Raw genomic sequence first — 72089 nt, forward strand, 5'->3', positions numbered from 1 at the left:
GGCGACAAATACAACAAAATTAGTGCCTAAAGATTTTGCTTTGCAGACTTTTCCTGAATTATGGGCCCATGGTCAAGCTGCAATGCTCACTCAAGTTTATGTAACAAGAGAAAATCTGAGTAACCTGCTTGTTTACACTGTAACTTAGGTTCTCATCACCAATTATTTCAGGGGTTACAGGAAAAATATCTTAATATTGATATGAAAGCTGACTGAATTTTAGTTGCTTTGTTGATACGTGTGCATAAGAGTGTGTTTTGAGTGTGTGTGTGTGTGTTAATCAATGAAATGGTGGGAGCTTATCTATCCTTAAAAATCTAAAAGATAATTCATGTTAGTGGCTTGGGAGGCTGAGGTGGGAGGATCAGAAGTTCAAAGACAGTCTCAGCAACGTAGTGAGGCATCTAGCAACTCAGGAGATGCTGTCCCTAATAAAGTATTTTTTAAAAAAAGGGCTGGGGATGTGGCTCAGTGGATAAGCACCTCTGGGTTCAATCCCTAGTACCAAAACAACACAAAACAACACAAATACCATATTTTCCCTGAATTGGGTTTTCATTCCATTATTATAAATGCCATTTGATGCTTTAAAATAAACCAAGGGGAACTTTCAAATGACGGGTATGACTCCTTCCTTTGCAGGGTACAATACTGGAAAACAAATGAACATTTAAAGCCTATTAGAGTCCAGCTAATTTCTCCCTCAAAGATTCAATGATTCAAAGAAGGTGACAAAATTGATTGATAGACTGTTTTTTTTTTTTTGATGGACTGTATTTTTGGTACTAGGGATTGATCCCAGGGGTTATTTGCCATTGAGGTACACCCTAATCTTCTTATTTTTATGTTAATACAAGCTTTTACTAAGTTGCTAAGGGTGTCTCTAAGACATTGAACTCCTGCCTCAGCCTCCTGAGTTGTTGGAATTATAGGTATTTGCCATTGTGCTTGGCTAAAAAATTGATATAAAGAAAGTAAGTGGTTTAATATGTGAAATGTTGCTATCAAAAAGGAGAATGCATCAGAAAAATTTCCAAGCCAGTCATGGTGGTGCACACTCATAATCCCAGCTGTTCAGGAGGCTGAGGTAGGAGGATCACAAGTTCAAGGCCAGCCTCAGCAACTTAGCAAGACTCTCTCAAAATTGAAAAAAAAAATTAAAAGGACTAAGGATGTAGTTCAGTGGAAGAGTCCTTGCCTAGCATGCACAAAGACCTGGGTTCAATCCCTAGCACTACCGAACACAAAGAGTTCTAAGAAATACCCTCTGAGAAATGTTGCTAATCTCTAGGTAAAATATAATAAATAATATACATATATAATATATATTCTTTTCATTATATATATATATATATATATATATATATATATATATATATATATATATATATATATTCTTTTAATAGCTGGAAGGTCAGAGCCCAGGTTCTTTGTTTCCTTGGTACTCAGATTTTCTGTGGTCTAGAAATTTTCCTGTCTACTACTGAAGTGGGTTTATTATAGATAGAAAGGATGAGGCTCAGGGACCCTCACCTGTATGAGCCTCTTCAAAAGTCAATAGAAATGGTGGGATGACATGCTTATAGGTTTTGGGAAATCTGCAAGAGTGAAATACTTTAGTTGCAGAAGTTTAAGACCTCTATCTATTTCCATTCCACTTCCCCTTTGGTCCAAGTGGTTTTAGAGTGATCACTCCAGGTCTTCTGCGGATCCAGTTAACTAGAAGTTGAGTTAAAGATGCATTTAGTTTGGGGTTTGCTGGAATTGCATATTTGTGTTTCTCAGTCTCTTTTAGGTATCTTTAGATTATTGTTAGGAGTTTTATTGTTAGGAGTTCTTTCATAGGAAAAACTCCCACAGATCCTACTAATGGCCACTGTGCTAGCATTGGGATGATGCAGGCCAAAGGTTATGCTTATACTCCTATGTCTAGTGTTCCAACCACAGGAGTCTATGTGGCATGGAGAAGAAACACTTAAAACATAAGGTAAAACACTGGTATTTGAAGTTCTTCCAAATCTTACAGTTCAAATATGAAAGACTTTTGGTAAAGAGTTTTATGCATTTGACCAAGATTCTAAGAAAGTTTATGAAATAAGCAATAACAAATTGAGAAACTTTATTTAATTTTTCTAAACCACGAGTAATAAAACTTTGGATTATAATTAATCATACTACAGGAAAAACAGCAGTATCTTTTTATTCTCAACATAGAAAACATAACCATGGTCAAATGAAGAAGCAATCAGAGAATAAAAGCCCAAAACCATACAGCTAATAAAATAATATCACAATCATTAAAGAGGTGCATTAAGAAAATTGGTTTCTAAAAGTTAATTTTATAAGTTTTGTGATGCTTGTAGAATCTGTCAGTACATTATATTTGCTATTTTATTTTTTCTGAACCTAGGATGTCATGAATGTTAAGAACAAGCTCTAGCAATGAGATTATGTCCCTAGCTGACTTGTGATGTATGTGTATGTGTATTTGGCATTTAAATAAATATTCATTTATTACCTAATATTGCCTCTGTTGCTCCTAAAGTGGGTTCTACTAGTTGTATAAAGCTTCAGGCATCATAAACCCTGGATTCACCCTCTGCCAATCATCATAGTCACCCTGAAATATGAAGAGGAAAATTCTTTCGTATTATAACTAAGTAATAAAAGACATATGAATCTATTATTAACTCCAAACTTTTCTATTCAGAATTGTTAAGGGACTGATTCTTAAAATTTCCCAAGAATATAAACTGGTCAAAATCTATTTCCAAACAATAAATCAACCAACCCTGTATCCTTTGTACTAGATTGCACTTAACTAAAAAATACTAAAATCTGCCTTACAATGCATCTGCTTGATATCATTTACAGGTATAGGAAATAATTGAAGGTAAGACTAAAAAAGTTTGGGTGTTAAGAGTTTACACAGAAAAAGCATTGTTTTAATATTTTCAATTATGAAAAAATTAGCATTCGAAAGAAATCAAGTGTAGCAAAATATTATGTAAATGCATGTACACTAAGAAAATTATTTGTTGTTATAAGCTTTGGGGGGACTTTTAACATCCAAATCATATGTTGAAGATTTTGTCCCCAGGGCACAGTGTTCAGAAGCCTATGGGAGATTAGATCATGAGGACTCTGATGTCATGAATGGATCAATCCCTTTATAGATTCCTAGCTTAATGGGTTTAGGGGGAGGAGCTTTGTTATAAAAGTGAGCTCTCTCTGCTTTCCTGCTGCATGAGATGAACAGCTTTTCCCTATCATGTGATCCGTGCCATGATATTGTGCCTGATCAGAGGTCTAAAAGCAAAGGAGTTAGAAAATCATGGACTTAAACCTCTGAAGTTATGAGCCAAAAAAACATTTCCTCCTTATAAATGAATTATTTCAGATATTTTGTCACAGCAATGGAAATCTATCACTGTTGTAAGTGCATAGTTATCCAGAAATATTTTTAAAAATCTTTATATATAACACCAGATTTTCTGTTCCCAGTGCAAAGCAATGTGTTTTGAACACTTGTTTGGCTGAATATTCAAACATATATAAGCTAGGAATGACACTGTAATAGGCTTTATATATTTCTTACAAAAATTGAATAAACTTGTAAATGATATATTCTGCAATTTGATCATTCTTATTTGATTTCATAACTCTCATTACAAAACACACACAATCTGACATAATCACAAACTTCAAATCAAAATGGGAGCTTTCATTAAATTTAGCAAGTTACATGAATCATATATGAGAGAAGATAGCTATTATAGAGCTGGTGTTATAGATAACTTCAAATAATAATTTATTTTAATATTGGTGAATTAAGGACAAAATCAAAATCCAACAACACTTTATGATTTATAATTATAATCAAACCTGTATCCACTAAGGATAGGATTATTATTTTTAAAACTGTGAGCTTACATTCACTGAATATCTGCAGGATTCATGCATTATTTCCTATTTTATATATCTTATTTGTAGCTATATATTTTAAATTTAAATTTGAAATTGGGGACTCACAGATTTTTTTTAATAAGAAGAATGGTGATTTCAAATATACCTTCAGCTGTTTAAATATCCCTACAAAATGCACAGATTGTGAAACACTTGAAAGAATTAAAATCTGCCTTACAATGCATCTGCTTGAACATCATTTACAGGTATAGGAAATAATTGAAGGTAAGACTAAAGAAGTTTGGGTATTGAGGGTTTACAGAGAAAAAGCATTGTTTTAATATTTTCAATTATGAAAAAATTAGTATTCAAAAGAAATCAAGTGTATCAAAATGTGTGTACACTAAGAAAATTATATGTTATACATAAAGATTTAAATTCAAATTAATTTAGAAAATAACATTGCATTAAAAGATTACTTAATGGAACTATTAAATCTAACTTTTTAGCATGATTTCATTTTTGCACATATTTATTTAAAAAATATCATTATAAAATGAAGTACAACTAAACCAGCGATTCCCAACTTCAATCTCATATCTCATAATGCTAATGTAGATATTATTCAGTAGCACATGTGTACCTCTAAAATTAAATGCAAATTCTCCATGTGATTATATGCATATATATGGTTCTTATGAAAGTGTTGTTAGATGGTTTAGACCCTAAAAGACTTCCAGAATTTCTAAAAGAATAAAATACATAAACTGGACTATTTTATTTTCCAGATGGAATAGAGTACTTTCACCAAGAAAGAAAAAGAAAATGAGGTTCTAATTGTGTTGGTGATGACCCAACCCCACCCACGAATCACAAGATGGGAGGAAAAAAAATTCCAAAAAGAATTTGATAATTTCAAGAAACAAAGTGCCCAGGAGACATCTTTACTGAACAATTCTCAAAGAGCTCATGTGTGAGCAATGTGAAAATTCTAAAAATATAGCTCAGTGACATCTGAGCTATATTTTTAGAATTTTGTTCTTTGTTCTTTAGTCTGGTAGTTCTTCAAAATACCAGACTAAAGAACAAAGTCTTATTCCAAGTCAGACTTTTAAATATGGGTACATGTTTTCATTATGTAATAATTTCTAGTAGTCTTTGAGCCTATGTACACTTTAATAACCAGAATACTATAAATATGAGCTTTTTCAGTCCTTAGAAGATAAACAGGATAATTAATTATTAATTTATTTTAAGTTTGTGAAAACTATTTTCAATGTTAATTACTAAACATGAAAACTGATACACAATATTTGGACCAACACTGACAGCAAGCCATCTGTGAATTCTGCTCAAGATACCATATTGCAGGTGCAGCAAGAGAATAGTGTGAAAATCCACAAAAACTCTGACACAGGAGGAATTATTGAAGCAGTTCTCAAACAGAAAAGGTTTAATGGAAGAAATTATGGTTGTGTTCAGTTGTATTATTAAAGCACAGAGAGATTATTAGAATTATTTTATATCTTTCTCATATCAAGGAAAGGAAGTAGCATGGAAACAAAAGTTAGCAAGAAGAATACTTTTCTCAATATTAACCATATGAAACAGAGAAAGAGCTTGTTCTATGGGTTGATGCTCTTTCCTGAAAAGACAGCTGAAGCAGCAAGAACTTTCTGAGCTTGGTTTCTACACCAAAGTAGGATGTTGAATTCCTACATTCCCTTAGGAAATCCCGGTGAGTCCATAAATTCTATGATCCTTATTTATGCAGAACAACTGCATGTTACCACAGAAGACACCACCTAAAAGCAGGAGAACTGCATGAGCACCTCCCTTAATAGTTCTAAGGAAGCACTGAAGGCGAGTGAGGTTAAGAAACAGGTCTTTCTAGACAGTTGTGCACAAACTCCCGGATTTTCCTGCCAGTTGATTTGATGAATTTTGAGCCACAGCCTTATGACTTCCTTCTCTGAGAAAATCTGAGGAGAGATTAAAGCTCTTCAAGGCAACAGCATTATATAAATCCAAAGCATGTTCATACTTTGAAAATGTGCTCACAAGGAGAAGTGTGAGCAGAAGGAGGAATCTGAGGTGGTAAGGAAAAAGATATAAGCAGAGGCAGAGTGGTGAACGGCCTTCAAACAAGGATAAGAATTGAAATTGGTTAGGAAAGCAAGAGGGAGCCAGTCAAAGGAACTGAAAGGATGAGTAATGGGAAGTTAGGTGAGAAAACCTAGATAGATTACCTTGGAAGGCAGGATTTTGAAGTGATTAGAGATAATGGCCCTAGAAAAGATTGTAGAATTGAGATAGACAACCAAAAGACAAGAATGGATACAACAATTCCTGAACCAGGAATAAGACCTCATGGGCCCCAGTGGGGCAGTTATAAGTTACAAAAATGAGGCCTTTGCTGAAGCTTGGGCACTATGTAACATTGGGCCATTGGAAAATATTTATTGCATGAATGAATAAAAATAGTGTCTATTCTTGTATAAAACACTAATTAAGATCAGCACTTTAGAAAATAAAAAATAATAACTACTAGATCAAAAACTGTTGATAATTTCCACTCCAGAATTTCATTTTTAAGAACTGCTTAGACTTCTGTCTACAAATTAAACAAGAACATTAGTTCTTAAGATCTAAGATTAAAAAATGAAAATTCTTAATTATGAATTTATTCTCAATGTAGAGGAGTGTTTAAATAAAAAGCATAGTCATGTAAACCACATATAATTTCTAAGAGGAAAATATAGAATACTTCATATGTACCTTTTAACTTATATGCTCATATGTACCTTTTAACTTATATTTGATAACACAATTAGTCTTCACAGACATTCGTCTTCAGAATCCAGATGAATGAATTAGAAGAATGGCTCAATTTAAAACACTTTTTTTCATTTAGTAAATCTAACATTTCAGTTGCCAATAAAATAATTGTTCTTTTAGCATAGAAAATCCTCAAAAGTTCTTCTAATTTCTTTCTTCTCTAAATTGGTCCAAATTATCTCTAGCAGGAATTAATTTCCATAGGAATAAGGAGACTGGAGTTAGAAATCAGTTCTTTGAGCTACATTTGTGTGTATGAAAGGGCTGAATTGGTATTCAGTCTATAGCCAGCAATGACAGCTCTCTCAAACTGACTAAAGAACAATCTGGAAAAATTTATGGAGATCTTAAAGGACTCAGCAGCATTCAGCTAATTTCCATTCTTAAGTACCATTTCAGCAACCCTAATGTGTCCTGTTTAAATATATATATATATATATATATATGTACATGTGTATATATATTTATATAAAAATAAATGCATGTGTATACATACACATACACAGATAAAACAACTTTAAATACAAAGGAAGGTTTCTACTTTCTTTTTTTTCAAGAGAGAGTGGAGAGAGAGAGAGAAAGAGAGAGAAAATTTTTTTTGATATTTATTTTTTAGTTTTCGGTTGACGCAACATCTTTGTTTGTATGTGGTGCTGAGGATGGAACCCGGGCCGAATGCATGCCAGGTGAGCTCGCTACCACTTGAGCCACATCCCCAGCCCGGTTTCTACTTTCTATACTGTATTTAATTATATAATTCATTTCACTGTAATGAAAAAAATTACTACATAATAAACAAGATCATTCTGTTGTCAATTTGAAATATTGAGTTCATATATCTATGCACTAGTTTCTCCACAATTGATATTGTGTGGATGTTTCAAATACGATGCCACAATTAAATAAATAAAAAACAGAACAAACAAAAAAGTGCATATATAGCCAACCAAAGGCCTAGCCCAAATGAACATGCTGCAGTTTTCATAAAGTATTATTTTTATGTATTGATTAATATATTTTCTATTTTATATATAGTGGTTAAATGAGATCAAAACTTTTCAAATAAATACAATCTTTCATAGTTACTAGCTTCTCATATAGATAATAAAGACCTTTGACATCACCTTTAATAGAAACTCAATAAATATTTTTATTTTTGTTTTCTTTAATATAAAAAAAAAATTACTTGGATGCTAACATCACATCGACTTGGATGGTCACAGAGAGTATCCCTGCTAATTGTGATAATAAATTTGTATCTTGACATTAAAAAAATAGATTTTATGAAAATTATCATTCCATTTTCTTTCCCACAAATAACATCCTACTTCTCCAAAACATGGAGGGAATGTAAGAAGGAAAGCATACACTCTCAAAGTCTTCCTCAATGTTCGCAGGTTCTAAAATACCTCCCTAACTGTAGTGGATGTTGTGATCATCTACCTTTAATAACATAACCCATTTCCCTTGGTTTGAAAAGTGCTCTTTGTTCTTGAAGTAGGACAGAGACCTCCATCCAAAAGACCCTTCTCATAATTAAGCTTTTTCTCTTCTCAGATCATCAGGATGTCTGCAGAGGTTATTGAGGTTGGAAGCTTTCTCTTTGTAAATGTCAGTTTTGTACACAATAAGGTATGGTAGAGTTGAGTCTGTAAGATTGTTGTATTAAAAGATACTGTTTTTGTTTTTTTGCTTAAAAAACAAATGAAAAAAAAAAAAACTCCATGCCCTCTGCATGCACTGGGTATAAAGCTCAAAGAATTTCCAAAATCTTTGTTCAGAAGAAGAATTGTTAGGCAAGAGACACTGCTGAATCCAATAGTCAATAAACCTGCTTTCTGAAAATTCCTAGAGTATCTGGCCTCTTCTGTCCTACTTCATTTGGCAGCCCAGATGGGACAGTGAAGCTTTTCTGCCTCTCTTCTCTCTGGGTCTAATTTTCCCAGGATGTGGAGGACAATACTTCTCCTTGGTGCACCATAGGCTATAGGCTTAGTTGACTTACCTGCCCCAAAGAACTGTCACCCCAGAGCACAATGGAACCCATGAAGAACAAGAACCAAGACAAGGTAACTTAGAGCACCATCCAATTGAACAAGAAAGACACAGATCCATTAAAGGCATCCCACCTGACTTCCCCCACAGAGGCCTAAGCTGGTGGAAGAGAAGCTCTATCAACCTCTAAGGGTCCCTGAGTAATCTCTGAAGAATGTGGAGCCACAAAGGACCCAGGGAGTCACCCAAATAGTCTCTGTTCAAAATTGGTGAACAGAAGAGAAACATGATTCCCTTTTTGGTTGTGGAATTTTGAGATTTAGACAATATAAAAATTTTTCTTTGACCATGTCTATGTAAAGTATGTAAATAAGACAAACAAGGGAAGAGTTTTGACCCGACCCATGGGCCAAATAAATGCTGGACCCTTACTCAGTTCCATGGGATCTCATACAGTCAATGGTGGATTTTCACCATACAATATTTAGGTGAAAGCTCCAGGTCAGGAGTTGATATGGGGCCACCAAGGAGGACACTAAGTTCCCACAAGGGAAAAGCACTGAGATGGATGAAGCAAATCTTGTCATAAGTGTGTGACACTGATAAAGCATGGAACATGGGAGGCACATACAAAACACAGAGTCTTCTAAAATGTTTGTCTAAAAAAATCTTTTAGAAAGGTTTTAATAGTAACTGTGGGATGAAGCTCACTCCATAAAAGTTATATACTTTACAAATTAAAATGACCAACCTTTGAGGTGGAAAAGCCACCAGAAGGATCTATGGACAAAAGTTTCATTGGTGAGGGCCTCTCAATAGTTATCAAAACCTCTGGACACCAAGCCAATTCCTTTATTGGTCGCTGGCAAGAGATAGTCTAGAAACAGCCCCTTTGTTCGAGAGCCTATTTGGAAAGACAATCCAATTTAATGTTAATTTAGGCTATAATGGCCTCTAAGACCCAAAGAAAGAAAACTAAACAGAACAAAACCTGACAAAGAAAAAAACAAATAAACAAACAAACAAAAAGTCATTTTTCCTGTGAGTGCCACACTCGCCATCTTATGTGCCACTCAACCTGACTTTGTCAAGACCACTAAAACAAGAGGCTGACTGCTCAGCCCCCTCATTCCCAGAGACAACAGACAGAAGCCCCTTAACACTGGCCACTCCTTCTTCCTTGATGCTCTCAGTGCCAGAGCCTTCCCCAGAGTCAAAAACTTCTCTATCTCTGGAAAACTTGTCTCAAAAGCCACCTCTGAGCCCTGCAGTCAATAAACCTGCTTGCTAAAAATTCCTCGGGTATCCAACCTCTTCTGTTCAAATTCATTCTCATTTGCTTTAGCTTAAGAAGTCTGCCTTGTCCAAGCATCTAATATTGGGTCCACAGGAGGGTATAAAAGTCCAGACCCCTCACCCACATGTAGGACAACTCTGAGGAGCAAGCCCACTCCCAAACTCCCTGAGGGCTTTACAAGACCTTCCCACACTACATTGCAGACAAACTTCCCTCTAGCTCCTGCTTCTGCTTTCTTTCCTCTTCCTCCCTTCCATAGATGGTGGTCCCATGAAAAATCTCTAAATAAGACTCTTTCTACCTGGTTGGTCACTCAGTCTGTTGTTCTGGAAACATAATCCATGAACTAATTGGATAAAAATGTTAAGGATGCCTCTGGCCATTCACGCTTTACAAGAGTAGGCTATTTAAAGTAAGCCACTGACAAAAAATGAACCTTAGAACAAATTTCAGTTTTCCATATTTTCCCTAGTGAACATTAATGTGCACTGATGTGTCACATGAGCATTCACACACACTAGCTCCAATTCTTTGCATGCACAATGTTTATGCTGTGTGCTCAGGATATATCCTGGTAAACATGGAGAAAGATCCAAGAGAACTTTCCCTACAAAGTATACAGAACTCTCATGACTGTTTAAAATAGATATCACTGTTAATATAATTAAGAAGAATGCATTTAACTGTACCCCTTTTTTCTGTTTCCTTATGATTGTATATTGTTCAATAGTAGAAATCTCAACTGTATTGTTTTATCTATTCTTTTCCCCTGAAGAACATTTATAAACTTTAACTCTTCATTGTCCAGATCTCAACTTTTGCATAAATTGGAGCTCAGAGAACATTCATTTTGATAGACATTTAAATTTGATTGCCTGTGTGTTTTATTACATCATGGAAACTGTCAAAAAATTTAAATGCAGTTAATATAGGCTGAAAAATAAGAGATGCTGAATTATTTTATCTGGTGAGTCAGTGATTCTTTCCCAACAAATAAGCCGGTTAGGTAGTATTGTATAGTACATAAATACTGCTTATCTGAATGTTAAGTTATTTCAAACAAATTCACTGATATATAATAATAGTAATTAGTGTTGAAATGTCACATTGCAAAAACATTTCAATAAACAATATGACACTTTATAGAAAGATTAATTTCTTAAACTGAAAGATATTATCCAACATTTCAAAACTAAAACTTGTAAAATACATCTATTGATTAGGTTCACACAACTGCATATTAAACAGATTATTCTTCAATTATATGTTAAGGAAAAAAAGTTTTAAAGGCAGTGATTATAGATAAGATGTAACAGAAATAAACATCACATTCCTATGGGATCATCTGAAAACACAGTGAATGTGACACTTGCATGTGGAGGTGGAGTAGGTGGAAATCATAAGAAGATGAGCAGAGCATACTACTCCTCAGTAGAGCTGGAGGTGCTGCAGTTTCAAGCCGCAAAAATGGGGAAAGGGAGGGAATATATACAAACGACAACAACAAAACCTTTGTATCTTTGTATCAGCTATTAAGCCACAGAGGATTTTCTCAGGTTCTGCACTTCTTGAATCCTGTCGTAGGAAATACTTCAAAATCATGAAAATAAAGAAAACAGTTTCTTCCAATGAATACAAAACTCTAAATCCAAATAAACTGATCACATTGTCTACTTACAGAGGTAAAATAGGTAAAGAGGAGTGGAGGAGGGGAAGGACAGAAGGAAGAAAAAAGGAGGAAGGAGAGGAGAAGAATGGAGAAGGGAGAGGGCAGGGCAGGGAGGAGGGAATAAAAGAGAATGACTCTTCACTAGCTTTGCTGGTTCCAGACTAAACTGGAACCAGCAAAGCCATAGATTAGAGATTTATGGGATGCTCATGTATTGCCTGGCGCTGGAGCCCTCATGAAAGCATCCGCTCACAAGTGGACTTGGTGGTTTGAGGTGCTTTTTTGTAGGAGTGCCTCCTCTCTTGTCTGTGGGTATTGATTTGTATCAGGAGGGTCATCACTGGCTCCTCCCAGAACCCTTTGTTCAATAAATGGGAAGGGTTCACTACTTAGTGAAATTGCCCTGTAACTTGTTTTATTAGCTTTATGGAGATATAATTAAAACACCACACAATCCACCCATTTAAAGGGCAACTAGTTGTGCATCCATTACTACTTTGTAGAACATTTTCATTATCCTATGAAGAAATTTGTATACCATTTAACTTTCAATTTTCAATCTTCAATCCCCTATTCCCCCCATCCCTACCGAAGTACTAAACTACTTTTTTTCTCTACAGACCAATCTATTCTGGACACTTCATATAAGTTGAATCACACAATATGTCATTCTGGCTTTTTTATTTACTATAATGTTTTCAAGGTTCATATATGTAACAGAATGTATTAGTACCAGATTCTCTTTTTGTTGAATATATTCCTTGTGTGAAAATATCACATTTGTTTATTCATCAGTTGATGGAAATTTTTATTGTTTCTACTTTGGGGCTACTGTAAATAATTCTGCTATGAACATCTATGTACAGGATTTTGTGAGGATAAATGTTCTTAATTCTTCCTCACATAATACCTAAGAGTGAAGATGTGGTAACTGTTTAAGGAACTGCAGTATCTTGTATCTTGTCTATTAATTTCTCTTTGTCTTAAAATAATTATCTCAAAAAATCATTGCCAAATTCTTCTAATGTGGTTCAGTTTTCTGCCATGTGTTCAAGCCAAAGCTTGGCTTTGGTTATTTAATGGATTAAGACTACAATTACTTGATAATCAAAAAGCATTTACTAAGTTAAGTGTGGAAGATCAGGTCTATAATCCTAGCTACTTGGGAGGCTGAAGGAGGAATATCATAAGTTTGAAGCTAGCCTGGGAAACTTAGTTGATACTCTATCTCAGTATAAAATAAGGACTCAGATGTAGTTCAGTGGCATAGTGCTTGTCTAGCATGCATGGATTTAATCCACAGCATACCAAACAATAAATAAACACACAAATAAATAGCATTTACTAAGAAGCATGTGCTTTTTTTTCCTTTTTGATATAATATACTATACATTGCCAATGGAAATTAACTTTAGAAACCCCTTGAAGGTAGAAGCACAAAGTAATAGTATCTCATTAAAATACCCTGTATGGCCACACACTGTGGTGTATGCCTGTAATCCCAGCAGCTCAGGAGGCTGAGGCAGTAAGATCAGGAGTTCAAAGCCAGCCTCAGCAATGGCGAGGTGGTAAGCAACTCAGTGAGACCTTGTCTCTAAATAAAATACAAAATAAGGTTGGAGATGTGGCTCAGTGGTTGAGAGCCCCTGAGTTCAATCCTCAGTACCTCCCCCCCAAAAAAAACAACCCAAACCCTGTATGTTATTTTGTTGTTCTGGAACTTTAATATTGAACATGATATTGAAAAAATATGCCACTCTTAATAAAAATACGCAATATTATACATCTATGCAAATACTTTATATTTTGTCAGTAATTCCAATCTGAGCAGTACTTATTTAACCATTCAAGCATTTAAGTTAAAAATTCTCTTCTTCCAGGGATGAGAAAACTAAGATGTAAACAGTCTAAGTTGCTTCCAAATATTTACTTATAGTCACAGATCTGGGTGGGACTTCCCAAGATGCCAAAGTTTATAGCCTTTTCATCTGTTACTATTCTAGTGAACAGAGAACGTATAGCCATGCCTGTTTTTCCAATTTCTACTCTCACTTTTCCATTCTACTTCTCCCACCCAAACGCAAGCCTCCTTCCACTTATGCACATACATACATAGTATACAAACTACAGACAAGGGTATACACACTCACATACACACCTCACATATAGAACACACTCACACGTACACACTCCACACCCAAACATCTCACACCCACATTCAACTTGTAGGCACATAGGATATACTCACACATAACACACACATACATATATTTCTCACATATTCTACAGACATAAGTTGAAGTCACATTTATATACCTCACTCACCACCCCATCTCACACAGGTACCTCATGAATACAACAAACAAAGGACATATTCACACAAATATAACACACATATACCTACCCACATCTGCATAAAATCTCACACACATAACATTCATATATACATACACTGCACATAAACCTCATGCATGCATGCCATCAACTCACATACACATGCACATGCACACAAATATTCACACATAAGGAAAGAAAAGCTGTGAGTATGCACCAACAGATTAGGTGTTGGGCTAGATGCTCTAGGGAAATTCCTTCAGTAAAGCGCTAATGGTCCTGTTACATTCCTCTCTTAACCTTTCTTTACATTCTCTCTTAATCTTTCTTTCTCCAGTGCTGGCCGGGTAGGTGAATCCACAGTGTTCAATCTCTCTTGCTAGAAAGTATCTCTCAAGTCTGTGTGTCATGTGACTGACCTGTAAGTTATAGCCAAAGACAGGGATCTGGGCTTTGGGGAAAGTGGGTATCCCGGTGGCATACCTAAACCCTAAGTAGGGCATAGCAGGGGAGGAGCTGGGTGTTCTGGAGCCTTATCAACATTTCTAATTGTGAGAGCTTTAGGAGTTTTCTTAAACTCATAAACCTTTGTGTCTATGAGAATAGTAGAACCTACATCTAACAGCTGTTGCAAGGTCTGAGAGAAAATATACTACACAAAATATGAGGCACATGGTAAAAATTTAAAAAATAGTAGCTATCACTACTACCACAATCATGTTTATCCCCACAAATATTTACTCAGAAATGTAGTTGCAACACAATCTTTGATTTTAGAGAACAAATTAGAAAAAAGAATTAAAAACAGACCACTTGGTAATGACCTCTATAAAGAATATGATAACCATTTGTTATTTTATGAATAATTGTTATGAATAATAATAACTCTTTGCTATTATAATAACTAAAATTGAAGAGTGTTTTAGCATAGTTTAATTCTCAGAAATATTAGCCCCATTGTAATTCTAAGGAATCAAACAATTCATACAAGACTTGTCACTTCTTCCTCCCATCTCACCAATGAGGACTTTTTCACTACCAATAAACTAAGGATGTGATTTTATCTTACTCTCTGAATCTTTAAAGCACAAATGAATTTATACCACTGAATATGTGAGAGTAATAGATAAAATTTTAATGAAATAAAAATTTTATTATTTACTTCCTAAAAAAGACAGCATCTCTGGACTTGTCTCTCTGAGTTTATATTAATTATATAAATCCACACTATATATAAATTTACATACACACAAATATACAATCTATGTATTTTAACTTGATAAGGAAGTGTTGCTCACACATTTAAATTCATACAGAATATTACTCAATAAAATGGGCTCACAAATTCATTTTATTAGCTAACTCAAATCAGATTTTAAAAATAAATACAGAGATAAATTAATCTTCTTCAATCCAAACAGTGCTAATGTATTTTGCATGTTACTATAAGGTTTTATTCTGAGTCATATTTTATTGTATAATTACAGTTTAATATATAAAAATCTGAATTTAACCAATGCTTTAAGGGAACTCCTCTTTGCAAATTAATTCAAACTTATTATCACAGTTATAAAACTATTTGAAGCTATTAAATAAATTTCACATTGATTTTAAATCTCTTGAGTAATGTTATAAGAGGGTTTAGAGGAAAATTGAAATTATTCCTTTATAGATTACTATGAGGGTAAAGCTTAATAAATGCTTGTTGAAATAAAATCCATGCCAGCAGAGGAATGAGCAATTTTTACTTAATCAGTTTATCTAATGATGATATAAAAATCAGAGTGATAGTTTTTTACAGCTTATAACTTCAACAATATTTTAAAAATCAGGAATTTATGAGTATTTTATTTACTCAACTCTTACACCTAAAAACTATTGGTACTGAGCCGATGAATTCAAATCCCAGGCTTTGAATCTGTATTCTGTTCTATCAACCTAAGGACCTAAAATGGGGAGCTAGATTTTATAATGGGCAACTTGGTATTTGGTGATGTTCAAATGATTCCAGTGGTCAGTAATCATAAATTACTAGTGTTAAAGACATTGTTATGTAAGGTTTAAAATTCTGGTTATTATTTTAACATATAGGCATAACACTTATAAGTATCTGTGTATGTGTGTGTATTCATATACACACACAACCTTTTTAAGGTGTGAGACTTCAGTAAGTAACACATACACACACACACCATACACACACACACACACACACACACGTATATGTATGGACATATCTATATGATCATATACTAAACTCTATTACTATTTACTAGGGATGTGCATATATGTGTATCTGTGTGTGCATATTTGTGAGTTTGTGTGTGTGTGTATTTGGTTTGTTTTTGTTTTTGAGATGGAGTCTTGCTATGTTGCCCAGGCTGTCTCTGAACTTTTGGGCTCAAGTAATTCTCGTGCCTCAGTCTCCTGAGTAACTGGGACCACAGGGCATGCATCACTATACCTGGCTTGTATATTTTAAGAAAAATTTCATGTAACTTCGATTTTTTTAAGATTGTTCTCACTATACAATTAAAAGCTAAATAGTCTAGGGAGTTTTCACCCTCATGGCTGATATTTATGCTGGGAAGGGGTGTGTTTAATCAGTAAATAAAAGCAACTTTAGCAGATTTCTAACAAAACCTCAATGGGAGAAATTGCCTAGAGTGAACCACTTAGTAGGAATGCAAATTTACTGGTTCCCTCATTGGCAGACACAGGGTTAATAGTGTCTTAATCCTTTATTCCAAGAATTAGAAGAGGAGGACATTGAACAGAAGGGAAATGAAGCACTAAAAATATTATTGTGTCACACAAAGGAGAGGAAGGAAATAGGCAGAAAATACTTCTAAAGCTAAGCACTTAGGGACAGAGCACTAGTAACAGAAGTGACTAATTGCAGTTTTGTTTCTTTTACAAACCAGCTGGGTGAGGAAAACTATGTCAAAAAAACAAATCACAAGTGAGAAGTGCTTTTCTTTTCAAATGTGGCTTCCAGGCCTCTCCAGTAAGAATGCTATGAGAGAAGAGATTAAGAGTCTTAACAGGTAAGGAGACTTTAAGACAGTCTATTCAAAAAGATTGTTTTTACTTAGTAGTTTGTTCCAGCTAGGTCCTTTCTCTGACAGTGTTCAGCTACACAAACCATCTATACGAACTGCCTAAAGAGTTTTAATCATATATAAATAATTTATTATAATAGCCTCTTTTACACATCCAAGAGCCAGCCTTCTGCTATGGCATATACAAGATGGTCAGAGCTGCGCTGTATGTAGTTGGCTTGGACTGATTCAAAATAGCATGAGTTAAAAGACTCCTAGACTCTGATGAGTCTATCAAAGCAAACTTGAAACATTATAAGGAAACACTGAATTAATAACTTTGCATTTTAACCCATTGTAATATATGCTTCTTATGATAGTATTTTACTCTAATGTTTTATTTTAATATTTTCAAAGTTTAGTAAGAACTCATTTGTATTAGTTTAGGCCTTAGACAAAAATCATTATTTTTTGCAAACTTTTTCATTTCTGTGTGTGTGTGTCGGGGGGGGGGGTACCAGGGATTGAACCCAGGGTCATTTAACCACTGAACCACATCCCCAGCCCTTTTTAATATTTTATTTAGAGGCAGGGTCTCACTGAGTTGCTTAGGTACTTGCTAAGTGGCTGAAACTGACTGAACTCATGATCCTCCTGCCTCAGCCCCCCAAGCTGCTGGGATTATGGGTATGTGCCATTACATCCAGCACAAACTTGGTTTTCATGGAAACTGAATTTAAAGCCATTTACTTTTACTTATCTTCTCTTTCAAAAACAAACGGCCATGAAAACTATGTATTTTTTTCTTCCATTTTCTCTTCTATTTCTCCTTATAAAAAGCAATGTCTATTCTTTTTTTTAAGAGAGAGAGAGAAAGAATTTTAATATTTATTTTTTTTAGTTATCGGCGAACACAACATCTTTGTTTGTATGTGATGCTGAGGATCGAACCCGGGCCACACACATACCAGGCGAGCACGCTACCGCTTGAGCCACATTCCCAGCCCCAAAAACAATGTCTATTCTAAAATTGAGGAGCCATCTGAGAGCAGTTACTATAGAGCAACTAAAGACGATTATATTTTAGCCTTTGTAAGAATGAGTAAAATCCTAGAATTCAAAAGTCAAGTATTGAGAATAATACACTGGAAAAATAATGCCAAATTGAACTAGAGGGCTACTTTACAATTTTGATCTGTGGACTATATTTAATCAAGAATAGACAACCAGCAAGGATAGCACAATAATTATTGAAATATGTCTCATAGATAGATAAATGGGATAAAAGCTTCTGTAAAAATGCTCAAAGCAAGTTATATAAATTCCAAATTCTGCCTAACTTAGCAGTGAAATGGCTATTTTTAAAATATGCCATTCATCATTTCTTCTGACTATAATCCACCACCAAAATCACAATGCCTAGAGTAACCCCTACTGGCCAGTCTACTTTATGGCAAATGCTACAAGGACACAGAAATGTTATGGCTGCAACCCCAGAAACCCTTCCTAGCACTGCATTAACAGAAGCATCATTAAACATCTTTTAATCATTAACATCATTTAACATCATTAAGCCATCTAGCTCCAACAGTGACCCTCCTTAAGTATGGCATGTTTTAATTTTATTTTGTGAAGTTTTCATAAACATTAAAAAATTTTAATTCCTAGAATGTAAATAATATTTTAAAATCAACAGCTAAAATTGAATTTCTCAAATGAAATAGTGCTTTTCCCTTTACTCTTCTGAAAAGAGCAAATTATCAAATGATATTTTTTGTTCTTTTTTTATTTTTTATTATTTTATTTTACTTTTAACACGCAACAGCAGTGGAAAGCATTACAATTACTATTACACAAATAGGGCACAATTTTTCCTATCTCTGTATATAAAGTATGTTCACACCAATTTATGCCTTTATACATGTACTTTGTTGTTTGTTTTGCATTACAATTCTTTTTTTTTATTTTTTTATTGATTGTTCAAAACATTACAGAGCTCCTGATATATCATCTTTCATACATTTGACTCAATTGGGTTTTGAACTCCCTTTTTTACCCCAAATACAGATTGCAGAATCACATCTGTTACCTACTCACATTTTTACATGATGGCATATTGTTGGGGTTTAAGTGTGCAGAGTTTAGCTCACTCAGCCTGACACTTTGCAAGAAGCTGTGGCTGTGATTTAGGTCAGCTGAAGGCATGCCTCGCTAGGAGGAGGAAAAGTCCTCTTCCCCTTATCACAAGACACAAGCTTCTGCATGGTTTGGCCTAGAGGAAGAAGCTTCCTGCATACTGGACCTGGGAACAGTACATTCGGGGATTAGATAATGTCTACAAAGAACTTTGGGAGGGTACTTATCAAATGAACAGGAACAATCTGAATTTAGTTCTGTGTACCCGCTGAGGCATGATATTTGGGCTATGTAGATGAAATGTTATTGAAGAATCGCTTGCTTTGTTAGAAGAAGAATATAAAAGGAACTTGCAAATAAACCTCAGCATGCAGTTGCAATTGCTGCCTTGGCTCTGCATCCCCTGTGTCCCGGTTGTTTCGTGACCCTTACCCAGGGACCCGAATGCACTAGACGTTCACAGCATATTAGTGACTGTTGTATTCTGCTACCTTTCCTATCGCCTACTATCCCCACTCCCCTCCCCTCCCCTCCCATCTTCCCTCTCTACCTCCTCTGCTGTTGTTCAATTCTCTCCCTTCCCCCCCCTTGCCCCTCATAACCTCTTATAATTTTGTGTATCATTGAAGGTCTCCTACCATTTCCATATGCTTTCCATTCTCTCTCCCCTTCTCTCCCCCCATTCGTCTTTGTTTACTGTTAGTCTTTTCCTCATGCTCTTGCTTCCTGTTCTGTTCTTAGTGGCTCTCTTTATATCAAAGAAGACATTTGACATTTGTTTTTTAGGGCTTGGCTAACTTCACTTAGCACAATATTGCTCTTAATACACATATATACACAATTTGTGTATCTCTGTTTGTATATAAAGTATGTTGACACCCAATTCAAGTCTTCATTCATGTAATTTGTATATCAAATGATTTTTGAAAGCACCTTTACAGGTTGCATATACTTCTCCAAAATACTTAGGATCAAGAATGTATCAGATTTCATATTTCTGCCAATTGTGGAATATTTGCATACACGTAATGAAGTATCCTGGGGATAGGAGCCAGGTCTAAACAAAAAATTTATTCATGTTTCATATACACCTATACACATAAATTAGTCTGAAGGTAATTTTATACAGCATTTTTAGTATTCCTGAATTTTGACTGCAATATATCCTATGAGATCAGGTGTGAAATTTTCTCTTCATGGTATCATCTTGGTATTCAAAGTGTTTTAGATTTTGAAGCACTTTATATTTCAAGTTATTTAAATAAAAATGTTCAACCTCTAGGAGCTGGGGTTGTGGCTCAGTGGTAGAGTGCTTGCCTAGCATGTGTGAGGCACTGGGTTTGATCCCCAGCACCACATATATATAAACAAATAAAATAAAGGTCCATCAACAGCTTAAAAAAGAATATTAAAAAAAAATGTTCAACCTTTAACTCTGCCAAGTTAAGGACCTAAACAGGACACAGTATGAATCCAACAGGGGTGGTAACCTTAGGATGCTAATTTACATGACAAGTAAAATAAACAGCATGTTCCCCAGAACCCAAAAATCTCTTTGATATGGAGATACTAACATACAGTGGGGGGAGGAGAGTAGAAAGTCAGTGGATTAGACAAAAGGGAATAAAGAAAAGGGAGGGAATAGAAATAGAAAAGACAGTGGAATGAATCTGACATAATTTTCCTATGTGCATACATGAATACACCACAGTGACTTTCACCTTTGTGTATATCCACAAGGTTGGTATCCTAATTAGAAGGAGATATAGTCCATAGTTGTTATATGTATTATCAAAATAGCCTCTACTGTCATGCATTACTAAAAAAAAAATTACAAATAATTAAATATACTGAAAAAAGAAAAATCCAACATGTTAGCAATTCAACCCACATGCCCTCCATTATTTCTGCTGATAAAGTGTCCCACAGGACTCTAGACTTTCACACAAACACATGCAGACTCCCCTTCTTATTGTTCAGGTAACCATAAATCACTTAATATTCTCTGAGCTAAAAGTAGGTAAATAAACTTGTGCATAAGAAATTTACCATGTGATCCAATTAATTTTCATATATAGATATCTAATCAATACTTACACAGAGTTTAGAACATTTCACACAGAGGGCAATGTTTTCACTGCTTTTTGGCCCACTGCATCCCTCTTGCCTTCTTTATTGATTTATGAAAGTCAGGTTAAGATCACTGGGAGTGGTCCATGTCATCTGAGAAAGAAGATACAAATGAGCACTATAGCTCAGGAAAAAGCTAGGACCAAGGATAGATGCAGAAGGTGTTTTGCCTTTTTTTTTTTTGCCTGCTTGTCATATACTGCCATAGATTGCATTTATTTGTAGTGATTCACTCTTTACCCCCATGAGCATCATATGACTTTTTAAGCATTCTGATATGGGAATATATTGCTCAGCCCCATTATCTGGTTGTTCACGAACACGCTTGGATCAATGGAAGGTGAATGGAAGTGACAATATGCCATTTCAAGGCAAAGACTTTAAGAAGCATCCTGGGCTTCCATTGACCACTTGCTCTTTTTCTTCTGCCTCAAGTACAGTAGTCTCAATCCCAACTGGCTATCCCTTACAGAAGGCTCAGCCATTTACTTCCACTTTCTTCTAGTGGATCTAAAGGTCCAACCTACTAGTTGACAGGGAAGCGAGAAAGTAATTTAGCTGGAAAGAAACTCTTTTACATGAACTTAAGGAAACTGTTGAAGAATTTGGACTGCTCTTTTAATACCTTACTTATCAATGACCAAGGCACAGGAGAAAGACAAGGTATTCTGCAACATCGGGGCCTCATTTTTGCCAACAGAACAGATGGAGTGATTTTCATTAGCTTTATTTGTACAGATTCTGAATATGTTTTTGTCAAAACTATCTGAACGCCTTTAGTTTCAGATTCCCACTCATAATTGCATAACTCATAAAGTTTACTTTTAATAAAGACTTAAAATATGAAAATTAAATACCTTTGGTACACTGAGGTTGTCATTCTTAAGTTAATTACATATTTTCAAAACAAGAAAAAAGCTTTCTTTAAAGGAAACCAATTTTATCTTCTCTTCTTACTTGCTTGTAATAACCAAACAAGCCATTCAATGAAAACAACTTAAATCATTAGGTACTTGTTATTTTACATTTTAATTTTGTAATATTTGATACATAAAAATGATGGAATAAAAATTGAGATCAGGGTGAGAAAGAATCCTAGATTGCAAAAAGACAACTTTAATTTCTGCTGTTAATTTTCTTCCTTTAAAAACATTTTGTAATTGCAGATATTACTAATTCTACCCAAACCTTTTTATGAAGAAAGAGATGTATGTACAGACCGCTAAGATTTTTTTTAACAAATAATTAAATTTTAACTTGGAAAGTATTAGTCCTAATTTAGAATGCCTTAATTTTAAAGAAAGCATTATTATGAGTCAATGTTTCATAAACTTTATGATTTGTCTCCCTGATACTTCTAGAGTAAAATTATTTCTTCATTGCTTATATAGAAAAAAGAAGATTTAGAAATTACCCAACTTTGCTTATTTTCACTGATAATTTTAAAATAGAAAATCAATTTTAAGACTTTCCCATCTGAAAGAAATATTGACTAATCATTTAATTAAATGCCTGATGTTTGCTTGGTTATATTTTAATATTTCTCCCTATTTAGATTTTTTTTCTGAAGAAATGGACTCTTTTACCATATGTTCATCCTCCCACAGAACCTCATATAATTTCCCAAATAATGGCATTAATGTCGTAGGAGGATCTATTTACAACTCACTGCATTTTCTGTGTCATTATTGGCAACAGATTCCTAAGCAACTGCTGTGGAGAGAGGATCAAAATATACAGCAGAAATTTGAACCATATCAAGCCTGAAGGACCCAGTGAAGGTTAAAAGGACACCACAGCCTTCAGCTCTCTTCTTTTTCATACCCTCATCTCACATTCAGGAAATGTCTCCATTTCCCCCTCCTTTACATTCTAAATAAAATGGAGATTTTATTTCAAACTTGAAGTCACAGTAACAAGTTTGTCTATTTTAAAAAGAATTTCCTTATTTCTGATGTACTTTAGGAATGAAGAGTCATAATGCCGACAGGAAATTTTAGTCATTAAAATTCCTGACACTAATATTTTATTATTATTTGACCAAGTTCCTAAAGACTGATGTATACAAAAATATAGGATCTCACATTTGCATTCTTTTCCCTTTATTTCCACCCTCCCCCCAACCAATAATCTTTACTTACTGATGTTTTGCAGTAAGAGTGATGTAGATACTTATTTCAAGTCATTTAGTCTAGCTGTCATGTTGGTCTAGTTGAAATTATAATACAGCATGATCTGGGATTGACCAAGGTGCTTGTTCTGCATGAATATATTTATTTATTTATTTATTTCAAACTTTTTTTAAATTAGACTTTTATGGTTATACATACTACTTGGGTTCATCCCGACAAACTTATTTGGAAATCAATTTCAGATCAAAATATTTCCTTTCCCCATCCCCTCTCCCCCCTTGAATATATTTGACAAGTAAAAATCCTATTTGATGTTTTGACAAGTATAAACCATTTAATAAGAGTGTTCATATATATTATTTCATTTTAAGTTTGATAAGTAGTCAACAGTTGATTCATGAATAGCTTTGTCGTTTGTGCTAAATATTTAGAGTCCATGTAATAGTTAGTGAGAGCTATAGGAAGATTTCCAGGAAACAGTCATTTTCAGAAAAATTCTCTGTTGGACAGAGATTAACAGTATCCAAAGTGGGTGTGCACACTCAATGGTTAACCAAGCTGTCCATAAGAGATGAGGAGGGAATATAAAAATGTGTATTTATAACCCCATATGATTTCTATTTAATTTTTATATTCATTTGTTTTTTACAAATTTTTTAAAAAACATTTGTAGCTACCTAAACAAACATATAAACATCATAGTCACTATTCCCCGCCCCCACCTTTGCTGATGCTATGTGAGATCAAAATGCTTAGAAACTATTAGCAAGTGAATCAGAAGCACAAAATCAGTGAAAGGTCTATAAAAATAGTCCAGATAAGAAAAAAATAGAGCCTGAAGCAAGACATTAGAAACAGAGAAAAGGGGAGAGACCTTGCATATTCTTGAGAAATCGTACAGATTAACCGTGAAGGAAGAGAAGGTCCAGAGAGAATATTTGGATGCAGGCCAGACTGATGGATCTCCCCATGAGGAAAGACCTATCCAATATATGCCATGGACTTGTGAATAAGAAGCTATTTTTTTTTTTTGGTAAAAATTTTGAGAGGCACTGTAGCAGAGAGGAGAAGGATGGAAGGAGAGAGGTGAATAGGTCATTCTCCAGACCTCATTCCTGCCATTACTCAACCCAAATGCTTCTGATCTATCCATTTTTATATCCTGGAGTTTCACACAAATCTTTGTTTGTAAACAGGGGTTTTCTGACTTGCTTTTCCATGCTGGAGACTGAACTCAGGGCTTGGCACATTCTAAGCACATGCTTTATCACTGAGCTACAACCCCATACAGGATTTTTTAAATTTAAATATATATTAAAGTTTAGCTGGGCATGTTGGTGCTTACCTGGAGTCTCAGCTGCTTGGAGGGGAAGGCAGGAGGATCACTCCAGCCCACAAGCTAAAGACCAGCCTAGACAGAGTGAGACCATATCTCAAAAAAAAAAAAAAAAAGATGGAAAATGACTGGCTTAGAACTCAGTAACTAGTTCTCAAATAATACTTATGGTTGGGATAAAACTTGCAAAAGATAAATATCTATAAATACAGCCAAAAAAGCTAAATTTTATACTTAAGAAAAACCTAACTTTTTTTTGGTACCAGGGATTGAACTCAGGGGCACTTGACCACTGAGCCACATCCACAGCCCTATTTTGTGTTTTATTCAGAGACAGGGTCTCACTGAGTTTCTTACTGCCTAGCTTTTTGCTAAGGCTGGCTTTGAACTCATAATCCTCCAGCCTCAGTGTCCCAAGCCACTGGGATTACAGGTATGTGCCATTGCTCCCAGCTCTGACTTCTTAAATAGGGGAAAATCAAAAACAAAAAAACATTTTGTTTGCCAGACTTTGATGAATTATTTCTCCCATTATCACTATCTTTAGGTATCGTGGTCTTTTTTGGAATTTTATTTCCTCTCCAAAATAAATATTACTAATGCCCAAAGAAAAACAGTTTTTCCAGCATGGAAAAGCAATATCAAGTGAGAAAACCCCTGTTTAAAAACAAAGCTGTGTGTGAAAAAAAGTTTGTTGAATCACACATATCATCACCAATATGAGGTAACTATTGTTTTCATTATCATGACCCCCTGTCTGTGTATAGTGACATGTTCCCCAAATTGAACCCACTTTAAAAAAAAAAAGAATTGCAATGTCACCAGAGGAATATCAGCTGTTTGTCTCCCTGGAGCCTTCCAAGGGTGGCAATAGTAAATCTGCCATCATATGAACATGAGTACATAAGTTGAGCTGCCTTAGGGCATTCCAGCAAACAAAGTTTAAAAACAACCATGACCTTGTGACCAACACTAATGGACACATCTTTTTGCCTTATGTTTGTGTAGTTGCTGGACTGAAGTTGCAGTGCTCCAAAGACCTTATAGTTGCTGACATTCCAAGCAACTTCAAGCTGATGGGGTCATTATCTTTCCTGTGAATAGACTTTGTCTGCTTCAGGCCACAGAAATTCTTATTCTTCCCAGTATAAATTTCTATCCCCAAAGCAGTCCAACATAACTAAGGAAAAAGACCATGAATACATTATAGCCAGAAGAATTTCTCTTCAGACCCTCTAGCAAAATCTGATGATTCCTTAGTTTATAAATTATCTCTGCATAGAAGCACACTATCGTTGTGGCAAACATTATGCAAATAAGTTGAAGTTACCCACTGGGGACTGAATGTTTGTGTCCCCCTCAAAACTTTTATTAAAATTTCTTGTATGATGGCATTAGGAGGTAGGGCCTTTAGAAGGTGGTTAGATCATGAGAGCAAAGCCCCCATTAAATGAATGAAGGCCCTTGAAAGAGACACCCAGAGAACCCCCTGCCCTTTCCTTTATATAGGGACACAGCAAGAACATACCATTAATGAACCAGAAATCATACCCTCATCAGTTACCAAATCTTAAGCATCCTAATCTTGAACCATTCAGCCTCCAGAACTATGGGAAATAAACTTCTACTGTTTGCAAGCTGCTTGCTTCATGATATTTGCTATGACATTCTTGTTTCTTATTCTAAGAAATGACTTAAGTTACCATAAATGCAAAAAAAAATGCTAATTCTTCTACCATTCCTGGAATCTGAAGAGAATTTAGTGAACCTTACCTTGAAAATAATAATAACAATCCAAAGGCTATTTTAGAAAAAAAAAGGTAGATGGATAGATGGAATTTGGTGTAGTCAATTGCAATACACTAAACATAAGCTCAAATCTTGGGAATTTTTCAACAAGCAATAAAGTATCTCTCGATAAGTAGGATTTTTTTTCTTTTATTCTGAGGCAAAACCAAACAGTTCTGACACTGCATTTGGTTGCAGTTTTTGTGCATCTTATTCATAGGAATGCATAGCATGACTTACTGATACTGAAAAAGACTGCTGAGTAGCAGATTTTAAAAAGAGAAAGCAACAAATTTGTAAAAGGTCCTAGTGATGATAGATTTCACAATTCCTTAAGAATCTGTCCCTACAACCCTCCTGATTTTTAGATTCCAAGAAGAATGAGAACTGTGGCTTATAATTAGCCTGACTGTGTCAGGGGCATGACCAATGAGGCTGGCCGACCTGATGTCAGAGTCAGAGCTGTCTTCTTACTAATTCCACTCTTTTCCCACATGATGGACTACAGCACCATTTTTCTGAGTGCAGGCGCTGGGTTTCCATGCATGTTGCAAACATGCTGCAGTATATATAAGGGTGGGGCCTAAGGGCTATGGAGATGAATAATGTATCTGTCTGGGTCAGGCAAGAGGAAGAAAATGCCAAATGAACAAAAACAACAGAGTAATTCTATGAAATGGAAAATGTAAGTGAATATTACATCACAATACCACTTTGTGTCCAATTCAAAAATCCAATTTGCCAATTGAAGCATGTTTAGCAGGACATACCTACTGTCAAGGTTAGCCTGAGAGTTGTCACTAGGTTTACCCAGTGTCTCTACCAGAGAATTTTATTATGCTTCTAATTAATTTTTGATTCTGCTCTCCTCTGGGGCCTTTCCTATCTAGAGGCTTTGGCAATTTCACAATGATGAGAATAAAGTTAAAATGAAAACTTTAGATCTTGTATCAGTTAGCATGCTTCTGGCTTCAAGCAATAAAAAACTACGACTCTGCTGGCTCTAAAAATGAGGAAAAATAAAATCTCAGCCAACAAAAATCCAGAGGCTGGTGACTGCAGGTTTGATTGAAGTGGCGTGACTGTTGCATCAAGAAACATGTCCTTTCTGTCTTTTCTGCTCCACAACCTCAGTATGCCAGGATTCTTCTGGCAAGCTCCCTCAGAGCCAAAGACACCTGTCCCAGGAATAAGACCAGTTAGCTAGCACAGAAGAATCAATGCTTCTCTCATGAGTATCTCCATTTAAGAAGTCCTTTTTTAAAAAAAAATTTAAAGTTGTAGATGGGCACAAAATCTTTATTTTTATTTGTCTAATTTTATGTGCTGAGGATTAAACCCAGGGCCTCACATGTGCAAGGCAAATGTTCCGCCACTGAGCTGCAACCCCAGCCCTAAGAAGTGCTTTTAAAGAACTTTTCTCACAATCCTTGTTTAGAATTGTGTCATCTGCCTGTGTCAAAGAATTTCAGTTTTAAGGAAAAATGGGAACAGAGGATGACCCTGATCGACTCCCACAATGTACTCCCCCCAAGGTGAGGACAAGGTTGCCTTCCTTGAAGAGAATGGTATCAGAAGAAACAATTATTTTACTTAGCAAGGGAGGAGCAAGAGCAGAGTTGTCAGGAAGAGCAACCACCTGTGTCTACTACATTAGATTATACATGAATTTGATTTAAATCCAAGTCCCCATTTCTAGTTTTTGTTTTGTTTTGCTTTTTTATTTGTTTGTTTGGTTGGTTAGTTTGGGGATTAAATCCAGGGCCTCATTCATACTAGGCAATTGCTCTACCACTAAGCTACATCCTAGCCCATTTTTTAAATTTTATTTTGAGACAGTCTTGCTATGTTGCTGAGATTGACCTGAAATTGGTGGTCCTCCTGCCTCAGCCTCCTGAGTTGCAGGGATTACAGGTGTGCACCACCAGCCTGGCTTCTGTGTTAGAAAAGAAAGGAGTCATTAAAATTACCCCTCTTTACTGATCCAAAACAGAGAGTGCCTGGATTTGTTAATCAGGTTGACTCTGAAGATCCAGTAGCTATCAGTTCTCCCCTCTTCCAGGAAACATTTTTGTAGCCTCCAGGATGTCCTGTTAGGGCCCTCCTCCTAGGAGGTCTGCTTGCCTTCCAGTCACTGGCTTTGACTCTTCTTCCTAATCCTTTTTCAGAGCTTTCACTGGAAGTCTCCTCAACTCACTTTTGAAGCTTCTCTGAACAATTCCATGACTTCAAATAGCACAATCATAGGAATGTTTTTTTTTCTCTAATTTCACTTCTGACTTGGGGATAATTACTTGCATGCTATGCTCACACTCAAACTCAACAAATCACACCCAGCATCTTCACCTAATGCAGCCTCTCCTCATGATTTCTCTGTTTCTGTTCCTGGTTCACCATTCTCCAAGTCATTGGACCTGAACCTGAGGATGACCTTAGGTGTCTCACTCTATCTCAACCAGCATATTAGCTACCCATGCTGATGTCTTTGAAACATCTCTAGTGTAGACCTCTGAATCTTTCCATTTCATGTGATTTGACACACCACACACCTCTTACCCAGTCTGACCCCTCAACATTAATTTTTCTTAGACCACACACGCAGTCAGCACTCCCATGAAAGCCTTCCAGATCTTCCTACAGCATTCCATGGAAATCTGCCTACTCATTCTCTCCATCCTGTATTTGAGATCACTAGCTCACTGGCATTTCACCAAAATTGTACCACATTTCCTGTGTTAGTGCCTTCCTCCAATGTCCTTTGCTCTGTCTGGAATTTTACTGTTCCCACTTCTGTGAAAACCCTACCTATCCTCAACTTTAAAAGCACTGAGAATAAATGCATCCTTAAGACCATATATGATGACTATAGCAACTCAAATCTCCTTGTCATTTTTTAACTATGAGATTTGGGTACTCCTCTGTAATTGGAGAGAAGGAGGAAGAGGATAATACTTTCTCTGTCTCTGTTACTACAGGATCATTGAAATAAGCAAAAATTTTAAATGAGGTGAATATGTAAAAGCAAGTACAAAGGCTAGCACACTCTGTACCATAGAAAGCACATTATTATCATCCTCTTCAATGCCACATATTCACAGTACATTTTGAAGCATTTTACTGGGATTCCACATATTTTCATTGTTTTAGTGGTCAATAATAAAAGTAGTTTTTCCACTTAAAAACAGGCCTGCTGGAGGTCACTAGCTCTTTTAGGATATACATTCATATTTAGAAGACATAATAGAATTTTATACCCGTTGACTCATTAGGGAATTAAAGAAATAAAAGGCATTAGTTGTAATATGATCATATGGATGATCCTCTTTGATCTAATTACATCAAATACTCTACATAAATGCATAATTTGAAATAAATATCAACATGAGCATTGACTGATGAAGTCACCTGGCTGTCTTCTGAAAGGCTAGTTTTAATCTATGAAATAGTTCAAATTCAACTGTTTCTGGAGTTTTCTGTGGCATACTGGACATAATAGGAGCTATGGGCTTGCTAACAGTCCTGGGCTGGGGGATTTCTTTTTAACATTCCATGGAAAATTCTTAAGAACACATTTTTCATTTCAGATTTTCATGTTCCAATAGTGACCATAAGAATTTTTTTTATGTTTTTGCATGACTGAAGACTTCTCCTGTAGTCTCAAAATTGTCTTCATCTTTCATTTGAGAATGTGGAAACACGAAATAAATTCAAATATGTATTTTACTTATCAGTGCCACCACTGAAAACACAGAATTTGTTACTGTATAGTTCAACCCCTTAACTTTATAGTTATACATCCATAACAGGGTACGGTGTCCATTGCCTAAAACTAAGTTTCAGTTTTACATTACGCAAAATTAGTGCTACTCTACTTTGTCAAGTCCATGTCAACACATTCCCATCAACAAATACAGACAAGTTAGTGGTAGCTTAATGAACTGTGACAGCATTATGGTAAAGAACGTGGATCAAATTACTTGTTTCTCAGTTTCCTCATGGGAAGAAATGAGATAACAAAAATACCTTTCTAATGTACATTTTAAAGTGTATACACCCAGAATATATTCAGATAGTTTCCAGAGTTTCTTCAATTCTAAGAGAATTTGCATTTTTATGGTACAAAGTATGTACACAGAGTGGGATGAGGAATAAGCGCTGGCCATTTAATCTAGCAACCATGACCAGAGTTAGACTATATCAGTGTCGCCATCTTGACTCTGATTTACCCACTCCAATTATCAACTATCAATCTAATTATCAATCTATAAATCAAGATCATATTCCTGTCTGGTTAGCCTGACCTCTGAGCTGGAGATCACAGGAAGAAATGATCAGAGATTCAAACAGCAATTCAGGCACGCCGACTGCCATTTGGAAGAACAGTAATGTCTGTAACTTAAGGAAGGGTAGCTTACTTGGCCAGCTTGACTCCTTTCTAATTGTCTTAGATTGAACAGCACAAGATAAACACACAAAATATCATGTAGAGATTAATAAAGTCAACAACCATGTTAGTCATCTTTCCAAATAATGGAGAGAAATCAAAATTGCTTCATTATCTTTCTTCCTTAAAAGAAAAGTTTTTTAAAATCACTCATTAAAATTTTAAAAATCAATCATCATCTAACAGATTTAGCAAATGTTAGAATTTCTTGTCCTCAGATCCTTTATAAATGATTAAAACCTTCAATTCTAAGAGAATTTGCATGTAAGTATGTTGCTTCTAAGCTCAGGATCTTCGAGACATCCAAGTTGCTCAATATCTTTAAAGCACACTCTTGGAGATGTTTCATATATTCATGGACTCTCCCTAACTCTTGGAAAATCTTTAGGCTAAAAGACAGGGCTGGAGCCCAAGTTCAAGTAGAACCTACTTTCTGCCAGTAACAGCATGCCTTGCCAGGCTAAAAAGTTTGTCAAGACCACACAAACAGAAAATAAGTAGTAAATTACGTTTATATTTATTTTTACAACTGGAAATCATTCTGAACTTCTTCCTAAAGTTGGAGAAAATGAAGAGGGGCCAAAACCAGAAACCATAAGGGCCCAGAGATAATTATTATAGAAAACCAACAAACATTTACCTAATGATTCCCCAGGGTCACTCCTAGAAGAAGGAATGAAAGAAAAATGCTTACACCACCCACAACACAAAAATTCAATGCAGTCAGTAAACCAAAGAAAAATACGATTGTTAAATTTGAGAATAGCCTGATATCACTCCCTTCAAATTTCTAAATACTTTGCTATATTATAATGGGTTTTATACAAATATTTATAAAATACCAACACCCAATTAAATTTACCACCCTGAGAAATGATAGCATCAGCAATTCTTTGTGAATAATCTCTCTTAATTTTTATTGCTGAAAATTTTTGGCTCCCAAGTACACAAGGGAATTGCTCAACAGGATGTAATATGCAAAGTCTAGGATCCATCACAAATTACTCTCTTTAGGAAGTAATCACTGCATGCATAAAATAAAAGGATTGTACAAGATATTTAAAATCCCATCCAGCTCCAGAGTTCTATGATAGTTCTCTTCTCTCAAGTGCTAGAAGAGAAAACATTCTTCAGCTTCCCAAATAATAACCCTTGAGCCTACACATGTATTGACCAATAGCTTGAAATAATAACATGAAAGTGTACCACAAATATACTGTTTGGGCTTGGTAATGTCTTAATTATATGCAATAACTACATAGGTATTTTTCCATTTGTAAAATAAAGGTATTGGAAAAGGCGATCCTCTTTACTTACAACTTAACTTTCTAAGAATCTATAATTTCATACACATGAATAGTACTTACTAGAAAGAAGCCTTCTACTTCATTCAGCAAGTATATCTTTGATCAGGAAGGTAAGTAAGCACTCTTAATATATTCTGGTGCTTTTAGGGACCTGGCAATGCTTTTTTGAGGTGGGACAATAAAGGTCCAACTATTTGCCAAAGACTCAATAGAATGCAATTTATCTTTTCCTTGGTTTTGTAGAAAACAACTATGTAAGCTTTACAATATTCTCCAGTATTTATATTATTTAAAGATACAGCTCACTGATTACTAGGATTCAGTTTTCTGATAAGGTACTACATGTTTGCTTCTTTCTAAGTAGTTTATGAAGAGTGAAATGGACCCTTTGAATTACCTCTTAAAGGCATGATTCACGATACCAACCTAATCATTAACTCCTTTTTGAGTGCAAAACAACACATGCTAATAGTTGCTTTGATGACTTTAATAAATAAAAACCCTATGGGAAGTACAAGTGTGTCTTCTGGGCTTCTACATAAAATAGAAAATTTCTATTAGCAAATCCCTTAGTCACAGAGCTGGGGTTATAGCTCAGTGGTAGAGCACTCACCTAGTACATGTGAGGCCACTGGGTTGGATCCTCAGCACCACATAAAAATAAATAAGTAAAGGTATTGTGTCCATCTATAACAAAAAAAAAAAAAAAAAAAAAAAAACCTGACCTACTTCCATCTAAGGGAAGCATGTTGCCATCTAGTGATCAGATAGGAGATTGCATCTGTGCACTTTCCACAAGCACGTATTCCAGGGTATTAATGGTTGGATCATATACTAGAATTTAGAGAAGTACAATTAAGAATTCCTCAGGCAGAAACATTCCCTAGTTATTAGCTATGTACACCATTCTACATAGTCATTAATAAAAATGTATGGGTTTTAAAGTAATAACATGGCATTCTTTCTCTCGTGGTCACTTTTTAGCTTCAACCAACCACTGGTTTAGTCATATAATTTCCCAAACAAATGGCTTTCCATGGAACATTTAATTTAAATGAACCATTCTTTTGGTTAATTAAATGTTAATGTAGTTTTTGAAACATAATTCCAAATATTTCTTGTAAAATACATTTACTTTAAAATGCTTCATTTTATTGACTCTAAGTGATGTCTGGCTAAAAATGCTACCCAAATTGTTGGATATTTAAAACACTGAGGAAACATTTAGATTAAATAAGTGCATGCTATTTTAATATTAAAATACTTCTCAACAGGAAACCAAAAGTATTCCACATCATCAGAAAAAAGCACCTGACTGTATTTCTAGCTTACAGTAATGTAGGTATCAATAGGATAAGATAATCCTGCCTAAGCCAGGCTATGTGCTACACTGTCTCCAAAGATTTTATCCATTTTCCCCACTCTGGAAAGTTCTAGAAAGACAGGGAGGGATCATTTCAGATGCATCTTTTCATCTTCACATCTCCTTCTTTCCCAAACCTGTCACCATAAGCACAATACCTGGCATGTTATAGGGATTTAGCATGTTTCAGCTTAAGGAATCAATAATACCTTATGTCTCTAAAATAAGAATCTTGAAGATTCTATTCACAATGGAAAAAAAGACACTCTTTTCTATGGTTCTCTGCTTATCTTCGAGATGTTCTCCCTAAAAGTGGTGTGTGGACTTGTTTGATGTTCAAAGTTGTACCTTCCTAAAATATTTAGAATCTTGAGTGTCCATGTCCAAATGGCTTCCCTCTAAGAGTCAGGAATTATAGATAGTGCCCCACTTGATGAATGGAATCCAAAAGGCTGGGAATTAGGAACCCCTATTTTTTAGTATTTTCAATGGATAGGACTGACGTTCTACAATAAGGAGACTTCGATTCTTTAATACGGAGGATATTTTCACAGTATAAAAGAACACTTTTAGTATCATGGGCATTGGGTTACAATACACAGTTTAATACAGTGTAGTTCAAGAAAACCACCTCATCTTCAAATACTGAATAGAAAATATTTTCAAGAATACTCTCCACTGACTAGTGACTTCTAGGTAAGCTATGACATACACGTTAATACTGAATATAGATTTACCTGCATGACAAATAACTATGAGTAGGTTTCACAATGAGGCATAACAAATTTCAGTGAGAACATCCAGAACCCCATCCCTTAAATAAATATTCTAAAAACACATAGAATGTCTCTGTAGAATAAAATTTAAAAAAACAAGGAGATTTTCTATCTCTAGTATTGTTAAATTGGATTAAAGACAGTGATTTTTCTATATCAGTAGTAAACATCATATTACTTCTCTTGAAGTACAAAGATTATTATAGGGTAAAATGGAATAATTGTGTTTTTAAACAATGTATACATCTAGATCAGCATGCTATTCCTACTTATAAAGTTTTTTTTCCTAAGGTAATCGTGTCCAAGAGTTATTAAATTATCACTATTCTTTAATTATATGAGGTGTAAGGATAGGAAATGAAAGTGGACAAATAGCCATGATATTTGTCATAATGAATCAAAGAATGTTTTCAATAGAAAATGGTTTTTGAGACCTCTAATCTGAGTTAAAATCCTTATTCTTCCGCTTTTTATTCAGAGCAAGTTACTGAACTTTTGTGTTTTTTTTTTTCTTGTGCATATGGAGATGGTCTTTGTTCAAGTTCACAAACCAAAGTTCTAATTTGGTCATGCATCAAATTTAAAGAGAGCAATAATTTTCAATGTAATTTTGAGATTTCTGTTAAGAAACACAATTATAATAAACACAGTTTTAAGAGCCTACAGTGTGAACTTGATTTTAAATTTAGGGGGATATGGGAGCTAACTCAGATTAGAGATCAAGTTGGATATTTAAGCGTGTTTTTTTTTTAATTTTGTGAAATAGAAGACGTGACTTATGAGCATGAAGAATGCAAACTTCATTAAATTTCTCAAATAAGGGAATCAGTTCTTTAATTACTAGTTTTAAGGCATAACATGAGGCATAACAATTTGGTTGTGCACCTAAAGGGATTCCTTAAGAATGAATTTTATATTTAGCACTGATCTTGAGCTATCTGATATATTTTTAGAGACTTCTCATGTATTTCAAAAGATGAAAAACATTTATTCATTTATATTTTATTTCAGACAACAGATATTTATTAAAGGCCTTCTCTGTGCCAAGCATATCTTTGGGAATAGTCTACTTGTGTTTTCTGATACAGATTAATTCAAGATGTCACATTAAATTTGTGATAAACTAATGAAATAGCATAGAGCTGCTAATAGCTAAAGTGTTTTATAGTTGCACAGAGCACAAAGAACAATCTAATTGAAGTCTAAAACTATTGTATAAGAGAAGTAAATAAAATTAGTTAAAGTATATATGAGGCACATGCATTAAATAATATATTTTTTGAGTGAGAAAGCAGTAGGAAAATGAATGTAAGTGGATTTAAAAGGTACCAAAATAATGAGAATTATAGCTATATCTCCAAAACCACCTTGAATTGAAAAAAGATTGTTTAAAGAATTTAAAAAAAAGTAGTTAACTATTTGCACCATTACCCATAGTAATGTAGTGATTACCATTGTAAGACATATGTACAGACAGACAAATGCTGGATAGAGCATATCAAAAAGTATCTCCATTATTTACCAGTCTCCTGCCAGTTATTTAATTTATAAACCATCAGCATCCTAGTGATTTGTCCTCTCCTGATCCACTGAAATAATACACTACTTAGTAATCATCCAGGCTTCTCTAAGTGGAAGCTTAAGGTTTATTTTGAATGAATTATCTACCAGCCTGAGCCATGTGGGACCAAGGAGTGACAGAGATGCACACAAAGCCAAGATGCACTGACAACAATTTTTTGATGTAGAATAATGAGAGAAGTGGATTTCTCAAAATTATGAACTATAAAGTTTGGCCAAATAACATTTTTGCACAGTGTATTCGGAGTTTACACTCAGAATGGCAGTTCTACATAAGACTCTCATTGATCAAAGACTAACTTAATATGAGCAGAAAGTCTACTGATGTTATTTTTTCTTTTCTTTCCTTCATTCCCTTCTCTCCTTCTTCTTATTTTCTTCTCTGCCCCCCGCCCCCACCGCCTCAGGAATAAACCCAGGGATGTTCCACACCAAGCTACATCCCTAGCCTTTTAATTAAATTTTAAATTTTTGTTGTTTTACAAAATGGGTCTCATTATGTTGCCTAGGCTGCCCTCAAACTTGTAATGTTCCTGCCTTAGCCTCATGAGGCCCTGGGATTACAGGTGTCTGCCCCAATATTGCTATAATGGCATTTAATATAAAATTTAGAAATGGAATCTGAATTAGTCTTGAGTCAAACAAGCCATCTAGGGTGCCAGATCACTCCAATGTCCAACCATGTGTCCCCTCTGGCTCTTTCTTTCTAGGTTTGACTCATCCAAGAGTACTAAGCTCTTAAATTCTTAAATCCTCTATGTTCCTGGACCACATTGTTCACCCTCTAGCACAGCTTAACATTTGTTTTTGTGTATTTATGATTATCTACTAAACTTTCAGTTTGGGGGAATTGGGAATCTTATTTTTCTCTGTACTTGTGAATCCTACTAAGCCCATAGTCAGTACTCGATGAATACTGAATAAGTAAACAAATGATACTATCATTGCTTAAAACTGAAGTGCCTGCACAAATAGTCACAACACTAAAATGATGTTAGTCGCCCAAGAATTCTTCAAACACCTTAAAGTCAATATCAAATGAGTGGGGGAAAAAGTCTCATTTTCTTCCAAGAAAAGTGTAATGTTAACTCTAATTTGTGCTGGATTATTTTTACTGCAATATTTTTGTAACTTTTTATTGTAAAATAAATAACATTATTTCAAAATGTACTGAAGTTATAAATATGAATAAAGAATATAATCCTATCACTCAGAGTTGGTATATTTCAGTCTGAATATTTAAAAATGTGTAAAGAATTGCACTGTGTAGTTTTGTGACAGATTTTAATTCAAATGTCACTTTTTGTAAATATGTGGGGGTACCACAATTTTTAGTAGTCTGTTATTAGTTCATATATCACCACCCCTGAAAATTTTTTAGCATCATCATAATGTTAATGAGCATCTTACTGACAATCATTTTGTCCATTTTATCTAATTATATTATCTAATTATTTCCTGAGGACAAATGTCTGGAATTGCTATATCCAAAGAGTATGCATATTTTGACAAAGAGTTTTAAAATTACTTTTCTAATTGTATTCCATAGTCTCTCTCATATGTGTGCACCTGTTTCCTTGCCCTTTCCTGACACTGGGTATTATCAATCTTCCTAATGTTCCCAGCCTATTTCCAGTAAATTTTCAAATTAATCTCAAAAAATAGTTTGGAAACAAACTAATTCCTTGATTCTTTTTAAATGGCAAAACACAACACTAGAAGTCAACATTTACTTTTTAGCCCATATATATTACTTGATTAGCCTCTCTTTTAATTATACAATTACTATCTGTATAATGCCATGGTAGAGCAAGAATAATAAAATTTCATTCCAAAGCTGCTAAAGCTGGAATTATTTCTTGTACTAAAGAGTTTAGGTATTATGGTACAAATGGCTTAAAGGCCTGAAATCTAACTGATTGTCTGGATTCATTTATTACTTTTCCATTATAAAACAAACATAACATTCTAAGTTTATTTTATTACTTTAGTCCATATCAGTTACAGTGAGAAATTTCCCTACACATACTACAAATAAGTAATCAGATACATCTGCGTTTGTCTTGCCTCCATAAACACTTCCTGGGGATTTGGTTAACTATAATCCTGTAACATGAACCCTCTGAATTTTACTCCAATACAAATCCCAGATTATTGGTACACCAGGCAAAGAGCTAAATGTCAAATTAAAAGCCGCCTTGCTTCTGTAATCAAGTTCCTGCCAACTTGGTTGAAAGGAGATACATGAGAGAGATAAGCTAAAAAGCCATTCTACTATGTGTACTGCTCATTTCCAATATCAAGTCACCAAACCTATAGTAATTTAAATTCCTATAGAAATACCTACATGGAATAATGGCTTGAATTCTTGACTTTTATAAAGGCTAAATATAAGACAAATTTACATTTATCTATGATTAATAATATGCATTTATGTAGCTTGCATAAAATAACTGTTAAACATATTGCTTTGCTTTATGCAAATATTCTAATGAAAATTCTTATAATTAATTTCTGGAAGAAAGTTTTTCCCCCTAGAATAAAAAAATAATCATCACATTTCCCTTTTTTTGTATCTTTAATGAAGCTCAAATCATACAAAATGTAATTTTATGTTTATGTTTTATTAACTTTCCATAGTCCATACATTTTTAAAAAAAATAGGATAGCTTAAATCAGTTTTTAAAAAGAAAGTATGAAAATAACATTGCTTCTATATCCAATTTTTACTGCTTACAATGATGAAAACAAGATGAGCCATAAATAACCAGATATCAACCCAAGAGACTCAGACATGCATTTGGAATTTTCTCAGAAACTCAAATGTGTTTAGAAATACTTGTGCACTATCATTTGCTTCTTATTTTCATATTATACTTAAGTTTAGTCCAAGATCACCATGTCAGTAGGTACTGTGACTTAGGTCATAGCTGTCTAACTAGAAAAAAATACCACAACAAACTTGGCTAAGTATTTAACAGTACTAGGCATTTCTCATTATTGTGGAAATGAAATTATTTGCTCATATGTCAAATACAGGACAGAAAACACCAATACCCATATTGTTCAATTCTGTCTAGGTGAAAACAAGTTTACAAACTGAAACAAATGAACTAAGACATATTTCAAGTGAGCAACACAACCACATTGGAGCGAGAGGGAGTGGAAATGAGGGAAGAGCTAGCCAAGTGGCTTTTGAACACAGGATCAGGCACACCAAACAAAAGGGATGCTAAAAAATTCTACTGCAAAGGCTTAAATCTCCCCACCCTGCCCACCCTCATGGGTTAACAATCCTGACATTGCTTTCTAAAGCTACATTCCAGGATTAAGCAAATATGTACTGTACTGTACTGTGAATAATGGGTGCCATGTTTCTTACTGTTGGAAAAGGAAGTTACAAATATGAAAATAGAAAAGGGCAGATGAACAGTGAGGAATTAGAATTGGAGGTATCATGTGAAATCACAGGCTAAATATGTAGAGGTATCTGGGCATACACGTGGATACAGATATGCACATATTTATATATATGAATGTGTGTAAACATATACACTTTACCCAGATCTCTCTGCTGGTAGGATCTGGCAGCAAAATCATCCTGCTAGCAACAAGTACATGTACTCCCCAATTCCAAATACCATTCTCAACTAATTACAACCAGCAATCCTTAGAAAAGTAATGATCCCAGGCTGGGGCAGGGAAAAATAAATGAGTTTTAGATATCTTTTGGCAAAAAGTGAGAAAGTATCAAGGTATGACATAACAAAATAAGAAAGGAATCAACCTAAAAGTATCTGTACTGTGTAAATCTGGGACAGGATGAGGATCAAAATGAATAATGACATTAATAAAATTAAAGGTTTATAATTTACTAAATAAAGCATCTATGGGCACATAGAGAAATAAGCAAATTAACAAGTGAGAACATTCTTATGCCTAGCAGAAAACCAATAAATGAACAGGCTAATAAAGAAAAAAGTGAGAGAATTATAAACCAACCCTTAGCAAATTCTAAGGTTTGAATGTGTACTTAAGATCATGTGTTGGAAATTTAATACCCAATAGAACAGTATTGAGAGGTGGGATCTTCAAGAAGAGATTAGCTAATGAGGACTCTGACCTTGTGAAGGCCATTATGAGGGCAGTGCATTCCATATAATGGATGAGTTTAACCCCTTCTTTCTCATCCATGTGATGTCTTCTGCCATCTCCATAAGGCAAAAAGGCCATCAGATGTGGTCCCTAGATCTTGGACTTGTCAGTATACAAAACTGTGAGCCGAATAAATTTCAATTCATCAAAAATTACTTAATCTGTGGTATTCCTTACAGAAGGCTACAACAGACTAAGACAGCAGCCATCATAATAACAACTCAGTTCAACAAGACTCATCAATATATTATAAATCTTTTGAGGAATAACAAGACATTTATGCAATCTCATCATTCCATCAACACTTTCCATTGAAAAGGGGGAAAACAGTAATTTTAAAGTGAAAAAGCCTGTAACCAAATGACAAAAGTTAAAATGTAATGAAATTCAACAACAACAAGTACCACTGAATACAAGCACTTAACATCATTCCTAAGGTATTTCAGCCAAAATTGTATAACCAACGTTCTCATAAGTGAAAGCTAAAAAATTGATCTGCTAGGAGTAGAGAGTTTTATAGTGATTAGCAGTAGCTGGGAAGAGTTGTGGGAAAGGGAGCATGACTGGAGGATGGCTAGCATGGAAGAGGGCACAGTTGGATAGGAGGAATACTTGTAAGACTCTTAGGAGAACAATATGATAATTATGGTGGACACCATTAATTTTATATTTCAAAATAACCAATAAAAAATTTTAATGTTCCCAACCCAAAGAAATGATAAATATATGAAGTGATGGATATGCAAGTGCCTTGATATGATCACATTGCATATATGTATTAAATATTACTACTCCATCAAAATGTAAAATTATTTTATATCAATTAAAATTAATAAAACAACTTTTCAGTGTATGATCTGCATCTCATCCCAAGGAAATACAAAAGAGGTCAGACTGAAGAATAACCAATGCATAGGTTTCTGGTCTCCTTCACTTTTTTCTTCCTTAGAGAAAAACCATGCTTCCTGAGCCAGTAAAATCAGACACATCTTAAAAAGTCCTCAACAGTAGACAAGAATCCATACTGCAAATGACAGAATTGTTATATTTATTGAGAAGCCATATAATTTCTATAGCACTAACCTTGTGATTTAATTTTCCTCACTTTTAAGTTATTCATCCTAAAATTGAACTTAAAAATATTGACACCTTCTATATCTTGACTTTTGGCATGTACTACAAAATGTGTAAAATGATAAGTAGCAAGCAAATATTTATTAAAATATTAAGAAGCCATACACAAGGACTACTTTACACAGTGGAGTTATCTTGTGGCATGTGCCTATGTAAAATATATTTAGACACATGTAAAATAACCTGAGTTTTCAGGATATGGAACTATAGATTTTTCTGTTCTTGTCACAATCAAACAGTCAATTTAATTGCTTTCCTACCTGAAGCAACTTTGGCTTAAAATGTAATTTCTACAAACACTATTTAGTGAAGAATGATACAATATTCTCCATTTCATTTTGTTTTCTTTAAAGTAAAAATGTTAAAGGGTGAGGGGTGCTTGTAAGTTGTACAGTACATATATGCTTAGCATGTACAAGGTTCTGGGATCAATTTCTAGAACCTCAAAAATTAAATAAGTGAATAAAATTAAAATATACAACCTTAGAAATATGTACAGTTCTTATAAAGTGGAAAAATATGTTGATTTTAGGACTTATGAAGATAAGTTACATTCTGATGAAATTCTGTAACTCCTTTCCCTAATGTTGCAAAGCATTCTCACCATAAAATCTTGCTTTTTGATATTTTAAGTATGTGGAGAGCAACTTCAGTTTTTTTAGTGAAGTCTTTATAACCACCAAAGTACAGAAAGTAAATATATGCAAAACAGGAAATTGTTACTTGCAACAAATCTGGCACCTAAAATAAAAGTCTGCTAAATCTTCCCATTATATCTGGGCCTTGTGCCCTATAATTTTCTTAATCTATCAAAGTGTAATTTTTTCATTTTTGTTTATTAATTAGTAGTTTTTAAGTATACACAACATTCTTAGATATATAGAAATATTTTTATTTGGTAAAATCACCCCTTTTATATTGCATAAAAGAATTATATACATACTATTGTGATTTGGCAAGGCCAAATCAAACCCTGTAGGAAAAAGTCTGAACTATGGATCAAGATCAGAAACTCCAAATAATGAGACCTTAGGCCAGTTTTGCAGACTTACTCTCCACATAATCCCATGAATGCTCTGTGGCATGTAGGCCTCTTTGTACTATACACCTATTCTGTTCTCTTTCATACCACTATGCAGTTGAACATGTTGTCCACTCAATCATCAACCCCTAACTAACTAGTCATCCTTCAAAACAAACCTCAGTGCCAACTCTTGCATAACATCCTCCATCTCTCCTAAAAGTCACCTTCTTCTTCTGTTTCTTCAAATCCCTTTGCTCTTACGTCTAACTCTTCTATGCTATATTTTAATCATTGGTAATTATTGGATTTTAAAGTGTTGTCTCTCCCATTAGACTGTCATTGTATCTTTCTTTCTTTCTTTTTTTTTTTTTGTATATGACTCTCTCTATAACGTTTTTTTTTTTTTTCGAGCAAATAAATAACAAAAGGCAACAATTAACCATAGGAAAATACAAATAATTATAAAATTCAAAAAGAAAGTGCATTGTTCAGAGTCATCTTCAAGAAAGTTGTGATAACTGATTTGAACATGAAGAATGAGTTAGTGGTGGATCAAAAATAACAGTAGGAAGAGTGCTATAATTGAGAACAAGAAAGAGAAATAATTGAAAACAAGAAAGAAAAAAAAACAAGATCAAGGAGTCTCAGTGTAGTAGTTAAAGAAATGTGCTACAGATCCCAATGACAGAGACCACAATTGTCCAAGGGCCTCAGCTGCTGCCTCTGAAACCCATTGCAGCAATAGAGCTAAGAGGGTACAGCCTGAGGTTGGCTCCCTGAAAATGAGTGAACACAGACAAGATATTGACCTATTTCCAGGAAAGTGGGACTCCTCTGATGTCCACAATCTCTCTGGCTTGAAGATTATGACATGGCTTTGCCCAACTTAACCTCAAATGCTCCCACACAGTTGCTTTTCCTCTCATCGTTACTGAGAATTAAACCTGTATTGTGGTCTGAAGATTAGCTCCACCTATCTGGCTCCCTCACCCTTCTCTTTTAGAAGGCATTTTCTATTATTCTTTTATTTCTAATCTCTTTTAAGCATCTGATTCTTGGAAAACTCAGCAACCACACAGAGAAAAGATGGTGTATGGAATAAATGGTGGTATTTTAAGCCGAAGGAGTTTGTTGAGACTTTATCATTGAGGACAACCAGTCAATTCAATACTTTGCCTCAAGGCAGGATAAATCTTAATTTCTTAACTGTGTAGTTTCAGTGACAAAGATTTCATAACTTCCTTTTGCAAATTGTTTCATAGCTTAATCTATCCTTCACATCTGCCTTAGATCTATACTAAATCCCTTATGATTTAAGGTAATTTCTTCCAGTTCAGTCTTCTATGGTGATAGATTACAGCCAAACATAGAAATGGTTATTTAACTAGGCCAAGTTTCACTAATAACAGGAATTGCCTCTCCAACATCCTGCTCCAGGTTTTTGCAGGGCCACTGGCCACTTTTCTTATTGATATGAAATTATGTCTTATTAAAATAATATAATCATGGAATACCTGTTCTCCATGCACAGAAAAAAAATATTTCCTATTTGTAAGCAGAAAAACAAAGGTCTGTGTATTTATTTGAGAGAGGTTTTCATGATTTCTATCAGAAAGAAAAAAAAAAGTTCCTAATCTAGTCTTTTAAGTACTCTGCCTGCTTCTACTGATAGATTAAAAAAAAAAAAACCCAAGCTGCAATTATTTAGATGAAACATAACATTTTATGCAATTTAAAATAATGGATGCATTTTTTTCTGCCAAAGATTTGAAACAGAGATGGAAAGCACATGTGAAGCTCTGTCATATTTCCAGATCCTGGCTTGAAAATCATAAAGGCATACATCTGACTGCAACAAGTACACTGTCCAGTCCGGATTCTCCAAGTATGAAAATCAACATGTAAAGTTCCAGCAGCAAGACTTACCCATATGCAAAAGCTTCAAAAAATGGGATGTACTTACCTAAAATAGAAAGAGAGATGACATTAGTGACATTCATTGCAGTTAGACACAGTGACAAACACATTCTAGAAGGCATTTAAAGCATCTGCTCCCCTCACTATTGCCAGACCCAGTTTCAGGGCTTTTGTTTATGACACACAGGCCAGATGGTGGTGTCTCTCACACTGTCCAAGTTTACTCTGAGTGTGCTTCCTAGGTATTTGCTCAATAAATGGTGAAAAAGATTATAATAATGAACTAACCAAGAACTGTGCTTTAATAACAACAGCAAATAACATCCACTGAGTGCTTTTTTGTTTGTTGAGTCCAGTGCAATACACGATGTATGCGTTTTTCTCATTTACCTGTCAGAAAATGGAGGTTAAGTATGATTATTATCTGTATCATAAATATGAAGTGAGGCTTAGTGAAGTTTATTAACTTGCCCAAAGTTACACAACTAGAAAGCATTAGATTTGGGTATCACATAGGCTCTGATTCCATAGTCCAATCTCAGTCATTATGCTACTCTGCTAAAACCCAATGGGAAATAAAGGTAATACCAGTAGCAATACTTGGTTAACTGAAAGATTATAAAAATAGAACTGATCACACGTTTAGAACATAGAAGAATGAATAAGCTACTCAATAATATCTGATGAACAAATAAAAGAATTAATAACCAACAAGTGTTATTTTTATTTAATTAATGTACACTGGTTGCATTCCAACATGGCCAGCATTTGACCAGCAAAGAGGTTCTTTCTTTCTTCCTCTAGATGGCCAGGTGTCAGTGCTTTATTATGCTGATTACTGCAGAGGTGAGAACTTAGTATTCTTGAGTGAAAGGATGATAGCTCAATCTAGAACAAATGTCCAAGGAGCTACAAGAAAAGATGGAGTTGCCAAATCTTCAAATGACATGTTATACAACATAAAAGATGCTTCTATTGTTCAAGAACCAATTAGCAAAAACTATTTACTACCTCTGTTTTCTTCAGGATTTTTAGTGGCTCTTTTGTAGAGATTGTGATTAAAAACAAAACATTAAAGAAAGAAGTAGCTGAGGGAATAATAGAAATAAAGGGACTAGGTATTTGAAAGAATATTGTAAACTGAAAAACAAAATAAAAGCCTGGGGCCTCAAGATCATGGACAGATAGCCATCAAGTTATCTCATATTTTAATATTGACAACATATTCAAATACTTACTTTTAAAAATATTCAATACCAACGCCAAATTGCTCCCTATAAATGCAAGTCTTTACTTGCATAAGCTGGTATTAGAGTAAAATAAACCAATTAAACAGTACTTCATCCAAATTTCCAAATGTTCTTTTACCAAAAACTCTGATTTTATTATATTTTATGTGTAAATATTCAGACTTGTGTTGTTTTCCTCAGCATTATTTATAGATTTGGGTTATATGGTAGATGCTATTACTAAAGTTAATCTTTTTTAAAAAAGAAAACTGATCAGGTTTTAAGCAGTTTTATTTATTGATTTTAAGGTCAAATTGAATGGATATAAAAAGGAAATCATAAATATTTGCAAATTTTAGTGACACGAGTGAAAGGAACTTTCATTCTGGATTCACTATTTATCCTTAGAATAACTGGGCTCAGTGATTCAAAATCATTAATTGAGTTAGTACAAAAAAAATGCATTTCATCCCGTTTTGATAAATATTCTATAAAAATCCATGGAGCAAAGGTATTAGCACATAAATTAGGCAAGACATGATGGAATATGCTTGTTGAACAGAATGGCCAAAATTTATTTTTCTTTAGCCACTACCTTGTGATGATACCAAGGTTCCTGTTAATAGTAAATATGTCAGTGAACAGATAAAGGAAAAGAGCCTAAATAACATTCAGTTTCAAGAGGACCATTGTAGTCTTCAGATTTAGTTATGCCACTTTATCTCTGAATATTTGGAATCATCCTAAGAGATAAAGGGATAAGAAAAGAAGACATCAAAGGCTGATGTCTTAAGAGTTGAAAGATGTAGGGGCAACTCAGAGATAGATGTCATTTGAATTTGTGCTTAGAGGGAAAAAGACTTCAAAGAACAGTCATAATAATTCAGCAGACTAAAGCAGAAATATTTCCAGCTCTAAGTCTGTGGCACAATTCTTTATGCCAACCTTACCCTTCATTTCCAAATATTTTGGTCAGACAGCACTTTCTTTTCACAAGACAATAAAAAATAAATCACTATCATCTCACTGGAAGTTTAACTGTTTCATTCACAAACTCCCAATAACTCAGTTTATCTATCTACTGTAAAGTAGGCAGATCAGAGCAATGGGATGCATAGATTCTTTTCTGGCAAGATGGTTAAATGAGTTTGAGATGAGGTCAATATCTGTGCTTTACCCCATTTCTATGCTTGATACAGTGCAGTGAGTTCTTGATCTGAAAGGAATTTTATTTTAATCTTCTTGAGAAGGCAAGACAAGCATAAAAAACGTATAATTAAATGTAAATTATATGGTAGAAACATCAATTGCTTTAGGAATTAAAGGAAATTCAGAAAAGATGTTTCAGAAGTCGTACAGGATTACAGTAATATGTAGTAACTGGATGGGAAGCCATCAGGAAAGCTCTGGACCTCTGAAAGGGAATGTGCAAGCAGGACATACTCTTCTTGCCAGCATGCACAGAGACCAGCATAGAGATTTCTGGATTAGTGAAGAAGCCATTCAGAACTAAGGGAAAGGCTTGGAGGGAGCAGGAGACTGCAATGATTCTTTAAAGAAGCAAGACCAGAGTACTCTGCATGCATCCACGTTATCATTTATTTCTGCAAATCACAGACTGTGACTATAACAAGTAACATACACAGAGTCTGCTTTTAAAGAACATTTATGAAACATTACTATTAATAAAGTTTGCTCACAAACTTTCATAATTATCTCAATAACTAACCCCAGAGAGTCAGCTCTTGCCAAGGAGGCACTCTGAGATGCTCCTAATCACATTATTCTAAATTAGAGTGAAACCCCCCAGTATGCCTAACTGAATTCCATTGATTTATATGTAATCCACAGATAGCCATGTGGAAATATCCAATGTCTCTGGATCACTTTTTCCTTTAAACTTCAATGAACATCACATATTTATTGGAGAACTCAAGAACCCATGTTCCAATTCTGTTTCTGTATTTTTTAAAAGAGGAGGGCCACCTCTCACTCATTGGCTCCTTTTCTATTCTTAGATCCTCATTGTACATTAGAGTTGCTGCTGCCTCACAGCAGGAGAAACTGCATCTACTACTAGCTATATGACCAAATGTTGTCACTGTTGTTTAGCACACAGTTACATGGTAGGTAGGCAACATGCTGATGGAATGAGTAAATGATTCCATTACTTATCTTATAGATTAGTTACTCAGGCCAATGGTCAATCCACTCTTCCTTATGCCGTAGTGACTCTCTGCATGATATATATTGGATGTCAAAGTCTTTTCAGATGAGTCACATATAATCAGGACATGATCAAAAATGATGGTATGTATTTGATTCTATTCTTGTTAAAGTGATTTAAACTCATATTTTTATTAATTTCTCAGCCATTTAAACTCAAAGTATGAAAGCATTATTTTAGAAACCATGATGTTGTAACACTCTAAGGTATTGTCCTTTGTAAAATGAGGAAATCAAGGATGATTTATGTGTACATAGGAAAGAAGGGCAGCAACTTAAAAAAAAAAAGTCAACCTTACATTCTTCCTATACATTTTGACAGTTGACATGCATTGTACATTTGATCCTCCCAACAATCCTGGGAAGTAGGTATATCTGGGAAATGAAAGGTTTAAATTAAACCATCAGAGTTCACATAGCCAAGAGTGCTAGAGCCAGTATTCAACACAGACCATTTGTCCAGAATCTTCATATATAACTGTTAATCCCTAATTCACTTAATAAACTCATTTAATGATTGTCCATCAAGTGAGTAATCAGGCGTTCATTCTAGGAATAGTCATTGACCAACATATCATGGCCCACATGGAGTCACATTCTAGGGGAAGGACCAGCAATAAGCAATAATAGCTATATTACATAGTAAGAAAAAAAAGGTTGAGTGCTTTGGAGTAAACCAAATGAGAAAGCAGAAGGTGAGGGAGTTGACAGTGGAGAGGAATGCTTTGCAATGGTAGATAGGGTGTTCAGTGTAGGCCTCATTAAAAAAAGTATACCTGAGCAATGATTTGAGTGATACTTGAACATATTTAAAAAATATATTTTTAGTTGTGAAAGGGGACAATACCTTTATTTTATTTATTTATTTTTATGTGGTGCTGAGGATAGAATCCAGTGCCTCACATGTACTAGGCAAGCGCTCTACCACTGAGCTACAACCCAGCCCCACATTTTTTTTTAATGAGAAACCAGTAAAATTGAATGTACAATAGAGGAGAATAATAGAAAACAATATACTAAAGCTCTTGGTTTTTATGTTTTTAAAGGCTTTTATCTCAATGTCTTATACTTTAGCTAACCTTGCAAATGTTTTATTTCTTCTATTATTTTGTAAGTTCCTTAGCTGGGATAATTGGACACCACACATCTGTGATTGTGTGTGTGTCTGTGTATGTATGTGTTTAGTACAGGGGATAAAACCCAAGGTGCTTTACCCCTGAACCACATCTTTAGATATATGTCAGAAAGCACTCATCCCAGTGGAAGAAGCTTCTAATTTTTCCTGAAGGCATCTTAGAGGAACTGGCCGTTACTCTGGAGATGGGAGCAGAACAGCATTATGCTAGACAAAGGGAGGAAAGAGACGAAAGAAAGTCTACCATGTTTTCTACATAGCAGGTGGCTGGTTGGCTGAAGTGTGTCTGAGTGTGTGTTGGAGGAGAGGGAAATGGCCTAGTAATCCCTTAGGCAGATATGGCAGTCATCTTTGCATTGACATTTTATATTAGATGGATATTTGAAAATTTGACTATTCCACGTTCTGCTCTCTGGCATGGGTTCTATAAAACTCTAAGCATCATGAATACACAAGCAGAAGGAAAGAAATGGGAAGCACCACATACATTCCTACCCACATCCTATGGCAATGAAATCTACCTGTAGCAGACCAGTAATTGTTTGAGAACACTAACACTACAACCCTAAACACTAACCCTAAAAACTAAATGTAAAAAGAACTTCAGTCCCCACATGTGGTACTTAGGGGTGTCCTGGATTTATTTGCTTCTTATTCATTTGTATTTGGAGGGTGAAGGATATCAAAAACATTAAGAAATGAGGTTTGCTTTATGGACCCAAAGAAATCTATCTGGATTAAACCATAATGACATATGCCACTCTTGTGATAGGAATGGCAGCATCAAGTCAACAGTCTTCTCTGAAAGACCTACATCAACAAGCGTTTGATTCAGAGAATATTCTTCATTAGCATAGATGATCACTAGTGAGCACGGATTTATTTAAGGCTGAACAACCTGATTTATCTGTGTCTGAAAACTGCAAAACCACCTTAGCAGTTGCCTCATTTCCTTGAAAGTAGTGGCTTCACTTGGTAATTCACTTGGTAAACTTCTCAGTGTGAGAAGCCTCAAAGTGGGCAATCCATCATGCTGGATACACGGTGTACTTTCCCTCTTCATTACTGCACCTTCCATCAGCTCAAGCAGAACAGAATAGCTTTCAGTGTCAATGGCTTTGACCATTTGGAATCTCAAAGCAGAATTTCTCAATCCTTTTATTATTACTCTTCTCAACTTATCAATAGCTGGGAAAATATAAGTTTATGAATCTAGAAAAATATTATATTTTCTTAGAACATACAGAAGGAGGTATAGTCTATAATCAAAAAGAATTTTTAAAGGGAGAAGGAAGAAATAAGAATCAGAAATATATGTTATTTAACTACCCAGTATGGCAGTTAACTCTAGTTTTATAGCTGGTAGTTACCAGTACAGTATTTCAAAAATTAATGCACACACACCCCCCACACACACACACACACATATATTTAAAAGGTTAACACTTCTAGTGTCACCTTCCAAGTTTTTATTTAAAAAAGCACCAATAGGATCTTCCTGGATCCCAAATCCATTTTAAGAGTTTAACACTAACTTATTTTTTTTTTATCTGTGGAGTTTCTGGGCTATTAGAAGGTGGTATGTAGTAGAAATTTAAAATGCAGACTTTAGCCTCAGAATGCCTGGTTCCAACACAGGTAAATCCAAAGGACCAAGAGCAATGTCTCCATGATGTTGACAGTGGTGGTAGTGGTGACTGCAGTGACCTAAACAAAACCAAGGGAGAAGGGAAGGGTGGTTTGGTGATCCAAGTAAGGGGAAACTTGCCTATGGACAGCGGATTCTGCAACTCTCTTGATAGGATCAGGTATATTTTGTACCTCTACTCTTTTCAGGTTGCATCAAAGAGCAATTTTTTCCCCAAAATCTTTCGCAGGCTAGATAGATGCCAATTAAAGGTCAGTGTATCTCTCATTTGAATCACCCTCTACTAGTTCGATCCAATTCAGAAAGACTACCTCCTGAGAGAACCTTAATAGCTTTTTCTGCACAAGAACTATGGAGTATTGATCAGACAGCCTCAGGCAGGATCCCTTGAGCTTGTGTAGGTAAATTTAATCCAATAGTGAGCTAAAATTCCAATTGCTCTCTGCAGGGATCCCTGGTCACAAATTTCAATACCACGCTAGAAGAAGTTGCATAAATATTACCAAACCCTATCCAGTTGCCAACTGGGAATATCTAGAAAACTAATAACAGGGAGAACAAAACATTCAGAACTTCAGGGCTGAATGCTTACAATCTCTATGAGTTCTGACTTGAAGTAAAATCACCAAATAAATGCCAATGCAACTAATATAACTTTTCAGTAGTTGTCTAACTGTAAAAATATTTTGTGATATTATATCACTTTACCAATATCCCAAATTTGGGCAATAATATATTTGGTATTTTAATTTTCTTTCTATAAACCATGTCACTAAGGTTTAACAAAAACCAATTTATTCATTTTTTAACCAATTAAAATGAGATAGGAATACAACTTTGCAGAGATGAAATAGAAAGATATTTCTTCATGAAGATATACAATAAATCAACAAATACATGAAAAATTGTTCAACATCTCTAGCAATTAGAGGAATGCAAATCAAAACAGAATATTTAATCTCATTCCAGTCAGAATGGCAATAATCAAGAATACTAGCAACAATAAATGTTGGAAAGAATGTGGGGGGAAAGGTACATTCATACATTGCTAGTGGAACTGCAAATTGGTGCAACCACTCTGGAAAGCAGTATTGAGATTTCTTGGAAAACTTGGAATGGAACCACCATTTGACCCAGTTGTCCCAATACTTGGTCTATACCCAAAGAACTTAAAATCAGCATGCTCCAGTGCCACAGCCACATCAATGTTTATAGCAGGTCAATTCACAATAGCTAAACTGTGAAACCAACCTAGATGCCCTTCAAAGAAAAAAACTGCATATACACAATGCAATATTACTCACCCTTAAAGAATGAAATTATGGCATTTGAAGGAAAAGGGATGGAGTTAGAGAATATCATGCTAAGCAAAATAAGTGAAACCCAAAAATGCAAAGGCCAAATGTTTTCTCTGATATGTGGACATTGATCCATAATGTGGTAGGGGAGGGGCAAAGGAAGAAAGAAGGAACTTTGGATTGGGCAGAGGGGGAGAGGCGGGAGGTACAGGAGCAGGGAGGATGATGGAATGAGATGGTAATTATTACCCTATGTACATGTATGATTTCATGAATGGGGTGAATCTGCATCATGTACAACCAGAGAAATGAAAAGTTGTGCTCCATTCATGTATAATGAGTCGAAATGCATCTGCTGTCTTGCATGACTAACTGGACCAAATTAAAAAATAATAAAGTTGTTTAAAAAAGAAAGATACTTCTTTATGACTCACATTTATTGCAAACCAAAATGTTATAGGAGGAAAAAAATATAAGTTGATGTCACAGTTATTTTTATGTTTAAAACACCCAGTAAATTAAAAAAAAAAGAAAAGAAATATGTAGGAATATAACTGTATTAGTGTTTAGAGTTATTTATATCTAATAATTCAATAATAATGATTTGTACTTAATTAATCTATATTGCTAGATTTCCCCCACCACATTTGACAAAATGTCAATCCTCTTACTATCTTTAAAACCCATTCTACCTGCCTCCAAATATCACCTGCTTGGGTCTTACTTATCAATCACTGGTAACTTCCCACATTGTCACTGACCACATAATGATGATCACTTCTTCATACATCCCATGGAATTCCCTGCCTCAGTTCGAGAGACACAGAGAGGTAAAGGGAGAAAGTGGCATGAGACATGAGGTGTGTTCCTGGCATGGAGGTCATGGCAAATGTTAATGGATTCTCTAAGGACAGGAGTCCTAATCACTGGAGATGAGATGTCAGAGAATGATGTGGAAGGTAGGGGACAGGTGCATTGATATCGCAACAACAACTGCCTCTGGCAATGATTTTTATTTGTTATGCTTTGATAACTACCACTCTTCCTTTAAAAAATATTGTGATGGGATCCAAGAATTCAAAGGGCATCATGCAGGTACCTGATTTAAAAGTGAGCTTCTTAGCATCTGGTATGAAAAGGGAACACAACACAATTTGGAATTATTCAGAAAGTATCTATCCTTGTCACTAAAGTATCAAGTGGAAATATCCTGATATCATTAGGAAAACATTCTGAAATAGTTCACCATAATGTTTGCAAATATGGTATAGTATTAAGAGCAAGAAAATATTTTGGAAAAACACTTGAGAATAATCATCTACAAGTCTCCTTGAATAATCATCAACAAGTCACTTGAACATGAATGTGTATGGGTACATTATGTAATGTAAACCACAGAAACTGCCTATTTCACATCAAGTTTTATATCAATCATTGTACATCTAACTTCAGCTTTGATGCACAGCCATCAATGAAAGAAACATGTCTTATTTTTAAATATTTTTATTGTCCATATCCTTGATGATTTTCAGACAATAATTAACACATGATTAGTTTCTCCCTCTGTAGAGGAAGTAACTTACACTTCAAATAACCCTTACCAAAAGAACAGATGATACATATAAACGTTCACAGCATTAGTTAGAAATGAGAGTCACCATGAGGCTTGTACTTGGAGAAGGAATTTTTCCTTTGCAACTGAAGGGGGATTTGGTGGTGTTTCCTTGTCCCCAGCAGTTAGTCAACAGCCGACTTCTCAATAAAATGTTTCCACTTTGCACCCTTTGCGTTCAGTTGTTAAACCGGTTACAGTTAGTTAGATTAGTAACTGGTTGAACAACTGTAACCAAAGAGTACAGATTGAGGTTTTGGTTGTACTAGAGGGAGGTTTGCTAGTGGTGCTCAGCAGAGTTCTCAGTCCTCTTCAATGTTAGGATGAATGACTTGGAGCAAGATACATACATTCAAGAGAAATGCATTAAACATCAATTCACTATTCAGTATTTCCCTGTTAATATGGTGGGGACTGAGTGAACCAACAGAAAACATTAGTTATATGTCCATAACACCAAATGAGGAGAAAGAGAGAGTGTCAAAGAGGGAGAAAAAGAAAAAGGGTAAGGGGGAGAAGGAGAAGGAGGCAGAGAAAGAGAAGTTATATTAGACAACAGGAAGTTTAATACATGGCCTGTGGCTAGAAAAATCTAAATGAAAAAAATATTTCAAGGAATGTGAGGAAGGTAGCTTTCATAATTTACAAATTTTCCATAAGAATGAATATTCAATCATTTTCGACACTATGGAACATAGATCTTGGATTTTACTTTCAGTTAATCAAACACACGATATTTTGTAGATAACATAGTGACAAGTCTTATTTAACAACACAAACAAGAAAATCCAAAAGTCCTATTTCATCCAACTGAGCACAGGGCTCTCATCTCACAAAGGCTTAGGCTTGATTTGGATTCTTTGGGAAACTCATTCAATCTGGGATGCCATTTTCCTGTAATAATTATTTCATTTCCCTAAATACCTAATAATTCTGCAATGGACAGATTTATGCATCAGGATATATACCTTTCTTATTTTATCATCTGAATTCTGAAGATTTTCCTTTAATTATGCAACAGTGACTGATAATTTGAAAAGTTGCTGGCACAGTACTTGGAAATGAAAAAAAAAATGTAAAGAAAACAGTTATTCTCAGGGAAGCCACTTATTCCTTGGATTGCTTTGCTATACTCCTAAATACAATGATATTATCTGGTGGGCATTTTTTTTTCTATTCAAAACCCTGATTTTTTCCCCACTTTTCATACAGATAAGCAATGAACATTTACAAGTATGTGTGTCTATGAATTGTATCCAGGAGGGTCCAATTCTGAGCTTACATGATGCCCCACCTTTTAAACTAAGTGACAATGTAGACACAAAAGGATCACAATCCAATTTACATATAAGATGGAAAAATGGGACCAAGATACTTCAAAATATTTTCTTTGAAATATATGTGTCTCTCCATCAGATTTATTTTGGTTTTCTGAAACTCTGTAGAACTAAATACTCCAACTGCTGATATTAGTCAAAGTTGTTTAAAACCAGGCTTCCCTTATTTACAAAAAGCAGTTTTATAAGACAACCATCATGGATAAACACAAAAAGAAATGAAAACTTTTCCATTTCTAGCAATTCACCAGAGTAAACTAGCTGTATATTGAACACAGCTGTTTCTGAGAAAGATTTCTCTTTTTGGAGAATTTAATATTGACTGTGCACTTGTGGCATGAATATAGTCAATGAAAGATTGTTCTGGGCTTGATAAGAAGGAGGCCAGGAGTAATTTGCTCCCACAGGTCTTTCCCTTCTTTAATAACCAAACTGCTGTCTAGAGCCTCCTGAGTAAGAGTCTGTCGTTTGTCATGTCAATTACAAACAAACGAAACGTTCTAGGACTTCTCTTGCCACTTTCCTCAACCTGGGAAAGACACAAACCTAGCAGGCAAGCAGCTATAAAGATAAAATGGAAAGTAAGAAGGCAATCCTCACATATAAACACAGAAAGAGCCTCTCACTCCCTATGCTTCTCACTTTCTACCAACCATTAACGGCTCTTTCTCTGCAAATTGAATTCTTTAAAAAGAGAAACTAGGACATTTTTGTCCAGGATATAGTGTGTGTGTGTATTTATTTGCACAATATAATGATACTAATAATAAAATTAGATGATTTTAGCAACTCACTTAATAATTTAATGAGACTTTTCTGGCTAATTTGCTGAAGAACCCACTTGGGTTGCTAACATTAATAGTTATCAGGTACTTGACACTGGGAGAGGAATTGTCTACAGTGCTCTACACGAATTATAGTGTTTTTTCTTTCCCAACAGCAATCCAGTAATCACTTTTTAGACTCCTGCTTGTCCTATACAAAATGAGGGACAGTGGCACAATGTTAAAAGGAAGCAACCTGGGTTAGATTGTCTATATTTAAATTCTAGCTGTGAGGAGTTGGAGAAATTACAAAATGAAGATAATAGTATTACCAATTTCATAATATCATTCTAGAGAATAAGCAGACATTTGATTACTTGGTCCATTTTTCTAGATCTGTAGTTTAACCTCTAGTACTCTTCCAGAGTTATTTGATTTTTTCAAAACTCCAGAAAAGAAGTATGGATTTCCACATCCCCAAAGATAACAGTGCCTTAAAAGCCAGCTAGTTGGATGGTCAAGCCCCATTTACTTGGTCATGAGTGAATACTGCTTTCCTTGGTCATGAATGAATACTGCTTTCCGACCAAACATATTCTTTCACTAGAGCTCATTTCTGTTCTTTACACTGCAGCTTCCCTCATAGGCAGAAAGGGTGGCCAGCAAGCATTTCAGTGTCACACATCCCCAATGTGGTTTGGCCACATTAGCTCAAGAAGAAAGCCTGGTTTGAATGCTGGGGTCAATAAAGAGTTTTTATTTTTGTTTTTTGTTTTTGGGGGATTTTTTTGCAGTTAGCTCAAGGTTAAACTGGCATAGACCTACCTTCATAAGCAACACTCGGAATCTGAATAATTAAATGCTAGGGTATCAAAAACAATGTGATCAAACCAAAGGGCGGGAATAACGGAAGCCTGACAGTCTATGCTCAAGTTATAAGGCTCTCCAGAATAAGAACTGGAATATCATCCTCTAGGCAAAAATGAAAACACAGGTATAACTGATCCAGGTTTTTCTCTCAATGTGGCTTAGAGGTTCCAGGGATTTGACTATGTTGCTTACATTGTTAGAAAGAAATAAATTCTACAATGTGCCATTGGTCAATAGGGTGTGATTCAGGTTTATAGAGATACTTCCAATACAGTAGGAAGGGCATAAAATTGACAGGAAACATAAGTCCCTTTTTTGGTTCTCATTCCTTAAACATACTTTCATATATTTGATTAAATATTTTTTTAAAATATAAATTTGATATTTTAAAAGTATCTAAACCTAAGTAAAAGTGCAATTGTAATAGTGATATTCCATTGTTGTTTTTATGAACAACAACAAAAATTGTATTCATATAATGAGAAACTTCAAACGTAACTAGCAATATAACCATAACATCCAGGAAGATTTTCCAACAGAATATCATTGAAAAAAATCATAGGAATATAATGCAAGAAGTAGCATCTCTGCTTTGTTAGAGAATTTCTTTTACAATTCTTGACAACATAGTTTTTGTTATGAATAGTAAAATCATAACTTTTAAACCTGTACACCTCCTTAGCTACACATATTAGAATGAGGCATGACTCACTAGAAATTATTACATAAATATCTTCAGAAAAAAAACAGACTGGCTCGTGTTTAAAGAAAGAAAATGGTAAAATAATGGAAAGACTTTGCACCTGTTTGTGAATTAATTCTTTAATTCAACAAACATAGGTTTGTACAAGCACGGAAGGGAATCCAAGAGAAGATATGACCCTTGATTTTAAAAAGCTCACAATCTGAGCAAACTCACCCACAAGATGGCAGCTTCCAGATGTTGGTCTGTTACTAGACTGGCTCCCTGCTCAAATTAAGCCTGTAGCCAATTATTGAAAGAAGATTTTATGGAAACCCTACCCACTGATTAATTCACATATTATCTGTGGTTGCTTTTGGGCTATGATGGCAGATTTGAGTACTTGGGGCAGAATCATTATTCCTCCTAAAATATTTACAAATTTGGTTCATTACAGAAGAAATTGGTCCCATAATCTCACAAGTAACTTAACAGCTTAAAAAATGGAAATTTACATGATTACTATCACATAGTCTGATGCTGTGGTAAAAAACAGACATTTATCCGATATGGATTTTTATATAAATTATGATATATTCATACAATGGGATACTCTTGAAGAATGAAGCTGCTTTTGTAGATAGATACAAAAAGATATCCAGGAGAATATATATGTGAAATAAAAACAAGACACATACATGGTTCTTATTTATACAAAAATAGTTGTCTACACACACATTTTTACATTTCTTGTGTATTTTTAGAAAAGTACTTAAAATTAATAATCTTCCTCCTACAAAGGGAATTACTAGATTTTTTTTACTAGAAATTTACATCATTTTGTTAAATAGCCTAAAATATATCTAACAATAATTCCACATAGTGTAGTGTGTGTGCAAACATGTATGTTCAGGCAAATGTGTGATAAGGATGCAGAGTTTTATTTTCTATTATACGAACCATCTTTGATATGAAAAATACCTTAATATAAAGCCCACATTCTAAATATAACTACTTAACTAGAATATCTAGAAAATGCTAAAATATGTTGCACTAAGAAAAATTAATTTGCATAATGAATATTAAAATAATTTTAATAGATGAATAGAAGATGTTTGAGTAAAGTTTATTAGTTCAAAAATTGTACTTTTATGACTGATGAACAGGAATATTGAAATCTAAATGTGTCTTAAACCTGAGTTACCATGAATTCTTGTGTCCTCTCACTGTAAGTGGAATCCATCACCAAATTCTGCTGTTATTTCTCCTTTAAGAACACTGCACCATTGGCCTGAAGACATTTATAGTATTCCATAGTGGATAAGGAGGTGGGAGTCTAGGGAACTTTCGAGAATAGGCTGGATGGTTGATGGTCTGTGCCTCCTTAATAATAAAAGCCAACAGGTTGCCAGAATATAGTCCAAAATGTGCTTATCTTATTACATTACACATGATGGTTTAGCTGTAGGAGAGTAGACTCTTGTATCTTACCTCTTCTAATTAATGTTGGCTATGATATTCACTGGAAAGAATTGGATAACTATGAAGGGTCAAGTTGCCTATGTCAGTTCACAATGACTAATTTTAAAATAAGTGGCTCATCTTGATAAAAGAGTATTGCCTAAGCATCAATTAATGAATGTTCCACTAATTTGCACTGAGGATATGAAAGTCACACTGGGTAAAGTCAGAAGCTTTGACTCAAAAGTCTGCATTTTTCATCTAGTGCATTAAAAAAATCAAGGATATACTGTCACTACACCCAAATGTATTTTAAGCAACACTAATGCTAAGTCTTATCTAGTGTTGAGAAACTGTGAATCTGATGGTAGAATCATAAAATTTTAGATGTAAAAGGTGCTTTAAAGAGTATCTATTTCATCTGCCCTCCCTTTGCATCATTTTATATAGGAAAAAATGGAGTTCTCATGAACATAAAAGAACTTGTCTACATTGACCCAACTAGAGACATTAAAGCCCAAGCTTTCCTCCTGCAGGCTCAGAAATAGAAACTCATATTGAAGAAGTGAGGAAAAATGTTTAATACTTTCAGCTAAGCACAAAATTCCTGAGAACTCCTCTATAAACACAAAATCTAAACTGCTCAGAAGAATGGCACCTCCTTCGCCATAACACATTCTCTGAAGTTACTTCACAGCTCAAAACCTAATACTGACTCCTGGGAGGTTTTACTAAAATAGAATTTTCTAGAAAGCAAACAAACCTTCCAAGGCACAATATGGTACCAAGAGCTTGCTGCTGAGAAATTTTTGGATAGCAAGAAACACAGCAGGGAGTAGCAAAAAATGAAAGTTACAGATGAAGCTGCTCTTCAGGCACAAACTCGGTTTCTGATGAATCTTGTTGAAAAATCTGGGAGCAGCTGAACAAAAACTTAGTCTAGAGGCAGCCTTGGGGCTGGAGTGCTCAAGGATCTTCATCCAGTGTAAATAGGGCCACTTCCTCTCATCTGTACACTGCAAGATGTGGAGGATGCAGGATAGCAGAATACTTGAAGGCTCTTATGATAGGAGAATCCATCACCAGGTGCAGTGCAGAAGAGAGCAAGGTTAACTTGGATGTTAACACAGTTTTCATAAAGAAAGGAAGTTACAGCCATAAAAATACAAATTCTAAGCCTCTATTACTGTATACAAAGTTCTGCAGAGGAGGCCACCTAAGGGAAATATGGGGAAAGAGGATCCAATCATTGTAGCAGGTTTACTGATTCCCTTCTGTGGGAGGGTACATTGTTGTTTGGAGCTCTGTGATTGTTAGGGAAGGAGAAGTCCTTTGTCTCCTTAGAACTTCTGATTCTGGATGAGACAGGATAAATACACGCATATGCATATGTCACCAGGATATAAACAATTACACAAGGAGGCAGAGCTGTGCTGCCTCAGGGCCCAGGGAAGGGGGAAACGTTCAATTCAGGCCCTGAGTCTAAAATGAGGCATGAATGGCTTGATGGAAAGGTCAAATCATCAGCTCAGTTTCATACATGGGACCCAGTTTATCTGCTTTCTGCACTTCTACTAAGTGTGGGAGGCAGGTCAGTTAAAAATCCTTCCTTTCAGATATGGTAGCAACTGAGTATGTAGCTCAGTGGCAGAAGAGCCCACTTAACAGGTACAAGCCCCTGGGTGTGACCCCCAAATCTGCTAAATAAATAATAAAATAAAATATGATAGAAGGGCCAACCAAAGCTTCTGAAGCCTACATATATGTAGGGAATTCAATCCTTATTCAAAATAAAATGTTGGGATTCATGCAAATGACAGAAGTCAGTATTCTGCACAGTAATAATTAAATAACCATGTCCACCCTAATCCCTCAAAGTTTCATTTGCTAAAATAATTATACTTCTTCTATAAAAGAGAAAAGAAAAACCTAACCTAAAATAACAAAAGATAGTTAACTTAATGTCAACATTAAAAATGAATAAATAAGACCCAATCTCATATTATATGTCATAGCTATAAGAAATCGTAATGTAAATTTAATGTCATACTCAATTAACCTTTGGGAGGAAAAATATTTAATCTCTTTAGTTCTAATGCTGTTTCCTCATCCATAAAAGCAAAATATCTCATCCATAATAATTCTGACTATTTTGATATTTGGAAGTCATATACCCTATTTTGAATCCTATCACAAAGTAATAGGTTAACCATTAGCTACCACCTGTGGAGCACTGAGTACATGAGGCCTGTGGTGGAAATGTTACAACCTTTTTAAATTGATACTAATAATAGATTAATAATGCATCACAACTCTATGTATATTTCACAGGGAAAAAAAAGACTTTAAAAACTTGAAGTAATTTGCCCTTTGCTCACAGAAGAGACACCAATCAGAGTTTGGTAACCAATTTTATACATCACCTCTAAAGAGAGTTCCTGAGTGTCTTCTCAAATAAGAATTACTGACAAAACGTTACATGCTCAGGCAGTGAGTGTGGAATGTGTCTCACACTGAGTATTTGCTATTAGCAATATCTGAGCAATCTTTATATGTCTTAAGGGAATTCTTATAACCACATTTGGAAAGTTTTCTTCATTCTGATGCATCATACTCTCAGGAAATTTTTGTTGGTAAGAAATATTTATTTTTTCCCAAGAATTCTTATACTTACCCTTAGTTATCAACCCATAAATCTTTTTTACCCTGCAGCTTTTGTCCTCCATTAAAAATAAAGTAACTAATATGCCCATTCACATATTTAGCCAGGCTGTAAATCACACTCTGTTGCATAATCTTTCAGTTCTTTCATCATACTTTCTTCTGCTCTCCCCACTCCCTTCAAATTGTTTGCATATTTTATTTGCTTCTAGGATTGAGTTGCTATGGTTGAGGCTCTGCAAAAAGCTGGTTGGGACTGGCTCTCAGAATATAGTGGGAATCATTTGCCAGAGCTACATTTCCAACTTTTATCTAACAGGAGCCCTGCTCTTAACACCTTCATCACTGTGGGTTCTGAGTTTCTGCAGGGATTTTTGAGATATTATTATTAATATATGATACATCTTCCTTCTTTGGTATTTTACAAATATATTACTTCTTGTTGGTATCTAAACCCAGAAAAATGGTTGAGAGAAATGCTTATAAACCTTTTGTAATGTTCAGGTTTTATTTGTTGGCAATTCTCATTTTAAAATCTTCTTCAGTAAGGAAGGGGAAACAGCCAAATGACATTTGTGGTCCTTTGTGGATTTTACTTATCCCTGTGCTATTTCATTAGCTCTCATATTTGACTGCAATTTCCTTTGCCAATTACATTATCAAAATTAAGTACATTTCCTTCAGGTCTTTTGAAAGTTTTCCCAAGTGTCTAAAAATTTGACTTCTGAAACTTGAGCCTCATTTGACAACATTCACATAGTATAAAAACTGATAATTTGTCTACTACTTTTAAGGTATAAATTGATATCAGACAACTACAAAAATATTAAATAAAGTCATCTTGGAGTAAACCATGAGTAAAGAAAAGCAATTCCTCATTACTTCCAGCTCCATCTCTCTCCATTATATTCATTCCCTTTCTATAGTACTAAAATATCTTTCTGCCCTTATGTTCTACATGATCTCACTCATTCTTTAGACATACCGGAGACTACATTAATGTAAACATAGAAGTAAATTTTCTGTTGTTGAATAAATTTGTTTCTATGAAAATTCAAAATTTGTTATTTCTCATTAAAACCCCAACACTGTTGCCCTGGATTTATGACCCTACTGAAGTCATCTTGCATAAAAGGTACTCACAAATGTCCAATGATATTTAAGTTATTTTTTAAAAATAGAGCATTATGATATATATGTTTTATGATTATTAATGAATCAAGTTTAATTCTCAAAGTATGGTATATAAAATTAATTTCATAATTATTTAAATTAGAAGGCAGAAATTCTGAATAAGTTTCTATGATTTTTACTCCAAGTATAATAAAATTGGTGGACACTTTTCATAGACATGGTTCACATAATCTGTACTAAGTTATTTATAAAGAGTCAAAAATGAGAATTTTAAGTGAATTTTTGAGTGAATAATTCAATATTCATGCTTTACTATAACACAGTGAGATATTTGGTGGTTCAGTTACTTATCACCTATGAATTTAAATTTCAAGTGGCTCACCATGGACATTGTTATTCTCTGGTTAGTACTTCTAAGACACAAGCATCTGCTTTAAGAATTTTGATAGTCTTAAAACAAAATCACATAGCATTGTTTAAATTGAATATAATAATTCACAGGAAAAAAGAACAAATAATTAATGAACATTTGAAAAGATAGAAAACTTTTCAAAAATCAGGAAGACAATTAAAATAATAACACATATATCTAACACATAAGCAAGCATTTAGAATCCAGTAAAATCAAATGTTGCAACAATGTGATAAACAGGCAACTCTCATACCCAGATCGACAGAGAGTGAACTGGGGTAGCCACTTTGGAAAGCAAGTGAGGATTATATAGGAAGGTGACAGTCATATTTACTTTAATTCCCAGAACATCCTCTTCTAGTCATGTACCTCAAAGAAACTCCCCCAATGTGCAACAACAAACATGATAGGGCACATGAATTTATTCATTTCACAAATATTTATTGAGTGAACAGTGCTGTTTTCTTAAGATATGTCTGGGACTGAAACAGAAATTCTCTCTAATTTGATTGGCATATTCCATATACTGTTTGTGATACCAAAACATTTAATATCATCTAAACCACCATCCTAAAGCAACAGATAAAGTAGCATGAAATCATAATGGAACCAAAAACAAAAAAAGAAAGACAAAGAAAAATACCCTCTATTGAAAGAAAAAGGCCAGCTCCACTACATTTACATGATATGTGATTTACAGGAAATCTAGAACCATGTAAAATATTATGTAATATTTTAGATATGTCATTTTGTGTGTGTGTGTATAAAATCAACATAACACTGAATAGGGAGTAGATAGCCTATTTGTATGATAGTAATTGACTGCATTTGAGAAGTGGGATTCAAATGCTGAATAAAGAAAATTTCAATTTTATCTATAACTTTAAAAATATAAGTATCATAATAAAAATCTAATTCTAATTGGTTTACCTGTATGATTATTAATCTCTGAACTTTTAATATTTTTAAAAACTGTCTACTATATCCACAAAAATAATTTTTCCCTTTTGGTAATATCTAAAAGAGAAATTTGTAAAAATGATGTTTCTACCAATAACATGACCTAATTAGTTTATCAGAGGGTGACTGGTAGCCTACAGGATAAACAGAGCATAATGGAAGAAGATAAATCTATAACACTAAACAATTAACACAATCAGGTCAACTCAATAGGCATTATTAATTTCTACTAGCATTTCCTTTGCCTTTTGTTTTTAATACTGCACTTCTGAAACAGGTCACCTGATTAGAGGAGCTGCTGTGAACACCAGTGGTAAAGACCCATTGGGTGTTTGCCAAGCTCCCTGCTTCATTTACCATTCAACACCCATGGAAATGAAAGGACAGGTTAAAGTCTCAGCCTTAGCCCTGCCTGTAAATTTATTGAATTAACTTATTCAACCACAATGAGCTGTTCTGTTTATCATATCTATACAGCTACATACCCAGATTTTAATAAACTCCTATGGAAAACCTATACGAACTACACTTACTAGCCTCTGAGAACTTGAAAAAAGAACTTAAACTTTCTGTGCCTCAGCTCCTTCATTAGTAAATTGCAAATATTATTAATAATAGTTCCCTAAAATGTTTCTGTTATTTGCTATATAGAGCACTTATGCTGCACATTCTGTGTCTCATCCATTGACACAAACTTTGTGACATTTTTTAAATAAGTAAACTGATCTAAAATCCATTTTCATAGTTTTTAGATTAAGGTACTTTATATTTGTCCCAAATGTATTTTAATAATTTCAAAATAATATGGTTTAAGATTTTTTAAAATTCTGTCACAATTCATTCTGAATATTGTGGAGCACATCAGAAGGGACTTATACCCCCATTTTTATGTAATCAGAGTAGATCTAATGAGTAATTACTTAAAATAAAAATATTTCTGTCTTCAATATATCATTAAAATATAGGAAAATATTTAATTTAAAATTATCATTAATTACATTTCATCTAAAATACAAAACACTAATAAACAGCATGAAGTTATTTATTCAAACACAATGCAACTCAACCCCGAAGCTACATGAAACCCCTACTAGCTCGACTCTAATTCTGTGCTTGTTTTTGCATTAGTGTTCTGAAAGACTCATGGAAGCAATATATTACTAGTAGAAATTGCCAAAAGATTTAGCATGGGAAAAGAGTGACGAGAGCCTTCTTTCTTTGGGTTAAAACTCTTTGATTTGGGTTTCCATTAACCTCATTGCTAAGCATGCTAATGTGTGTCATTGACAGGGAATGCTCTCAGGCCTCCCTTCTATGCTAGTGGATCACATTAATTCATCCCAGGAAAGTTTCTCATTTTCTTGCCTTCCCCACATCAAGCCTTCACCTCCTTCAAGATCATCATGGACATCTCAAATCAGCATGGTCTTCATCTGCAAAAACTTGCCCACATTCCAGCAGAGAATATGCATTAATTCTTATTCTCAGAGATGCTAGCATTTCCCCTGCTTCAGGGATCTATAATTCCAATGAAGAGCTGAACCACTGAAGGATTCATGTAAATTAGCATCTCATATTATGACTCACTGTCACCCTATCATTATTTCTTATAAATACCATGGTAATAAAGAATTTAAGAATTGTGTTCCACATGCAAGAAAGACAGCCACGATTCTAGAACTATGCTTATTTCTGAACTGATTTAAAAAAAGATGTAATGCATTTGAAAAAAAATATTTAAGTGAAATAATTACATATGTGTAGGAGACTAGCAAAAAGTATCAAGGTGAATACCAACATCCCAAACTGCAATAATTTGAGAACAGCACTTCAGGCTCATCGTGTTGGCTTCATTTTGATATAAAAGGCATCTAATAGTCACAGTGATAAGGAACATTCTAGTTTGTTTCCATCCCAGCTAGAATTTTGTACTACTCACAAAAGTAAGAGAATTGATAATAGACAATCAGTAGCACCTGACTCTAAAACACCACAATGTTCTATACACTTTCCGATCATGGTTCCTTCAGTTCTCCATCAGCTACTCTATGTCCACTTTACATTTTCCAGGTAAGGAAACAGGCAAATCTCAGTTATTATTTCTAAGTCATCAGATCTCAACATGCATAAAAATCTCATAAGTATGCTGTTTAAAAAAAAGACAAAGCAAAAACAAACTTTCTAACCATCCCCATACCCTACCCTAACTCAGCACAATTGGTTTGGGGTAGACAATCAGCAATCTAGTGTTGCAATCTCCATTCTCAAGTGGTCTGAGAACCAAGGTTGGGAAATAGGACTCTAGGTTATACGCTTTCCAACAAGATTCCCAGGAGCATGAATGCCTCATTGATGGTGCATGGGCCATTATTTTCACAAGAAATGTCCAGAAAGGACATTACATCTCCTTTCATGTCTAAGTAAGAATATTTTGGTCTTAATAAATTTGATTCCCTATTTTCATCTAAAGCTTAACGAAAACCAACTATATGGATGTGCTTTTACTTTAATTACATCACTTTGAATCAAAGCCATGACACTGTCTTGGAGAAGACATTCTTCTTTTCACAATGTACCTGTCACAAGTTAGAGGACACCTCTCTTAAGTTTTGAGGCACCCAACATGCAGATTCTCGAAATCTTTCTTCTGCACAAACATTGGCTTAAGTAAGGTTTATAACTCTTCAAGGCACATCTGAGAAAGTAAGAAATTTCTGAAGAATACTCAGGCATAGCACCCTTCACATCATGAGAAGAGTATGATTTCTTCAGAGCCCTCATAAGAGAAAGATGTTCTGAATTCTTCAGCAGAGCTAAAATCTCAGAATAACATTTGCATTATAAGTACAGTTGTTAGGAAGATCTTGAGATTGTGCTGGCATAGATACTATTTTCTTATTTCCACTAAGATATAGAATGAGTTTATGAAGACAAAGGAGAAACAAACCATTGCTTTCTTCATCCATGACTGCATTTTCCATGGCTTTCCCACAAGATGGAATATGTCTTTTGAATTGCAGTAATTTGAAAAGCAGTAAATGATAAAACAGAGGCATGCTTATCAGAACTGGAGTATAAGGGTGTTTAAAGTTCTGAAGCAGTGCTTAAAGGAGTCTAGAATGAAGAATTCTAAAAGCAACTGACCTTACAACTAAAGCCAGTTACTTGTGGAACTTAAAAAAAAAAAAGTGGCTTATTTCTCGTTGTACATGGGAAGTCATAGGAGGGACTTTGTGCTGAACAGGGTAGAGGCATTAAATTATGTCATAAACTAAAATGAAATTCACACCCAAAACAATGGGATCTTTCTGTATATGTAGACTGTGGTATCTTATTTATCAGTTGGCTCTCTAGGGGAAAGAAAGCCCTTATTTGTAGACTTTGTTGATTTCAAGCTGTCTGATTTCAAGCTACCAAAGTGATGGCACTAAAAGTGGAAGACTGGCATAGGACATTATATAGTGTCTCCATTCACAGACATAAGAAGCTAAATAACCACAATGGCACAGATAATAGTAATTAGGTAGTAATGAATGTTCAGTATCCATTATTTTTATTGTTCATAAAACTGACTTAATTACAAGATTATATAATTTAATATTGATTGTGCTTACCAACGGATCTAACAATTCTCAAATAGATAGCAATTGGCTCCCATGAGCTGGTTCTATGTGATTCCAGTCTACCAATTGCATGTATCTCACTCCAAGCACAACCTCACATTCTAATCTGTTTTCAAACATGACCATTTGTGAATTTATAATATAATTTACTTAAGTAGAAAGATGTACCCCATGAATACACTAGATTTAATAAAATTCAATATCTACATGATTTTATAGATTGACAGCACTATATAGTTTTACTAGTAAGAGATTTTATTTTTTATTAATTAATTTATTTACTTTAATTTGGTATATATGACAGTATAAATTTTGATTCATTGTACATAATTTCAGCATAACTTTTCATTTCTCTGTATGTACAAAATGTAATGTCACACCAAATATGCAGTTATACATGAACCTAGGGTAATGATGTCCATCTCATTTCACCATTTTTCAGGTCCCCATGTCCCCTCCCCAGTTTTCCCTCCCCTCTGCCCCATCAAAGTTCCTCCATTTTTCCAATGCCTCGCGCTTCCCATTATGGATCAGCATCCACTTATCAGAGAGAACATTCAGCTTTTGTTTTCTGGGGATTTGGCTTACTTCACTTACATGATATTCTCCAAATCCACCCATTTACCTACAAATGCAATAATTTTATTCTCTTTAAATACTGAGTAATATTCCACTGTGTATAAATACCACAACTTCTTTAGCCATTCATCTATTGAAGTGCATCTAGGTTGCTTCCACAGTTAAGCTATTGTGAATTGAGCTGCTATTGATGTGCATTGATGTGACTTCATTACTACAGTAAGCTCATTTTAAGTCCTTAGAATCATCTAATCCAACTCCTTTGAATATTTTCCATAAGAACCACTGGGGTTGCTGGTCATACTTCTCCAAAATTCCCAAATTGCCACTTTGTTCAAGGAACTACATTCAATTCAAACTCTTTTGGCTCTTCTTCAATAACTTCTACAAAATCTGTTTTGTTTGTTTTGTTTTGTTTTTCTATACCTTCACCCAGCAAATACCCAGCATACCCAGTCATCTTATTATCTTCTATTAATTCCAGGTTTATTCTTCCTTCTGAAGCAAATTAGCTTTATCACATGTAAACTCATTTTCATTTTTTAGCTTTTTGAACAAGAATGGTAAATTACTTTCATGCTTGTCACAAATGATTTCAGCTATACACTTAGCATATCTGAGTCAGTCACAATGATGAACTGGGGAAAATATGTAGGAAAGCAGATATCAATAGAGACATTAAGAAATCAGGCAAAGTATAAAGTGAGTGATAGGATTAGACATTTTCAACAGGGTTGAGGTTGAATATATAATCTTAGGCAGAAACAAATGTGTAGTCACCAATAGAATTGACATTTGAGAGCATTACGCAAACTGGACAAGGATGATTTTAGAAATCCGTGCTCACTTTCCAATTAGGCTTTGGTACAATCAAAAGTGTGACCTTTGCATTTTGTGTCCAGAATATCACTGTGATAAAATGTATATGTAGATCAGGTGACATGAGTATTTCTTCCACCATTTCTGGGAGCAATATGTTGAAGACATATAAATTAGCATTTGAGGGTACAAATAGGTGTACCCTGAGTCTATGAATATAGAGATAATGCATGAATAGACCATACTGTGAATAAATAATATAACTGGTTCCAATTTAAATAATGGATTGAATTGATATCTGAAAATATATAGGAAATCTTATACTGATACAGGATCATTCATTCCAACCAGTTATACATCTAATGGTAATATTGTGGTTATGGTTTACCCTGAATGGTGTGTGAGTTTTGCTTCAAAAGTGATTATGGAAATCCAAAATAATGTGTTTGGAAAGAAGTCTCATGAAAAGACCAGTCAAGAAACATGGAGGAATACATGTGTTCTGAAGCAGGATTTGATTGAAAGTGAAAAAAATGCATAGAAATTTGTGAACTTGAGGATGAAATATATATCCTACGATGTGCATCAACTAAAGAAATAGAAATGTACCAGTGTTGAATAAAAATGAACGTCAAAATACACATCATGTCCCATAGGAATCTACTTGCATTGATATTAAACTGGGTCAGTTACTGTAGAAATATTAGAATTTCTATGCACCATTCACTGAAGTTAGTTTTCAGTACTAGGAAACAAATATGTATTTCAGGTGGATGAATATTTCTGAGAATAATCTTGGGAAAAGTTGATTATAAATCCACATACATGAATATAAATGAATTTAGGGAGTGTATAATAAGACACATATATTTCATATTTTGAAAAATCTGGAGAGTGTGTGTGTGTTTTGTGTGTATGTATATATATATACATACACACAAAACACACACACAGAAACATTAAAAAGTAGAAATATATATGCCAATCAAAATTCATCATGAAATATATATCATCCACAGATCCAAAAATATTTATTTTACTGAACATGGATTTATGTATCATGTTGTTCAAGTAGGAAGCTCACCCGTAGGTTGAATTTTCAGTTCCAACAACTTTAAGGAGGAGTGATCTCTTCTCAAAATTTGTATCTGCCAAGTCAGCCACCTCACAAGAATGTACGTGGGATACCAGGTGGGATTCTATATGTGCATGTAAAAATACATGTGCTGAATAGGATACAGAGAAAGGGAGACAGGAATTCACATATTTTTTAAAATTTAAAAACACATGGAGAACTATTTCTATTAAATTTGACTAGATTTATAACACCTACCCTTTATAATGCAAAAGGCAAGTCCAACTATACACCATGCCTCCTCTGAACTGCTTGTATTTCTATTGTGTTTGGCTTATTTTTCTCCATCATATTAGGATTCCTAGTCAGAGTCTAGTAGGGTATAGGTTAGTGTCAGGGATTCAGTATTTTGAATGGAAAATAGGAAAATGAATCCAATGTGTAGGCAAATATGTGCTACACAAAACTCCTCCCACTCTCATCCAGAACAATGCCTTGACATTACCTTCGCCCCAAGTAAGAAGCAATTCGAGGAGAAGTGTTACAAAATCTGTGAATACATATGTAGAATGAAAAATGCTCAGGAATTCACAACCTTGGAGGTGAAAGAGAAGTTTCCATAAGTAAGAGACAGGGTAAACACTCCACAAACATGGAGCTCTGCTGACCTAGAGACTTCTTGAGAAACTGCCTCTGAGGTTGGGAACTTGGAATATATGTTGTTGTCAGGAGCTTTAGCTTCCTTTATAGTGAGACCATCAAAGCTGGGTCTGCATCTATGTGACCTGGAGGACATGGTTTCTGATTTTCCAATGAACATGGGGCAGAAGTGCTGAATTCTCTCTTTGTAGGTAAACTGTGGCCACTGGGGGCTAAGTGTCTCCCCATGTGGACTGTGAATCCATTTGGTCATCCTCACCTTTCGTGGTGTTTCTTGCTGCTACACTAGGAGTTTAAAATTTCCTTCACGAAATACAAGGAGTTCAACTGGGACACAGTGCTGGAGGGAATTCTGTGAAGTGTGGTGGGTCAGGGTCCTAGGAGTATGCACCAACCAGGCTTCTATCCCACAGAGCTTGCCCTCTTGACCATAGCAACCTGATTCTGAACACTGCCCTGAAACCTCTCCATATAACAAGATGCCTTTACATACAAGGGTCTGCTGGCTGCACCATGTCAGTCACAAGCCATTTGGAAGCCCATGGCAGATCCACATGGCCCCACCACAGATGTTTTATCACACACCTGCACACCACTGCTCTAGGCCCACTAATCAGCAGGCCCCAACTTACTGGCATCTCTGTTCTACACCATTTTCATGCAACTCAGTCAATCAAGGCACTGTCTGGTACACTCATGATCAGCAACAGAACATCCAAAGGTTCTCCAGTGCCACCTGGTCATGGGAATTTCAAAAATTTCATGGTATTTATCTAGCCATTTTTAAAGGATGAAGTTGGAGGCACTGTGGGTTTCCATTCATTCAGGAACCATTAAATGGTGAGGAAGCTCATTTCAATGAAAGCTCTGGAGAACTCTCACAAACAAGGCTTCCCAAAGAGTGGCCAAAACGTCACATAAAACCAGGCCCATTGAGGTCTACAATGTGAGGTCCATGTGTGTTTTGACTCTCAACTATAACTACCAGGTCTTTAAGAATAAAATCATGTGATATCCTGGCTGAGATTCCCAGTGCTCTGTGTAAAGCCACCCTGTGCCTAGATCTCAGTTTCCAAGGGCGAGTCTCATGCATGGCCTCCTAAAATCCCAACACACTTCATGGCAATACTTCTCTGAGGTCAGTTCCAGAACTCAGTCTCCAAGGGGAATCACACCAGAGTTGAAGCCCAGGTGGACCCAGTCAACTCTTCCAACCACCACACAAATGACCACAATTCATACCAAAACACTGCCACATGGCCCTCATCTTTTTCCATATAGACACTCATCATAACCTCTGCCTGGAGTTTTCCATGAAGGGCGCAGCCTAAGACAGTGTCCACAATAAGCTCCCTTGCCCCTCATTTGCCTAATGTCAGGGTAGCCTGGACACCCTTCCTGTGAACCAGGATTGATCAAATAGGCCTGCCTTTAATACTTCTCTGCTTCTTCACTTTGAGGCCTGCTGATGGTGGGGTATAGATTCTTTGTGTGAATTGGAGTCATGAGAAATCCAAAGCACCTATGGGCTAGCCTCTGCAGGGCTTTGAAGAACTCATTTGACCCAAAGGACCCTATTCTCACTCCATGGAGGTCAGGAA

This window comes from Ictidomys tridecemlineatus, chromosome 5 (genome assembly GCF_052094955.1).
Source record: "Ictidomys tridecemlineatus isolate mIctTri1 chromosome 5, mIctTri1.hap1, whole genome shotgun sequence".
Taxonomy (NCBI): domain Eukaryota; kingdom Metazoa; phylum Chordata; class Mammalia; order Rodentia; family Sciuridae; genus Ictidomys; species Ictidomys tridecemlineatus.